General features: G+C 63.5%; 1 protein-coding gene across 18 annotated transcripts; it reads right to left on the bottom strand.

The window, feature by feature from the left end:
• Positions 1-808: 808 nt before the first annotated feature.
• On the bottom strand, positions 809-55,036 carry BRSK2 (BR serine/threonine kinase 2). 18 transcript variants are annotated; one of them, XR_004424424.1, is made up of 22 exons: positions 54,545-54,733; positions 22,261-22,355; positions 21,004-21,089; positions 18,849-18,989; positions 18,349-18,465; positions 17,644-17,677; positions 17,448-17,516; positions 17,143-17,289; positions 15,663-15,694; positions 15,201-15,365; positions 15,016-15,113; positions 14,789-14,939; positions 13,232-13,297; positions 11,341-11,401; positions 10,427-10,634; positions 10,103-10,151; positions 6,819-6,942; positions 5,367-5,547; positions 5,208-5,297; positions 4,918-5,012; positions 2,730-2,777; positions 1,309-1,402 (listed from the first exon to the last, which is right to left on the bottom strand). XR_004424424.1 is itself a non-coding variant. In XM_033120769.1 (21 exons), the coding sequence occupies exons 1-21, from the start codon at positions 54,636-54,638 to the stop codon at positions 953-955; spliced, it is 2,076 nt and encodes a 691-aa protein (XP_032976660.1). In that variant the 5' UTR covers positions 54,639-54,733; the 3' UTR covers positions 838-952. The 18 variants fall into 18 exon arrangements, 15 of the variants coding, with proteins under 15 accessions (XP_032976653.1, XP_032976660.1, XP_032976663.1 ...); XR_004424423.1 differs by having other exon boundaries at positions 1,358-1,450; XM_033120769.1 differs by lacking the exons at positions 1,309-1,402; positions 4,918-5,012 and adding an exon at positions 838-972.
• Between the last annotated feature and the right edge of the window lie 4,763 nt (positions 55,037-59,799).

Below are 59,799 nucleotides of genomic sequence, written 5' to 3'. Positions count from 1 at the left end.
AGCGGCCACCCGGGCGCCCCACAGGCCTGGAGTCGCTTCTCCACGGTGACCGGGCAGAACCCGGGATAGAGCGGACCGCGCCTTTCTTTAAATATATATATGTGTGTGTAGAAAGACCCAAAGCAAGAGCCCAACACAAACCTACCCTGCCCCAGCGGCTCCCCCCACCCCCACACCCTTTTCCAAAAACAACTGAGAAAAAAAAGTTTATAAAAATATCTTGCAGGAATTCTTTAAAGTTTACAGTAGCTTGCCAGCGCTGCACCCACCGGCCTGCCCCCCGCCGCCCCTGGCGCTCCCACGGGCCCACCCTGCCCAAGACACACAGACAGACGGCAGGAGGGCGCTGCTGCCGCCGCCCCTTCCCTGAACAGAGAAGTAAAGAAACTCAATAAGTTAAAACAGCAAATAAATAATACTGATCTCCTAGGCCAGCCCGGGGCGGGTGGCTGCCTCCGGGTCCAGGTCCGCCTGGGCCAGGGCGGATGCCAGGCCCGGGGCGCACTGCGCCGCCCGAGCTGCGGAGCCGGGTGCGGACAAGCAGCGGACCGGGCCACGCCCACGCTTGGGACGAGGAGGGGCTGCGGGGAGGACACGGCCGAGGAGAAGCTGCTTCGCCCACCACGGGCCCGCCCTGGAGGCCGGCCTGGGCGGGCTGCACCAGCCGAGGGCTCTGGTCACTGCGAGTCCGGTCGGCGGGGCCGGAGGCGGCTTCCCCTCGAAGCCAGGTCCTCCTCCGGGTGGCCATGCGGAGCGGAGACCCGGCAGCGCCGTCTCACGGGCGGGCGGAGCCAGCGGGCGCGGGCGGGCGGAGCCTGCGGGCGGGTGGGCGGAGCCAGCGGGCGGGTGGGCGGGCCGCAGCAGGAGGGCAGAGGGCAGGTCCACAGCAGCTGCCTTCAGTCGGCCGGTGTCCGGCGCGGAGCCCAGAGGATGGCCTCGTGGAGGTGACATGTTAACTTTTCGGGATAATTCCTGGTATCAGAGTGGAAACAGTGACGTTGTCAGACACAGGCAGAGAGAGAGACAGCGAGAGAAAGAGAGAGCGGGCACGGGCAGGTCCAGCCGCAGGCAGTGGCCCTAGTGCCCCCTTTCCTTTCCTCCCCGGCTTCGCAACAGTCTAGATGGACAGATGAGCGTGGCCCTGGGTCCACACAGGGCGGGAGGCGGGCGGGTGGCGAGGTGGCCTTGGTGGCCACTGTCAGGGCCGTGCTGGGGGAGGGGCTATGTGTCTAAGGCTGCTCGCGCTGTGCGGCCGGTGGCCCCGTCTTGGCCACGTCCTTGCCCGTTGGGTACTCGGCATCCCCTCCAGGGCCAGGGCCAGCGGCCGAGTCACCGAGTGGGCTGTGGGCACTCCGCTTGGCGGGCGTGCTGGGGGCCTGGGCCGCCTGCCCGTTCTTCTCGTCTGAAAAAAGTTGTTTAATTACGTCAAAGAAGTTACTCAATGGGCTGCCTGGGTACACAGAACAGAAGACAAAAGAAAAAAAGAAAGAAAAGAAAAAAAAAAGGGAGAGAAAGAGGAAGGGAGGGAAGGAGAGAGAAAGAGAACAAACAAACAAATGAACCAAAGGGCCTCGACTAGAGAAAGAAAAACCCAAGGAGGTGAGGTCTGAGATGGGCGTGGGGGGGCGGGGACAGGCGACAGCAAGCAGGGTGGGCAGGCGGCCGGCAGGGAGTCCCTGTGTGCCAGGGGCTGGTGCTGTGGGGACCAGAAGCTGGGACCTCTAGGCCTCTGAGCTGTGGGGTGGGAACCCAGGGCAGGAGGGAGACCCCTCCCCCTCGGCAGGCCTGGCCCTGCAGGCCCAGCCCTCCCCTCCACCTCAGCCACGCACTGCGCTCAGACACCAGTGACGGCTTCCCCTCTGGCCTCGCTGGCTGGCCTGCCCAACAGTGACCACAGAGGCATAGACGGCTGCCACGAGCCCCGAGGCTGAGCAGGACCCTGGGACTGGTGGCTGATTGCACAAGGCCACGGGGCCTGCTCTGACCTGGGAGGCTGGAGCCAGCGTGCCTGCCACACTCCTCCCCTGGCTAGCCCAGAGTGTGGACACAGCGGTCAGCAGCAGACAGACAGACAGATGGATGGATGGGTGGACAGGCATGGAAAGCTTGGATGTGGAAGGGCTGGGGGTAGGCAGCCAGAGTGGGGAATGTCCTGAGGTCAGGAGGAAGGGGGCAGGGATGGTTTGACCACCCCCTCCCGGGGGGGCCCAGTGCTCACTGTCCAGATGCATTGCTAGGGGTCAGCTCAACTGTTCCTAAACCTGACCCCCACCTGAGCTCAGAGCATGTGGGGCCCTTCCTCTCCCTGCCAGGTACAGGGGGGAGGGAGTGCCTGTGTGGTCTCCGCAGGAGCGCCACCCCCCACCCGGACCCCTCCAGTGGACAGAGGGCCTGGTGCTGGCTTCCTGCTAACCCCAGGCCAGAGCCCACACAGGTGACCCTTCCTGGCCGCAGGGCACGAGGACCTTTTCCTGCTCTGAGCACTGAGATCACGCCCGCCAGGCCTGTGCCGGCCCTGGTAGGTGAGTGACAGAGGCTGCTCCTGGCAGAGGCGTGGCTGGACTTGTGGGGAGCCTATGCTGGGTCCCCTGTGTGTGTGTGTGTGGGCCCCAAGCTACACAGGGACCCCAGGACAGCCCCAGGGGCAGCGAGGGCAGCACCCAGCTGGGAGCAAGTCGCAGGTGGGGGTGATAGGCTGGGGGGCCCAGGTGATCTTGAGGGGTTCTTACCACATTTGGAAAGCCTCCCCGTCATCATTTCCATACAGTTAGTGGTGTCTGGAGCACAGAACGGAGAGAGGGAGGGAGACGTGTGAAAAAGGCTTCCCGCTAGGACCTCTAGGACCTCAGCTGGCACTGCCACATGGCCAGACCCTCAGGGAAGGGGCGGAGCCCAGAGAGGGGTGGGGCTCGGGAGGGCGGAGCCTGGAGCAGGCACTCAGGGCAGGGACTGGAGCCTGGAGTGCAGTGGGGTTTAGAAGGGCAAAGCCTGGAGTGGGGCAGAGCTCAGTAGAAGGTGGAGCCTGGAGTGGATTGGGGCTCAGAGCAGAAGGCGGAGCCAAGAGTGGGGCGGGGGCTCAACAGAGGGTGGAGCCTGGAGTGGGCAGGGCTCAATGCAGGCATCAAGTGGGGGCCACCTCCTGGGCAGTAGACCAGAGCCTGAGGACAGGACATGGCCTTGCCCCCTGGGCCACCTAGGCCTGCCTGGCCCTCCCTCCACTGTGTCCTGGCCTGGGCTCTGGACACATGCTCTGGAGCTGAGAAGCCCAGGGCTCTGGCCATGGTCTGTGCTGGCCACCTCCGTGTCCTCACCGTGCCCCTCTGCCACACCCCCTCTGTGACCCTCTCACACCGGTGGCTGGGCCTGGGACTGTTGTTACTGGCGGAGGGCTGGGCTGGGGGAGGCAACAGGGCCGTGGGGTGGGGGCTGCTGCCCCAAAGCTCTCACTAAGGCCCGGGTAAGGGAGGATGTGTCCTCTCCGCATCGCCTCCCTGGGCTGGGGGCCCTACTGGGATCTTGGCCTGGTGCCTGAGGGCTCCTGCTTCCACCCACCTCCTGTGGTGGCGCTGGCCCTGCGCTTGCTGGACAAGAGCACCCAGTACTCGGGAGGAAGGGTGCTGGGAAACGCTGGCGCACAGGAGACCCATGGGGGAGGCCTGGCGATGGGGCCTCCCAGGTTGCACTCCCCAGGTACAGGGCACCCTGGAGGAGGGCAGGGGAGATGGCTTTGGGGCCCGCAGTGGGCCCCCCAGAGTCTCCAGAGACCTGGATTGGGGTGCAGGGCTAAACAAGTCAGGGCCAACAAGGGCCCCTGCTTTGGGGGGCTGCAGGCACAGGTACCCTCTGAGCAGCACGCCAGGCCCTGGGCTTTGCTGGCCTTCCTGGACAAGCTCTGTCCTTCCCCGGCCTGGTTCCCTGTCACACTGCCCTGCTCTGAGATGGAGACCTTAGGCTGCAGAGCCAGAGGCACCCGACTCCCTGGCAGCCTGGCTTCTAGGGCCAGGAGAATGGGCCCGCTCCTTGGGAGGTGCTGCAGCCCCGACCCACCAGTGGGGCGATGAGGCACACGGTGGGGGAGAAAAGGAGGGTGGTGACACACAGATGATGGAATGAGGATGGCAGGGGCAGGGTGGACGGGTGGACCAGTCTGGCCATTAGGACCCCACACAGAAGCACAGAAGGTGACCCAACAGGCTTGGAAAAGGCCCACCGAGGCCGCAGACAGCGCAGGGTGCTCAGAGAGGCAGGACTTGAGCTGGACGCTGTGCTCCGGGAGCCCAAGCCCCACAACCGGCCTCACGGCAACCCTGTCCCTCACCGCTGTCCAGACATGCACCGCACACCCTCACTAACAGACGGTGACTTGCAGGTGCCCGTGCCCGCCGTGGGCTTGCCCACACCCACCCCGCTGCAGCCCGCTCCCCACCAGACACCGAGCAGTGTGACCCTCTGATTCCCGGGCCCCCAGCGCCTCCAGGCCTGGGCAGCTCCTTTTCCTGTGTGGCTTCTCTAGGCCCAACTGGGGTGCCCCTGCTTTGACTGGGGCCTCAGGCCCCCTCTGTCCTGCTCAGGGCCAGATCATCATAGGCCCGTCTTGGGGAAGGCAGGCGGCAGGCAGCCCTGCCACATGTCAGCTGGACTGGGCACCAGGGCCACAGCCTTTGCAGGGTGCTATGGGGGAACCCCACGGGGGCAGGGCTCCAGGCGGGACTTGGGTCACTGCTCTCCCAGAGCCTGCTTTCTCTGCCCCAGGGCCTCAGCCTGGGTTCTGGTCCTGCGTGGCCTGTCCAGGGCCGGGAGCTGGCCACTGGCCATGGGAGTGGGCACATGGTGCCCTTCTCAGGGCCAGCCTGGCCCTTGGCAGAGGACCTGACCGCAGCCCCCTCCCTGCCCCAGCGGCGGGGCCGGACACCTTACCTGCCAGCGTCAGAGGCTACTCTCGTAGCTGGTGGCCACCTTCTGGCCCTTAAGCCCAGCACCCCAGCTTAGTCCTGGCGCTGGCGGGGAGGGTTCTACAGTGGACAAGAGGCGCCTTTTCAGTGTGGTGTGCTGGGCCCTACCTCCCTGGGTGTGCAGAGACGGCCGGCGCGCCACGCTGGGGAGGCCCTGCTCCCTGGGGGCGCGGCGCAGCTGGGGGGAGGGGGCAGTGGGAGGGGCCACGCCCTGCGTGCCAGCCCCGGGGCTGCCCGAGCTGAGCCCCGCCTCACCTGATAAGTGCTGGGCCGATGGCTGGTCGTGTGTGCTCAGCAGCTGGGTCTGAATGGTCTCCACGACCCTCTTGAAGCGGCGGCTCGGGCCTGGGGGAGACGGGGGGTTATGCCCGGGCAGGGGGGCCCAGAGCCCGTGCCCTCGGCTTGGCGGCTCACCTGACAGAAGCGTGAATGTGACGGAGTAGACGCCGTTCTCCTTCTGTGCCGCCCCGCCCTCGGTGTACGTGATGTCCACTTGGAACTTGACCGGCTTCTGGAACACTGCTGGGCCGCCCGTGGCCTTGTACTCAGCCCGGAAGCTGGTCTGGGAGATGACGCTGTGACTGAGGCTGGGGATCTGCAGGGTGGCAGGGGGGCGTGAGCACGGACCTGCCCCCCCAGCACAGGCCGCGCACCAGCCTGGGAAACTGGCCCCGCGAGCCACCCGTCTGGGCTTCTTCTGTGACATGGATGTGGCCAGAAGGAACCCTCCAGCTAGGGAGCTGGCCTCCACCTAGCAGGGCCAGCCAGCAGGGGCGCTGAGAGCAGGACAGACAGAGGTCCTGAGGGCAGTGCTTCCTATGGTGGGAGAGGAGCACGGAGGACAGTGAGGGCGGGGCCGCCCCACAGAGCAGCTGCAAGGACCAAGGGTGGAGGGGCGAAGCCTTGGCTGCCTCCTGAGGGCAAGGCCATGTGACCATTGCTGGGGACAGTGCCCCACTGCCCTGCTGGTTCTGGGAGCCTGCAGCGCTCAGCGTATTTGGGTTACGCAGCAGCATGTGAAATGCTATTCACAGCAAACCCGGCGGCGGTCTTGCCTCAGAGGGTCACCCCAGGACAGAGCTCTGCCTCTCAAGAGCACATAGTAGGGGCCTCAAGGTTAGAAGGGCCAGCCTGCATCGGGCAGCTGAAGAGCGCAGTGGCTGAGGCCATGTCACTGGGAGTTCTTGGCGTCCTGGGGGCTTCGGAGGGCAGCGGAGAGGAGCAGGGTGCCTGCGTCCAGCTCGAGGCCGACCCCCTGCCTGGTGTTGGGCTCTCCTGGCCCCTGGAAACATCTGGTGAGAACACTGAGCAGTCCTCACAGCCCTCAGGGAGCCGTGGCTGAAGCCGGGGTGGTGGGGGTGCCCTGAGTTGGAGATACCACCAGGCAGGTCCTGCCCACCCCGATGGTGAGCGCAGCACAGGCAGGCCCCACACAGGCGAGGCGCGGCCCCTGGCGGGCTTTCTGCCCCTCACACGTGATAGCCTCGCAAGGACAAGTGGAAGCCACGGGAGGCCTGAGTGCAGCCACCCTCAGAAAGCCACTAGGCCGCAGGAGGAGGTGAGGTGAGGGGCCGCAGGAGGCCAGCAGCATGTGGGGGTGGGCAGAGGCCCAGCTGGTCCCCAGTGCCCTTGGTCGCCACAGCCCAGCCCCCGTTGGGGCCTGTACACAGTGGGACTTGTTTGGTCAAGGCCCGTCTTCCGCCCTAACCCGCCAGCTCCCTGTGCCCCTGCCCGGCCCACACCTAGGGCTGCTCAGAATGACAGCCTGCTCTTCCCCAGGCCAGGGGCCCCTGCCAGCGTAGGTGGGAGACATGTCTGTCTGCCGAGGGAGTGAAGGGCGCTCTGTGTGGGGCGTCTGAGGCTCACCGACAGGAAGGCGTGAACGATATCGGCTTTGATGGAGCTCAGAGGCTTGTCCTTGAGGACCACGAAGATCTGCTCCTCCTTCTCCAGGCTGATGAAGTTCCCGAACCAGGACTTCTTGGCCAGCCTGCGGGGGGGTGTGGGGTGCCGGAGGCTGATTATGTCCGATGCTGAGCCTCTGAGGACAGACCTGCCCTCCCCTCCCCTCTGGCAGAGAACCAGCTCACTGCCCTGACCCTGACTCCACTCTCCTGACCCTGACCCCCTCATCCTGACCCTGAGTCCATCATTCTGACCCTGACCCTGAGCCCACCATCCTGACCCTGATCCTGCTCTCCTGACCCTGACCCCATCATTCTTACCCTGACCCTGACTTCGTTCTCCTGACCCTGCTCTCCTGACGCTGACCCCATTATCCTGACCCTGACCCCCACCTGCCTCATCCCTGACAGCCCCCCTGGACCTAACCCCTCCACCTGGCCCTGACCCGACTACTTATCCCACAGCCCTGGGCCTGACACCCCACCTTCCCCCACTGCTTGGACCCAGACAGCACCCACTGGAATCCCACCAGAAAGGAAAGGAGAGCCCACCCTGACCCCCAGCTTTGCTCTTCTCTGTTAAGGCACGTCTCTGGAAAGTGCCCCCCGCCCTGGGACTGCAAGGGGAGCAGGGGGAGTGCTGGAGGTAGGGGTGGTGGTTGGGGCAGGCCAGGGACCTGCATGGGTATGGTGGGGGAGACCAGGGACCCCAGGCCACCCTCCATACCTTCCATCCCAGGGGCTGGTGGCAGCCCTGCTGCCCACCTCCCTGTTGAACCAGCCCAGGTCACTCTGTGGGTCACAGAGGTGGCTTCAAACCCCAGGGACCCAGCTGCTGTGCCAGGCAGGGCAGAGGCTGCACCTGCAGAGACCCGGGCTGGCAACACCCCCCTGCCTGGCCCCTCACCTCACCCGCGCCCAGGGCTTCCCTTAATCTGTTTGGTTGGTCACCACGCTGGTCTTGTCACTGTCCTGTGTCTGGGGCCACCATTCTGAGGTGGAACCTCCTCCCCCGCCCCCCGTGACAGCGCACACCAGTGTGGGATGGACCCTTCAGCCACCCCAAGCGTCCTGCCTCCTGGATTCACATCCGTGCAGACCTCTCCCTTGGGCATGGGCAAGGCCTGTGACTTGCTTCTGACCAAGAAAACCAGAAAAGTGGATGTCACCTCCGAGATCAGTTTCCATAAGGCTGTGACTCCCATTTTGCTAGCAGGTCTCCCCTGCTTTTGGTGAACCACTGACCAGTGGACTGGCCCACACAGACCCGAGTCCTGCCAACACCCTGAGCTCAGCTGCAGGTCCTGCTCCCGTCCAGCTTTGCGATGAGCACAGCCCGGTCGGCGCCCTAAAGCCGAGGGCTTGTTGGGCGCGCCAGGTCCTGACCACAGACTGAGACGATCAGGACACTGTTTACGCTGCTGAGTGTTGGGAGCCGTCTGTCATGCAGTCTTCACTAGAGAACACCCAGGCTGCCTTCTTGCCGCCTCCCTTGCAGCCACAATGTGGACACGTGACCAGGGCTCCACCCATCAAATGCGCCCCCTCAAACTGGGGGTCAGTGATGCAGAAGCAGGGACCCGGGAGGAGGTGGTCACCCCAGCATGTTCAGCGCCGAGCCCGGCCTGGTCCGCCGTGCAGCGTCTTGCTCCGTGTTGGCAGGTCGTTCCCCAGCGCTCTCTGCTGTTCCAACACACTGCCAGTGGCTTTCATGGCCGTGGGACTTCTTCCCTTGCTCATTTCCAGAGCTGCTCTTCAGCCACCTTGAGAATTCCGGAGACCAACCCGCCTGCCAACACAGCCCTTTCCACCCTCGTCCATTGGAGCCGCCTGTGCCTGGCCTGGGGAGCTCAGCAGCAGGACGCCGAGGTGACGAACTGGAGACACATGTGCTTTCACACCGCGCAGCCTCACTCGGCTTCCCTCCCCGGACATGTGCTGCATTGCCAAGTGCGGGCTCCTGCCCTGACGGCTTGCCGTGGTCCCCACACCACCCTGGGGCCTGGAGCCCAGGAAACGCTTGAGGGGGGCAGCTTGGGAACCCACCAGTGGGGGCTCTGCTGTCTCTCCCTTGATGAAGATGGAAGAGTCACAATGCAAACCTGGCTTCTTGTCTGGCTGAGCCAGAAAGGCCAGTGGACGGCATGTGGGGACGGGCCTGTGACAGTTACTTTAGGTGTCAACGTGCCAGTGTGGTCCAACATAGGGCATTGTTTCTTCAGAGGTAGTTTGTAGACGTGGGAGGTAGCCAGCAACGCCCCCAGCGCGTGGGTGGGCCCCGTCCAGTCAGTCGACAGCCTTAACGGCAAAGGCTGGGGTTTCCCAGCAAAGAGGACGTTCTCCTCCATGGCCACAGACGCCCTGCCCGTGGCCTGCAGCAGGGCCCCAACCTCAGTTTCCAGCCTGCCAGACGTCGTCTCCAACCTGCCCACCCACACATCCTCCTGGCTGTTTCTTGAGGACCCTGACTGATGCGGGACTCTGGCAGCTGAGGGACAGACGTCTCGGGGCCAGGAGCATGTCCTCTGTGGGGTTGGCTGCACCAAGCCTCCCAGGGCCACCAGGGCCACCGCGTCTGCTCGTTCCCATTGGCCCCTCCGGTGGAGGAACAAGCCCTCCACAGGGACTCACTGAGGAGAGGCTGCAGGCCCCCTGACAACGTCAGGCTACAGTGGTGGCTTTTCAACCTTTCTGAAGAACGTAACAATTCCGTTAAGAGTATGTTTGGGAAAGCTTTCGACAACAGCAGAAAATGGCCAGTGAAGGGACACACCCCTGGGATGACCGAGTCCCTAACCCAGCACCTTGGGGCCTGGGTGCCAGCGGGAGGCGCCCGCTGTGGGGCGGTGTCCCCAGCCTCACCCAGAGCACGCAACACAGTGACAACCACTTCCCTTCCTTCAGACACTGGCCGCCTGCCTGTGTGAAGTCACAGCAGCCTCCCGCCAGCCGGCCGCCCACCCCAGCACGTGCAGGGCAGTGTGAGCGAGCTGGGGCTCAGCAGGCGTGGCGTGGACACTCACTGGGAGTCATGGCCATGTCCCTCGCCTCCAGCCAGCCCAGGTTCGTCACCCCAGGCTGTGGCTTCTGAGCAGAGCTGGATTTCCCCAGCGGCCCCCACCCTGCTGCTGGCCTGGCGCCCACAGTGCGGAGACTGGAGGGAGGGGCCAGTGGCAGCCCGGGCCCAGGGAGGAGGTGCGAGACGGGAGCGCCCAGTGGGTGAAGCGCATGGCAGGGACCACTTACTCTGGGGAGGACTCCGGTGTCAGGTTGGACATCTCCTCTGGCGTCGGGACTGCAAACAGGGACAGGGAGAGCAGGTGTGACCACTCCGCCCTTTCCCCTGCACGTGGGGCGTCCTGTGGAGCCCGCTCTCCCCCGTCCTTGCACCTGCGGGCACAGGCCAGCCCTGACCACAACCTCCGGGCCTTGGGACATGGGGAGCTGTCCTGACCTCTGGTGCTGAAATCAGGCCGTGACTTGTCTGGCCTTTAGCCAGCCCTACTGTCCCCCAACGGATGGTACTGCCCCCCACAGGCCGCCTGTCCCTTGCCTTGTCACTGCACTCACCTTGCAGTTTCCGGCGGTGGAAGCGGGGCGACCCCAGGAAGCTGTTCTTGATGGAGTTGAGCCGTGTCCTCCAGGGCACCCCTCCGACGCTGGGGCTGGACGGCGGTGTGGGGTTGGGCGTGCCCGCTGGGCTCTCCTTGGGCGTGTGCACGGGCGTCCCCTTGGGGGTGGGGAGGGGACTGCCCCTTGGAGAGGGGTGAGGGGTCACCTGTATTGTGGGGACAGATTTGGTGTTTGGTTCAGTTCCAGTGGGTGGGAGCCGGGTGGAGGCCGGCAGGGTGGCCGGCCCGGGGGGCAGGGCCAGCTGGGGGCCGAGGCTGCCGGACACAGGGGGCCGGGCCTGGGCGCCGGCCGGGAGCGGGTTCGACTTGGTGCCCTGTAGAGGCTTGTCAGTCAGCTTGGCCTTGCTTGGCAAGGTCTGGGTCTTGGGGTTGGGCCGAGGGGCGGCCTGTGGAGGGTGGACGTGTCCGGGCCGAGAGGCGCTGCGACAAGCTGCGGGCTCCACAGAGGTGGCCGGGGTGCAGGCCACGAAGGGGAGCCCGGGGGGTGGGGGAGGCAGGACGAACTTCCTAACAGGCTGCAGGGCAGGAGGGGAGCGTGGGGGTCGGCCATGCACGCGCCCACCCCACCCCCCGCATGCACACAGCACCAGGAGGACCAAAAAGAAGCCAGGGCCGCAAGGCAGGACCAGCGGGCACAGGCAGGTGTGGGGTGGGAGCGTTTGCCACAAAAGAAAACAAATGACACACGAGAAAACAAACAAAACAGAACAAAAAAACGTGCAGTTAGCGAGAGCAGCAGCAACGTGGTGGCCCCAGCAGCAGGCGGGGACCAGGCGGGGGCCTCTTCCCAGGGCCGCTGAGCCTCCCCTCCTTAGTGTGGGGGCCCAGGCGGGCGGAGGGCAGGTCACTCACCCGGGGGCTGCTGAGAGGGCTGGTGGACAGGCCTGAGGACGCGCCACTGATGGATCTCGACCTGGGGACACAGGCGTGGGGCGGGCTCAGCCTGCGAAGGGGCCACAGGCTCACGGCTCCTCTCCCCCCAGGTGACCATCCAAGAGGCCCAGAGACCAGGCCATGCTGTCCCCACTCGCTTCCCACCAGGCCCAGGAGCCCCACAGCCCCTTTGGGCCCCGCCCCCCCCAGTCAGAGCCCTAGGGGTGCGGCCTCGGGGCTGCTCCCCACCACGCAGGAGCTGTCAGGCCTGAGGCCTGGGAGAGCAGAGGAGGCCTCCACAGGGTCTGTGGGGGGCGTGGGCGGATGGAGGGACGAGGGCAGACTGGGGCTTTCCGGGAACAGAGTCCGGCCCCCGTGCCAGATCCATGCCACACTCCAGCTGCCCTGAGCTGGGCCTGATCCCCAAGGCTGAGCTGTCACTCAGCCCAGAGCTTCACATCGCAGCGTGTAGGCCACCAGCGGGGCACTAGCCAGCCCTCCATGCCCACGGCCCGCCCACCCAGCCCACAGCAGGCCAGCCCACGGCCCTCCTCGCAGCAGGAGGGCCTGGACAAGTCGATGCTGGGTGGGCACTGGCACGGACTGTGGCTTTGGCCCCCACTGGGCTTAGGCCGGAGGGAGACCACTGGCCCAGTGTGCCAGGCTGGGAGGCATGTGGCCACCGCCCCCTTGGGGCAGGAACTGGTTCCCCCGGAGACAGGGGCAGGCCTGCTGGGCCTCGCACCACCACACCACGTGGCCTTCAGGGGACGCTGCCCTTAGAGGAAGGAAATGGGAATGGGGGCTGTCCACCCAGCCAGCCCAGCCTCGACCTGGCCCTTGGGCCTGGGGGCGGAGCGCAGCCTGCACTGGCCAGACCCTGGCTCTCGGCTGCTCCACGACACCCGTGGGCTGGAGTCTCACGGCCATGGCCCTCCACCTCCCGCACCTGACAGCCACAGAGCCGGGGGGCATTGCCCCGACCCAGCCCCGACCGCAGGCCGCACAGTCAGGCTGGGAGCGAAAACCTTCAGATGCTGAGAGGGGAGCTGTGAGGGCTGGTCGGCCCCAGCTGGGGCCCCCACAGCAGCCACAAATGAGTCCCAGTGCCCGGGGCCTCCTACCGGGCCAGCGTGAGCTTGTGCCTGGCACAAGGAAGCAAAAAGCAGCCAGAGTAAGAAGGGGTTGGAAGCCATCTCCACACCCTCCTGTCTAACCAGGGGCCCCTGGAGACTACGCTGCAGGTGCCGAGACAGAAGAGCAGGTGGGGGCAGGTGCCGGGAGACCACAGGCCAATGGGAAGGCCTCACCTCTGTGGCCCTCAGACAGCAGACCCTGCAGGTGCAGGGCGGGGGGGGGGGGGGGGGGGGGGGGGATCGGGAAGGTGGGGCCATGCAGAGACACCTGGGGCCGGCACACTTCCTGCCACCAACTTGGGAGCCTGCAGGTGGACTTGGGCGGGCCGAGCCACCTGGGGCTGCCACTTCCATGCGGGCCCTAGAGGGCAGCAGGGCGGATGGAGGGGCCAGGGGCCAGCGCTGGACAGGGGAGAGGTGAAACCAGGCCATGAGGCCCACCGGCTGCAGGGCAAGGGCGGGCCGGAAGGGGCCTCACACCGGCAGCCACTTCGGCCCAGCAGGGAGAGCACAGTGGGCCTCCCAGCCTGTTTCCTGCTGGCCATTGGCCTCGCTCAACAGCCCCACTCCTCCTGGGCCTCAGCCTGGCCTGACCCAGCCCTGCCCCCGGCTTGCTGGAAGGTTCCCTTGCTAAAGGGGAGAGGGCTGGGTGCAGCTGCTGGATGCCCAACCCTGCCAGCAGGCCCGCGTGGCCTGTGGAGCTGGGGGGCGGGGTAGGTGGGCAAGGTGTATACCTGTCTTCTTTGCTGAATTGGGGGTGGGCTTCAGCGATATCCAGGCTTTTACTGAACACTGCTTTACTATAGCAGGAACAAAGCGAGAAAACAGAGTTACTCCCACAGCCCCAGCGGGCGCCCGGGAGCCAGATCTCCACGCGCCTGAACTGGGCGCAGTTCACCTGGCCCCAGGCCAGGGCACACAGATGCCAGGGGACATTGGGCAGGACAGCGCAGGGCCGTAGCATACCCCCTAGTGACCTGCTGGGCAGGGTGGCCTGGCCAGGCCTTGGAGGATGCCCAGCCCCCACCACCAGCCCCAGCAGGCGGCCCATTGTCACTCAGTGCCAAGAGTTAGAAGCAGAGTTCTGAGGAGCAGCAGGCCAGAAGGTGCAAGGAGGAAGGGCACCCTGGGGACCATCGGGCCGGTTCACACCGACCCCATCCCAGCACCTGCCCCTGCAGCAGCCGGGTCTGGAAAGCACAGCAGAAGCCACAGCACGATGGGCTCCATGCCCAGCTCCTGCCCTGAGGGCCAGGCCAGTGGGGTGGGAGGGGTGCGGGTGCCGGTACAGACAGGAGGCCGGGGGCCAGGCTGGGAGAGGTGCGCCCACAGCAAGCAGGACCCAGGCCAGCTCCTCCCCTCACCCGACCCCAGTGCCAGAGCCCGTGAGCGGGGAGCCATGGTTGTCTGGAGGCCTGGAAGGAGGCTCCGGAGGGCCAGGACCCCAGACCAGAGGCTGAGCCAGCCTGGTTCCCTAGGGACGGTCCAGGGCCACTGGGTGACTGTGGACCAGCAGCTCAGTTCAATCCTTATGATGACCCAAGTGCCCTGTGGTTCCTGTTTGCTGGCAGATCCCTCAGGCCTGGCCAGCGCAAACATCCAGCCCCCAGTTGAGCAGAGGCAGCCAGGGCTCCCCAAGTCCCCCGCCTTCTAAAGCCCCTGCCTGGGCAAAAACACTGGACCCCAGCCCTGAGTCGGCTGTGCTCTGTGGGGCCAGGATGCCTCGCCTTCCTCTAGGGGGGTCTGTGGGGACAGCCCCCCAGAATTCCATGTCCCTGCCCCCTGCACAGCCATAGGTACCCAAACAAGGAGCAGCAATAAATGGGAGCAGGCTTGCTGGGCTGTCAGCTCTGAGCACCGCTTGACCACCGTCCAGCCACCCCACCTCAGCCCAGCCTACTGCAGTCCAGTCCACTCCACGCCATTCCAGCCCAGCCTAGCTTGGCCCAGGCCAACAAAGCAAAGCCAAATTCAGACCAGTCCAGCTTAGCCCAGCCCAGTCCACTCCAGTCCAGCCCAGCTCAGTCCAGTCTAATCTACTCCAGCCCAGCTGGGCTCAGTTAACTCCAGTTCTGCCCAGCCCAGCCCAGCCTAGCCCAGCTCAGTCCAGTCCAGGATGGCCTAACCCAGCCCAGGCCAACAAAGCCAAGCCCCGCCCAGCTCAGCCGGGCCGCAGGGCCGAGAGGCAGAGATAAGCTAGGCCAGGCCCAGCACAGCCCGTGAGGGGCACCCACACTGAGCAGGCAGGACACCAGGAGCTAGGGCACTAGGTCCTCCCAGGAGGCACGTACCTCTGGCCGTGCTGGGCCATCTCGATGGCCCGCCGAGCGGGCACTGGCGAGCCACCGTCCGTCACGCTCAGCACCTCCATGGACTTGCGTTCAGGCCGCCGCTTGCCGTGCCGGTTCAGCATCGGGGAGTCGACACGCTTCCGGGGAGGGTCTGCGTGCAGACAGGGGTCAGGACCAGGCAGTCCAGAGGCCAGGCGGGTGGCGCGGGCATCCCCGGGGCCCTGTACCTATTTCGTTCCTGGGGGGCAGATCCTCGTCCTCATGGCTCGGGTACCTTTCTTTCCGGTCCAGGAGGAGGAAATAGATCATCTTCTCCTGGTTCTCCCTGCAGGGTGGGAGGGCCCAAGAGGTTGGCACCCCCCGATGGCAGCCCTGGGGGCCACCGTGTCCCCACACCCCCACGTGCACGTACTCCTCGGACAGCAGGTCCTGCAGCAGCTTGTTGCGGTCCCGGAAGCAGCCCAGGGAGTGCATGCTGTCCAGCACATCGGGATCAATGTCGTCCAGGCTGGGCAGCGAGCGGATCTGCACCTTGCGGGGCACGGGCTGCTCGGGTTCAGGCTCATTCTTGCCCCCTCTGTGGACGACAAGGGCCACCAGCGGCCGCTCACCTCGGGCTGGCCTGAGGCCCTCCGGCCCCACCAGCCCTTCCTGGGGACCTTGAGTCCTACTCTCCCTGCACCCAGCCCCTGTACACCTGCATCCTGCCTGTGCCCAGTGCAGGCTAACCCCTGACGAGGTCCCCGAAAGCTGGGCCCAGGCTGGGGGCAGGCCTGCACTGGGCGGGGTCCGCCCCCCCCCACCTTCCCTAGCAGGCCCTCTGGGCCACAGCGACAGGCAAAGCAGGCGATGAGTGGGAGGAAAAGCTACTTACATATACCATATGTGTTTCTGAATGTGCTCTAGCTACAAGAAAGAGAAACAGGAAGTTAGTACGGAGGAAGGAGGACAGAGCCCACGTTAGGAGGCCAGAGGGAGCAGGAGCTGGGAGCACGGGGAGGGAAGGATGACCCTGGAGGAAGACAGGAGTGCAGATAGCAGGAGGGTGGGGAGGGGAGGGGAGGGAGAGAAAAAGGGGGAGGGGTGATAGGGAAGGGGTGGGGGAGGGGGAGGATGGAGATGAAGGAAAATGGGGAGGGACTGTGTACCCAGAGGCTCCAGGCTAGCCTCCTGACCCTGCCTACCCCAAGTGGAAGAGCTAATGCTGCTACAAAGAAAAGGATGTTGGGGTGCTGGGGGCTGCAGGCAGGGAGCAGGAGACCCCTCCCCCACTGCCTGTGCTGGGGGTCCCTTGGTGGCTCAGGGAAGAAGGCCTGAGGAGCACAGCAGAGAGCAACCTGGGGCTCAGCCCACCTGTGGGGAGAGGCTGGGGTGCAGGTGTGAGCAGGAGGCTCAGAGGCCCCCATCCACCAGACTCTGGACAGCTGGGTTGGGGAGGGTGGGAGAGGGTAGCCTCTGGTCACTGGGCCACCCCCTTCCTGGACAGGCCAGCCCAGAGGAGTCCTGCTGCCCTTGCTCTGGGGACCTGCCATCCTGGTACCAGCTAACCCCTGACGAGGCTGGCTGGGGGCTTCTTCAGAAGTGGGGTTTCCCTCAGACCCCCCCCGCAATGCCCCAGTAGTCAGTGGGTCATGAGGAACTAGTCCCACTGACAGAGCTGGCCTGGAGGTGGGGGGAGCAGAAGGCAAGGGGGGCTAGAGTCTCCCAGGCACACCCAGACTTCTGGAACTACACCTGCAGGCACAGGCCAGCAGGAGGCCCCTGTGCCCACACACACACACGTATATCTGCACACACTCACACCTGTGTGCATGCACACACACGTGCACACACCTGCACACATGTTCGCACATGTGCAGACACCTGTGCACACATGTACACATGTGCAGAGCTGTGCACACACATGCACGTGCACACACACCTGTGCACATGCACACACCTCTGCACCTGTTTACACAGCTGTGTACTCACCTGGACACACACACCTGTGCATACAATGTGCATACACTCATGCACTCACACTGTGCACATGTGCACACTTACCCACATTCCGTTCACAGTTATGTATGTACTCACACGTACTCAGACCTGTGCACGTGTGTACAAACCTATGTATGCACCATGCACACGCACACACACCCGTGTACCTGTTCACACACAGCTGTGCATGCACTCATTCATGCCCACACACCCGTGCAGGGCTTTCTGTACCACACTTGCAGGCACAGGTGAAGTCTCCCTCTCCACGCCAGTCCTTCCCTGGGAAGCATGGAGATGGACCTTGTGCCCCTGGGGACCCTGGAAGGGGTGCAGTGTGAGCCCCGTGCCCTCTGACCCTCGTCTGCCAGACGCACCGTCAGGCGCCGCGCCGCGTCCACCTCGATCATGCCGCGTAGCAGGCTCTGGCAGTCCGGCGGGATGAAGTGCGGCATGTGGAACACGCCCCGCTTCACCTTCTCCAGCAGCTGCCGCAGGTTGTCGTCGTCGAAGGGCAGCGCCCCCTGCCGGCCGGAGACGGGGTCACCGCAGGGCGGAGGGGCTGGGTGGGGGAGGGGCGGGGCGAGAGGCAGGTGGCAGAAATGGAGGGGTGAGGGGCGGGGAGAGGAGCAGAGGGGGTAGAGCGTGGTGCCGAGGACAGGCGCGGGGGCGGGGGTCTCACCACCAGCAGGGCGAACAGGATCACACCGCAGCTCCACACGTCCGCCTTGCGGCCGTCATACTTCTCCCCCTGCGAAGGGCACTGCGGTTGGCGGACGCAGGGCCCGGGGTCTTTGCAAACGCAGGGTCTGCGAGGGAGTCGGCCCCTCGGACAGGCAGGGACTGGGGGAGGGGCTGTGGGCGCGAAGGCTACTTACCCGGATCACCTCGGGGCAGGCATAGTGGGGGGACCTGAAGGCAAAAGCAGCAGTCAAGACAGGCTTGGTATGGCCGTCGCCCAGCCTGACCTCTGGGCTGCCCCCAGGACCACAACGAGCGGAGACTGAAAGAGGTGCCTCCGGGTCCCCCAGCACACTCCGCCTGGGAAGGATGCCACACTGCGGGACCCTCGGGCCCACCAGGAGCCTAAAGGGTCTCTGGTGTCACAGCCCTCCCGCTGCCCCGCCCCATGCTCAGGGACCTGGGGGCTCCGCCATACTCAAGGCTGCCCAGCCGTCCGGGGCCAAGGAGACAGACAGACATCAGAGGAAGGTCCACGCCGATGGACTGGAGTCCCAACCCAGCACCACCCTGAGCGTGCACAGCACAGGAAACTGGCACACCAGCCCACTAGGGCAGGTCAGGCAGCCACCAGCGCTGGACCCGCCTTCCAGGGCCTGGCAGAACAGCCCAGGGGGGACCTGCCACCCCACCCCCCACTGGACGACACAAGGGAGTCACCGCCAGGAACAGAATCAGGGGGCTGCGGGGTGCTGGAGGGAGCCTGGGGGCTGCAGGGCCACCTGCCTGGGCGGCCACAGAGACCACTCATGGCCTCTGTAGGGCGGGACTAGGGCCGCAGCACTGAGCCACCTCCGGGCCTGTGCAGAACCGGCCGCGGCCGGGAGGGGGCGCCCACTCACCCGCAGCTGGTCTCCAGCAGGCTGTCCCCCACTTGCAAGGATGCCATGCCGAAGTCCGCGATGCGGATGTTGTTCTTCTCATCCAGCAAAAGGTTTTCTGGTTTCAGATCCCTGTGGCTGGAAGGGATGCGGCGGAGGCTGACCTGGGTCCCGCCCCCCAGCCCCACCCACACAGCACTGATCCAATGGCAGCCTAGCACAGTGATGTCACAGACAGCCAATCGGAAGTTGCCTGCCCGGAGGTTGGCTGCGTGGTCTGCAGGACCAAGGGGCAAGGACTCTCGGGTCACACCGCGTGCTCCCGCGGGCCCCTTGGAGGGCTCTGCTTTGCTCCCTGGGGTTCCATCCCCCCTCGCTGCTTTCCCCACACCTATTTTGGGGCTCCCAGACGGAGGGCGCCCTGTTCCCCAGAACCCCTGGCAGGAAGCTTCCTGCTGCCCCCGGGGTCAGCTGGGGGAGGGGCACGTGGGGTGGGGTCACGTGGTGGGGCCAGCACACACCATATAGAGTGGCTGTGGCAGAAGTCCAGCGCTGAGATGATCTGCCTGAAGAACTTCCGGGCCTCTTTGGGGGTGAGCCGCCCCTTCTTGACCAGGTAGTCAAACAGCTCCCCACCAGACACGTGTTCTAGCACCAGGTATCTGCCAGACGGGCAGGCGTCGGGTGGGTGCCCTCGGCGTGCCAGCCCACCTCGGGGCCACACAGCCAGGGCAGCGCTGGCCAGAGGCGTGAGGGCCCCAACCGCCCACCTCCTGGTCGTGGGGCCTCCAGGGCAGCTAAGGCTTAGGAGCCCTGTGGGAGCAGGGCCACACGTGGCCCCCTTCTGACTGAGGGACCCCTGAGCCCCAAGGAAAGGGGCTCAGTGGCTGCTGTTGGGCTCCTCATGGAGCAGGGGACGAATCAGACACTCGGACCCTCAGCGAGCCCAGGACAGCAGGGCGGTCCTCAAAACTGGAGTAGGACACAGCCGGAGCCCCAGGGGATGGCCCTCAAATGGGGTCTCAGAAGCCGGGGGTGGGCACGTGTACCGGGGTGGCGGAGTGTCCTCCCGGGTGCCTTTGTACCCTCCCCTGTGCTGAATCATGTCACCAAGCAGGGGTCCAGGGACCAGGACCCTCTGGGCAGCTGTGCAGGGCCATGCGGTGAGGGCAGTGGGGGCAGGGAGGTGTCGGGGTGCTGGGGTGAGTGAGGAACCGGCTGTGTCTGAGCTGAGCCCCATTGGAGCCTGAGGGGGCTGGTTTTGGGGCTACAGGGTGGTCCCATCCACGAGTGTACACTGATGCCCAGGGTCCTGGGGGAGCCTGGGCAGCACACGGAGCATGCTCCCCTAGGAGGACAGTGGTCCTGAGGGGGCTACAGTGGCTGGGGGAGGGGGATGGGGACGTGAGGAGAGGCTGGTGCAAGGGGAGAAGCACAGGACAAGGGCTGGAGGGGACATGGCTGGGGACTCGGGGACAGAAGGAGGGGAGCAGCGGCCTTCAGAGCTGGTCTTGGAGGACTCGAGGGGGCAGAGGGAGGAGGTGGCTCCTGGGGCGTAGGGAGCCTGTCTGCAGAGAAGAGGGCGGGGCACTGGGTGGCTTCCAGGTAGGAAGGGCGGGTCCTGGGGGGCCGGCCCTGCTCCTGAGCAGGAGGGCCCATGTACAGCACAGGCCAGAGGCTGGGTGCCCTGCTGGTGCCCCGACCTGAGGTCCCTGTTGGCTCCTCCGTGTCCAGGCTTCCTGAGATGCCTTGACACCCCAGGAAGACACTGGGCCCAGCAGGACCTGAACTGGCCGCCCTTGCAGCCTCACCTGGGCGTCCCTGTCACCAGGTCTCTGCCCAGGCTGTACCCCCGCCAGGCTGACTCCTAGGCCCTCCCCCCTTCCTGTCCCCCTCCAAGGTGGCCCCCTCACAGCCAAGCACTCTGCCTGTCACCCCTAAGTCTGTCCCTGACAGAAGCAAGGAGGTGACTGGCGTCCTGCATGTTGTACCATGTTTCCCTGAAAATAGACCTCGATGGGCAATCAACTCTAATGCGTCTTTTGGAGCAAAAATTAATATAAGAATCAGTCATTTTACTATAAGACTAGGTCTTTAATATAACATAACAATATAATACAATAATAAAATATAATGTAATACCAGGTCTTATATTAATTTTTGCTCCAAAAGACGCATTAGAGCTGATAGTCTGGCTAGGTCTTATTTTCGGGGAAACACGGTATGTGGAGGTGGACCACGCCTGCTCTAGCACCTGCCCTCTCCCCAAACTCATGGGACGTCACCAAGACACTGCAGGGTGAGCTGCTGTCAGGCAGTGGGTGTGTGTCCCCTTGTCACGGTTCTGATGGGTTCACCAATGTCCGGGGCCCCAGCACCACCATCCGCCTCCCGGCCCTTCAGGCCTGTGGTGACCAGTCCCTGCTACTCAGGGCTCCCCAACGCGGGACAGCTCCTGTCACCCCATCCTCAGCTGAACACTGGAACTGGTCCATCTGTGCAGCGCTGGGGCCCTTGAGCCCACTCTTCCAGGCAGCCTGACCCCCCCACCATGGTGGCTCTGTGAGTCTCCACGAGTCTCATCAAGGATCAGTGCTGCCACAGCCTGGGGCCCGTCCTGGGACGGCCCCTGCCTCCCTCTGGCCACCCCGACTCTCCGGCCCCAGCAATACCTACAAATATTTTTTGTTTTCATAAACATCGTGCAGCTTGAGGACGTGTGGGTGTTCGATGAGCTTCAGGATGGCGATCTCCCGCTCCACCTGGGGGGACGCAGGTCAGGCGTGTCACAGGGGGGCGCAGCCCCTCGCGCCCCTGCATCCACCCACCACCAGCTCACGCCTGATGCTACATGTGGGGCTGCACGTTAGGGGTACAGACTCCACCCTCACCCTCACCCTGCCTGCCAGGCGCCCCTGGCTGCTGGGGATGCAAGGGTCTCGTGGGCCCAGCCTGAGTGGGCTCGTGGGGACAACACGGGCTTTGGAGGAGGGCCAGTCTAGCCACAGGATCTCCCCCTGGGGGCCGACCTGTCCCATGCAGCACCGCGCACAGGTGCCAGAGCCACCTCCAGGCCACTCCCCTGCCAGCCCTTCAGGGTGTTGGGACCATTCCACCCCCGCTCCCGTCCCCTGAGCTATCTCTCCACTCAGACATCTCAAGGATCTCGATCTCAGTGTCGCTGCCCGAGCCTAGGCCCCCGCTGGGCAGCCACAGGGGTCCTCTGATGTCACTGGCCCTCACCCACCTAAGCAGAGTGCCCGTCACTACGCTCTCTGGTTTTGTGACCCATCTGCCCAGCAGGGCAGGCCTGCCCCCGCACTCCCGCACCCCCAGAGGACAAGGGAAGGATGAGTGAATTCACCGGGGAGAATATCAGAGGAAGCTCCCGGGGGGGGGCTCAGGGGCACAGCTGCTGGGGTGGGAGAACCCCCACTTTTCTGCTCCACACCCACATGTGAGCAGGCAGACGCGGAACCCGAGACTAGTGTCCCTTCCGTACTGAGCTTCACCCATGTGGCTCTGCTCGAGTCCCACAGGGGCGGGGAGGGACGGGGGCTCCCAGGATTGGGAAGGAGGGGTGTGGGAAGGAGGAGGGGCTGGGTGGCCTCTGGGGGCATGTCACTCCCATTCTCTCCTCAGAGGCAGAGGTCTTGTTCTGATTCTAATCAGGGACACTGAGGGCCAGCCAACTCTCCCAGCAGCACATGGACGACACCGGGCTGCAGGCTGTGCCCCAGGCCTCGGGCTGAGGCAGGAAGAGAGAAGGGGCATGGCCAGCAGGGACCAGCTCCGGGGCGTGGCGACCACACTAGGGCAGGGAGCCATCTCTGCTCAGCCGCAAGGAGGGCCCACCTGGCTGGTCTCAGAGCCGCCCCACCCTCCCTCCGCCCGCCTGCCCCGCCTGCACCACCAGGCCCTGCTCCAGCTCACCTTCATCAACACAGACTCGCTGAGCTTCTCCCGGTTGACGATTTTGATGGCCACCTTCTGGCAGGTGACACAGTGAATCCCTAGCTTCACAAGGCCTGTGGGGGAGAGAAGCCCATCAGACTCCATCCAGGGCCTCGAGGACTGGCAGCTGTGGGCCCTGACCAGCAAGGACCCCCCCAGCTCCTGTCCAGGCCCCTCACTCAGGGTCTGGATCCTGCCCCTGCTCCTCCCTCCCCGTGTGCCTTGAGCCAGACTCTCGTGGTCACTGTCTACGCTCCCTGGTCACTGTGCAGAACAGCTCCGTGTCAGAGTGTCGCTCTGCCCCCTGCCATATCCCTCCCACGCACAGGCCCTCTGGCTTCCTGGAGCCCAGGGTCTCATGCAGGCACATGATACTCCGATTCCCTCCTTCATGCCTTCAGCTGTCCAGCTGCCCCACGCAGCTGGAAAGCCAGGTGCCCGTGGGTCCAGGAGGGCCACTGCCTGTCCGGCTGCACGAGGCCCTACCCCCAGCACGCCCAGCTTCTGCCACCCTGTGACCCCCACCCATCACCCTCCTTTCAGCCTGCAGACCCCTGGCATATATGTGCAGCTCACCGCTCTCCCCAGGTCATTCCTGGGCAGCACCCTCACCCAGCCTGCCCTGCACCATCTGCCCCTGTCCCCCCAGCTGAGGGAATGCCCTGCTAACGCACCTCTGCTCTTACAGCCACACTTCCAGGGCCCACAGTCCTGGTCACGGCCCCTTGTCACAACTGGGCGCCTGTCTCCCCTCCCGCCCCTGGCTGGGATGTGCCACCACCAGTCCGTCCCCCACTACAGCCCAGCCCGCTGCCAGCTGCCTTCTGGCTGGACCGCTTTGAACCTCCAGCCAGGGACACCCTGTGCTCTCCCCGAGCCTGAACCCCGACCCCAGCGTTCCCCAAGGTGGCTGCGGATGGGCACGTGCAGGTGACACAGTGGTGGGGGGCCTGGCCGCTGCCACGTGAGGGGCGATCTGTTCACCACGGCACCGCAGCCTCGAGGTGATGTCTGCTGTTTTAAGGGACACAGACCACATCAGGGACACCCCGCCGTTTCATTCTCAGCGAGTCATTTCCAATTTCAGGTCGCCCAGACAGCGCCCCCTGCTTGCTCCTTGTCATCGTGACCTTAACGCCTCCTGCTTCCCAACGGCTTGGGCTAGTCTCAGCCCTGTGTGGCCCTGGCCAGCGGGGTTTCTTACCACTTTGCCCTTGTCATATGCACCGAAAATATGTACCCCTAGTCAGTCCTGCATCTCACACCACCTTATCTCGCCTCCTGCAGGATTTACCGGGTGTGCCCACGTCTCCTTCCGGGCCCACCTCAGGGAGGGCCTCCCAGCTGCCGCACCTCTGCCACGTCGCAGCCAAGAGATGAGGCCGTGTGGCTTCAGAGTCACAGCAGCCGCAGGGGCATGGAGGGCGGGTGGGGACCATGCCTGGAGCCATGCCGGGGAGGCTGCAGGCTCCTGGGGCCTCCCACTGGCTGCCTTTGATCCACTCAGGAGCCCTGTGTTTCCAGGCAGGTGGAAGAGCAGAGGCGTGGGGGTGTGGGGACAGCAGCACCGGTATCCGTACAGCAGAGCCAGGCTGGGGACTCCACCCCCAGGACCGACCAGCCCCGCCTTGGCCGAGATGGGGAACCGGGTGGGAGCCAGTCCGACGCAGAGCTGTCCAACGGCAAGTCCCCCAACAAGGCAGACAGGCTGAGAGGAAGCAGGGGACAGTGGGGACAGGCAGCAAAGGCTGCTAATCTGAGAGGAACACGCCTCCTCCAAGTCCCCGAGCCCGGGACAGAAGCCAGATGAGGCGGGTTCAGGAAGGACACGCCAGAAAATCTCCGGAAGTGAGCCTGGCAGACCCCACAGGGCCCAGGATGCAATGAGGCAGGAGGGCCAAGTTCTGCACGGCTGTTCATTTAGTGAAAAATGGGGAATGAGGTAACGTCCCCCAACAGTGCAGTTACTGAGCTGGTGTGAAAACGGTGACACAACTGAAATGCACAGACCAGGGACGTCGCTCGAGGCTGACTGCAGTGGGGACATGCTAGTGGCAGAGCGGCCCGGCCCGTGCAAGGGCAGACTCAGCACACACCTCTGCACGCACAGCGGGGGGTCCGGTCCTGCTTCCAGCAAAGGAGGAGCCGGGCCTTCCACCGGCAGATCAACGGCACTGCCGGCTGACCCTCCGGAACCGGAGAGTTGGGAGCATGCGGTCACCACCGATGATGACGGCAGTGGCCTGCTGAGCGCCTACCCTGTGCCTGGCGCTGTGTGAACGGGGGACCATCCCCACCCCATTTTACAGACCGGGACACGTGGCCTCTACGTCACAGTGCGTAGCACTCAGAAAGGCCGCAGGACCAAGGCCCCAGCGGACAAGGTGCTCTGGACAAGCCCCACGCCATCAGCACACATGGAGTCGCTCTCTGGCCTGCGGGACACGTGGCCAGCTGCACCCTGGAACTCTGGTGGCCCCTTCACATTTCTCCACTGGCTGCCTCCCTGCCCAAAAAGTCCTCTTCTCTGCAGACCCCTCACACTCCTCAAAGCCCCATGTGCACGGGTCCCTCTTCGGTGGAGCTCTCCTGCCCCATGTGTGTTTGGCCCCTGCAGCCCCAGGACCCCCAGCGGGCAGCAGGGACCTGCGGGTGGCGGATGCAGCCTTGCTGGCAAGCCTGCAGCCTCCCTCTCACCCGCCCCACTGCTCACGCTCATTATCCAATTGTGCTTTTGTCTCTAATTACTGTCTTCACAGCAAACACAGGCACACATGCAGAGAGGGAAAGTATACCGTGTCACACTGTGGGAGGCCGTTGTCCACCCGCAGAGGGGCTGCCGGCCTGCCCCACCCCCACTGCAGGAAGGAGCCCCAGGGCCACTGGGAAAGGAGCTCGAGAGGCCGAGAGGGTCCTGGGCTGGAAGCCTCCTCCAGGAGTGTCGGGGTGCGGGCCCGCACTCATGGCCCTAAAGGATGCTCACAGTTCTCCCTGCCGACTGCCCTGCCTCGCCCATGGCCCAGCAGTCCCCTCCCCCAGGGCCCTCCCAGCACATCCCAGGCGCCGTTGAAGAGCTTGGCAAGGAGTTCACGAGGCCTGGAGGTCCAGCTCAGCAGGCCATGTGCCGGGAGAGGGCTGCATCCCTCCGTGGGGCCAGCCTGGTCCCGTCCACCCGGGCCCTCTCCACTCAGGCAGTTAGCCTCTCCGTCTCCTCAGGAATGGCTGACCTGTGTCCCATCTACTGCAGAAGAGCCTGAAGGAATAAGGTGACAACACAGCAGAGTGATCTGGAACCACCTGTCTGTCTAGGCCTGGAAGGCCCTCCACAGATGGGGACTGGCAGTAGAGGGGCACAGGCTGCCCACACCCACCTCACTGCCAGCTGGCCCTGCCCCCACGCAGGGCATGCGCACAAAGCAAAGGGCGGAATGAGTCTGTTTGCCATTTCTTGTTCAAATGACCGAATCTTGGGGCCGGCCCTGCGGCTCAGGTGGTTGGAGCGCCGAGGTCCCGGTTCGAGTCCCACATGGGCCAGTGAGCTGCGCCCTCTACAGCTAAGATTGTGAACAACAGCTCCCAGGAGCTGGGCTGCTGTGAGCAGCCGGAGGTCACGTGAGCTGCCAGGGGTCAGCGTGCGCTGCCAAGGGTCGGTGTGAGCTGCAGTGGGCTGACGCCGGCTGCTGTGTGCTACCGTGGGCGACCATGTGCTGCCAGGAGCAGCTGGTGGCCAGCATGAGAGGCCGGAGTGAGCAGCCGGCAGCCAGTGTGAGTGGCCGGCAGCCAGCGAGAGCTGCCGTGAGCTGCTGTGAGCAGCCGACCGATGACCAGTGACCAAATGCCTCAGCCGGGGGAGCTAATACCACCAGCGTGGGCCAGGGAGCTGTGTCCTACACAACTAGGCTGAGAAACAACAGCTTGAACTGGAGTGGAGGGGAGGCAGAAGAAGGAGGAAAAATATGACCGGCTCTCCAGACCATGCTGTCGTCATGAGCGCCCAGCCCTGGGGTGTGAAGCCACCCGAAGAAAAAGAGCCCCTGAGGGTCTGGGGCTTCCAGGGAGGCGGGGATACCTGAGGCCTCCCCATTTCTGACTCAGTTACCCCAAGGCTCGCCACCCCTCCTGCCCCTTGTCTCCGGGCCTGGCCTTCCTGCACAGGTCCCCACGACAACTCAGACAGACGTCCCATCACCTACTGATAGACCCTGCCACAGCCCTCCCCCACCACTCCCTCCCCCACCACAGCCCTGCCCTCCCCACACACTGTGGGGTCAGCTCTGCAAGCCCTGGAGTTTCTGCCCCCAAAACCCTTCTGGCTGGTGGGTGCTCCATCCTTCCCTCAATTCTCCTCCTGCCATGAACGAACCCTGTCCCTCTGTCCCATGGGAGGGGTCCCCACCTCAGGAGTCACTGGCTGCCTGCTATCTGGGCAAACTGGGGACCTGAGCTGCATGTCAGTTGGCCCTTGGCTGCAGGTGACTGGACAGCAGCACCCAAGGCAGCTAAGAGGGAGAAATGGGGGGACAATACCCCAGAGCTCCAGCTCTGGGTCCACTGCCGGCCCTGCTCCCACCCCTCGGGCTCCTGCTGAGCCAGGAGGACAAGCAGGGCTGTGCTGCCTGGACCTCTAGGAGCCCCCCAGTCTTTGGGGAGACCAGGTCTGGCCACTGACTCCTAGGACGGCAGACTGACCGTCCGCCCCCACTGCTGACCACTGCACCTCTGGGAGCACATGGCCAGTGACCCAGGGCCGTGAGCACAGCTAACAGTGACCCAATTTCTACCACGTCACTGTGGGGCTGTGGGGAGCAGTTTCTGTGACCCCCGCACAGACTGCACGGAGTGCTCCTCCTGCCTGGGCTGTCCTTGGAGGAGCGGGGCGGCACCATGCTGGTTCCCTCAAAATGAATCAGCAAAGCTGGCCGCCCTGAGCCAGCACCACCCCCTCCTGCTGGCTGGCAGCCCCAGCGGGCACTGGGAGAAGGCTCAGAGGGCGGCTGTGACAGAGGCCACAGGACGAGGGACAGGGCCCTGTCCCTACGCCCAGCACGGAACACATTTGAGGCATCAGCGCATGATGGCTTCCTGCTGAGCGGCCTGGATCCAGCTCACAGCCTGCAGGTTGCCCTTAACTATCCTGGGAACTGACCTTCCCAGGGGCAGCTGCCGAGGACACTGTCCCCACACGTTCCACAACCCTCCATGCCCAGGCCAGGACCCATGTGTCATCCCGGGAACCCCCAGCCGTGCCCTCATGAAGGGCAAGAGAGGATGGGTGGTTCTGGAGGCAGAACTAAGGGGGGGGCCCGGCGTTCCCCACAGGCCACAGCCCTGACAGGAGTTCCATGCAGCAGACAGGCCAGGGACCAGCCGGCCAGTGGGCTTCTGAGAAGCTGACACAGGCTCCAGCCTGGGCAGGAGGGGAGGTAGGAGACAGGCCCTGCTCGCTGCAGGACGGCTGTTTGCAGTGTCCCCATCGCACCTGGCCCTTCGGCCTCGGCCCTCCCCGTCCTGGCTCTTCCTGCCACATCGTCACTCAGGGCAGCAGCCTCCAGGAGGCCCCTGTGAGCCCACCTCCTAGAAGCCAGCTCCTGGTAGTGAGGTCCCCTCCCACGCCGCACCTCAGCTGGCCTATGTGGCCAAGGCGTCGAGGCAGACGGACTTGTCCTCCCACGGCCAGCCAATGACAGCAGCACAGCCTCCTTTCAGGGTCCGGCCCTGGACCTCTGCTCTGAGGAGGCCGCTGCCTGCGCTGAGGCCAGGCTCTGTGGAGACGCCCACATGGCTGGAGCTGGGACCTCACAGCAACAGCCGTGGGACCCCTGAGCACAGCCACCCAGCTCGGCTGTCCCGGGACCCCTGACCCTCAGGAGCTGCGACAGTGTTTGCCATCTCAACCCACGAGTTTGAGGTAACATGTCACACAGCAACAGACCGGGAATCGGCTTCATTCTCTGACTGCCAGGCTGCAGAGGGACACCCAGGCCTGGCATCAGGTATGAGCTGAGCACTCGTGGGGGACAGCCTCACGGGGTGGGACATGTGGCTCAGCAGCAGACTGGCCCCGGAGGGTCTCACACAAGGCTCCCTGCCCCACTGCCCCCACCCAGCCCCATTCAGACAACATATTGCTTCTGCGAAACTCTGGGACCAGAGAGTAGGTCTGCCCTGCCCCTCTCTACATTCCAGTTAGTGGCCCGAGGCCCCAGCAGCCTACCTGGCAGGAGTGGCAGGGCCACAGCCTCTCCCTTAGTCTGTGTCACCCCCCCAACTTGCCAGCCAGCTCCCCGAAGGTGAGAGTAGTGAGTGAGTCAGCTGCTGGTGGAAAGCAAGGGACTCCTGGCTCCCAGGACTAGCTCCTCCCGGGCTCAGATGAGCGGGGGCGCTGGCAGGCACTGCCAGTCACTGGATCGTGAGCTGGTCCTGCAAGGAGCTCCAGGTGACCGCCGAGAGCCCCTGGGGACACGATGTGATCCAGCTGGGGCCCCCAACGACAGATGGAGTGTGTATGGTTGAGTGGTGGCCCCCTGAAAGATGTGTCCACGCCCTAAAACCTGGGACCATGAAGGTACCTCATTTGGAAAGCGCCTTGCAAGTTAACTGACTTACAGCGTCTCCACATGAGATCAGTTTGCATTTAGGCCGGACCCTCACGTCAGTGACAAGTGTTCTTATAAGACAAGGGCAGAGGGAGAACCCCCAGAAGCTGGGGGTGCGGCGTGGACCGAGGAGCCAGCCCTCAGACTCCAGCTTCTAGAATTGATGGAATAAGGTTCTGTTGCTTTAGCGAGCGGGGGGTGGCAGTTTATTTTGGAGCCCAGCGAACCAGTGCTAGTGTCTTCAGCTCACACGAGTATTTACCTTACGTTTCCTTTCATCGCAAACCTCCTAATCCGTTGTGTCCATTGCACGAGGACTTTATCTAAGCACTCGTCTTCAGGTGGCTCGCCACAACACGACCCCCACAGCAGGCGTGTCTGCAGCCCCTCCGAGCTTGTTAGCACCCTCAGGGCTCTCGGCCCAGCGTCAGCCTGTACACATGAAGGCGGGTTCCGCCACCTCCATAAGACCCACAGCATGGGCCCAGCAGGCTCTCACTGGTGCCCTGCCTGCACCAGGCATGGCTCTGGGTGGAGGGGAACCTGTGTGCTGCAGACCACGCAGCCGGGAGCCATGGCTGACCCTGGGACACGGGGGGCTCCAGCAGTGCTCAGGCCTGGATGTGGCCACCTGTCCCAGAAATGCCACTCTTTGGTCAGAACTAAGGCTCCCAAATATCTTCCATTTGAACGGTGATACTCACAACAACCCTGCTCTCTTTCTCAGAAAGGAAGCCAGGCTGGGCGATGCCTGCGTGAGCCTAACGCCCATTCTGCCACTGCTCGGGGTCAGGGTGAAACCTGCCCAAACCGGGGCCCTGGAGCTTCCCTAGCAGGTGCAGGCACGAACTCTGCCCCATCACCCTCTCTATACAGGCTTAGGGAGTCGATGGCGCGACGCGCAAAGAGGTGGGGAGAAAGCGCACATTGATGCTAGACGGAACGTGTTCAGTTTCCCCGGGCCAACGAGGCTCAGGCGAATCTGCGACAGCAGGCCACCAGAGCTCCTTTCAGCACCATGGACAGGACCTGCAGCGCGCGCCTGAGCACCGGGTGGTCCCGCCAGGGACAGCAGGTGACTTGCTCCCGGCCAACAGCGGGTGGGACACCAGAGCCAGGGTGCTCTTGGGAAGCCGGTTGTCAGCGCTCCTGAGGCTCCTCCTCCGGCCACACCCAGGGCCTGGCTCCTAGACGTGCTAGTCCTGGAGGTCATGGCAGAGCGGCCACCTGTAAACCCAGGACGCCGATGGCACGCACACCCCGCCGCACGGCCCCTCGCCAATCAGCAGCGACCTCCGGAGGCGCCGCCTGGAAGCTCAGCGCACGCAGAGCGGTCCGTGCACACCACAGGGTCTCGCACGCCCTGGCTGCGAGTCGCCTCGGGCCCACAAGCACGGCTCTCGGAGGCCGGTCGGGAGAATACCTCCCTCCAACCGTCGGGTGGGGAGGCGCTGCAGGAGCCCCCAGGCCTCCCGGGCGGGAGGGTCCCGGGGCAGGAGAGTCCGAGGGAGGGCAGAACCCGCCCGGGGCTCACTGCGCAAGCGCGGGCTCAAAAAAAAAAAAAACCCAGGGCGGGGCCCTGGTAGAGCAGGGCGGGATCTCAGGCCGCTCAGCCGGACGGGAATGACCATCGCCACCCGCCAGGAACGCCACCGGGAGTCCATTGGGCCGGTGGTGTCCGAGGTGGCGCCTCTGCCCTTTCGCCCCTCCGCGGCAGGGGTTGTGAGATGGAGGGATTTCCGGGTCTTGGCCCAGCGCCGCCTCCAAGGCCAGCACAGGGTGACCGTGCAGGGAGAGCGTCCACGTTGCTGTGGTGGGCGCGGTGGGAGGTGGGGGTTGTGAGATGTGGGCCTCGCTGAGGCCAACGCCCCACATTCACAGACGCCTGCCCCCCCCCCACACACACACACGACAGCGGCCCAGGTACCTGGCTGTCAGCACACTGTCTTGTGTCTCGCCTGACTGCTTACCACCCGACCGTGCGGCGTGCGTTCTATGGGGGAGAGGGTCCCCAGGTTTTGGGCTGGGGGAGTTCGGGGGCTGTAGGCCTAACCTTCGTGGGACCTGGCGCGTAGTGGGCATCGCCCCTGACAAATAAATGGCTGTCCGCAGGCCCCGCCCTCGGCCCGCAGCTGGCAGCGGGACAGGCTCTACCCGCGCACCCCCACCGCGGGCCGGCCCCAGGAAGCCCCTCCGACTGGAGGAGAGCTGGCCGGGCACCTAGACGGGGAGACGGGCGCAGGCGCTGGAAGACGGTTTGGGGGCCGCCATCACCCAGCCCAAGCCTCAGCCATCACCACTGGCCTCTCCTCTCCTTTGCCAGGTCCACGCCCCGCACTCACCTGTGGCCTCAAAGTCCTCTCCCGCCTGGGGAGCGAGGAGCGCAGGGCCAGCGGTTGGGTTTCCGGGCTTAGAGAGCATCCAACCGCCCCACCTACCCCGGGCTCCCCGGGTCCCAGCACAGGGGGCGTCCAGGCCCAGCAGGCCCACCGCAAGTACTCCGCGCCTCGGGGCTCCGCACACAAACGCGCTGCGAGGCCGCCTCCCCAGCTCCGCGACGCCGCAGGGGCCTCCGCGTACTCAGACTGCCTGGCCCACCGAGGGGTTGCCGCAGAGATCAAAGCGCCTCTCCTTCGCCTCGCTAGCCTGCCCCGCTGCATTCTCCCCGCGCCCCTGCCCAACCGACCTCCTTTCCCCACCGCGCGCACCCTGCCCCAGCTCTTAGTGTGCTGAGCAGGCGCCCCACTTCTCCAGCCTCTCCTGGGGCTCTGAGCTCCCCAAACACCTCCTCCTCCTCCGTTGGGGGATGCCGGATCCCGCGCCCCGCCCAGCTCTGCATGGCAGCCCCCTCCACTGCACCCTTGCTGGGTGCCCCCACGTTTCCTGTGAGGGCCCTGCTGCCGCAGCTCCCAGTGACACCCCCACACTCCATCACGCTCAGGGCTCCTGGTTCACACCCACGCAAGTTCCTCCAGCGGTCAGGAAGGGGACCCCGATGGGGGGGGGAGGGGCTCCGGAGCAAGGGGAGGGAGGGAGGGAGGGAGGCTGGGCAACCCCAGGACGCTCCCTCTTACAGATTCCGCTGTTTGCTTTGCCCACCAGCGCCAGGCGGGCGGGAGGGGCAGGCAGCGCGTGTCTCTTGGGAGACAACTGTTCACGCTCTGAAAAGGAACCTCTCAAATTAAATTAATTAAGCCCTGAAATATTTCACAGTGCCAGGGCCGCTAGGCCGCCTCTGCCCAGCTCCTCCCCTCCCCACCTGCAGTCCCCGAAATGACCTGACCTCTCGGCAGGACTGACTGGAACCCCCTGGGCAGCCCTTGATCCAAGCAAGGAAGGGACATGGGATGGGGGCGGGGGAAGAGGCATTCTGGTTCTGGTTCCTTACATAAGCAGGGCTGTTCCGGTCGGTCCCCAAGGCCCTCCCCAAGTACAGCCAGCCATCTCTGCAGCTCAGGACTGAGTGGACGGCTGCAGTCAGGGCCCAGGCTGTGAAGCCTGGCTCCCCCACTCCTCCTAGGGTGGGGGCTCCGGTGGCCCCTCCAGCCTCAGGGGTGTCCTAACACTGCCTCCTGCCTGTGGTACAGGTTAGCTGAGAACCCCCATCACACCTGTGCAGTCCTGAGCATCCCACTGTGCTTCCCCCACCCCCCACAGGCAGCCTGGGATTACACCCACCAAGAGGCCCAGCTGGGGGCCCTAAGGCAGCAGCAGGGACTTGGAACGAGAGTCCCTGAAAAATCAGAGGATGAGCACGCAGGCCCCTCCCCAAAAGCTCCCTCTCAGTTCTACACTGATTAGGAGGTGCTTACAGAAACCACCAATTGGAGTCCGGGATTAAGAACTCATTCCAGGATCCCGTGGGAGGGTTGGGGGGCTGTGGCCCTCCTCCCCCATCTGACACTCAGGCCAGGCTCCCAAGGTCAAAGCTGCGAAGGGGCAAGATGCTGGGCACCTGCTGGGCTCCAAGGGCTGCCGAGCACCAGGCCTCTGGGTTCAGGGGCAGGGGGCAGACCCTACCCCACCCAGAGTCTGCCACGGGCCCTGAAACAGCTAGTGAGGTGCCCGGGGGCGTTTCCCAAGCAGGCCGCCAGGAGACAGGGGTCCAGAGAGGGAAGCTGGGAGGACTGGTCCCCAGAGGACCTGCTGCCCAGGTGATCCAGGAGGAAGCAGAGCTGCGTGGAGTTCTGGGGAAGGAGGGGCCAGAAGATGCTTGGTGGGGGGGACCCTGGGAGGAGTCGGGCTGGGGCCAGTGCCTGCCCCCCACAGACCCAGGTCCTTTGTGTCTGCCTCCTATTGACTCCACCCTCTGGATTAAAAAAGAGGGAGACTGGCAGTGGAAAGGAGACATCTCAAAACATTCTGGAAACCTCTGGAAGGAGGAAAGCAGGGGGCAGGTGACAGGGAACAGGACAACAGTCAGGACTGCCGGTCTCCAGGGGACCCTAGAGAGGCTCAGTTGTCACTGTCAGGTGTGCGGGTGGGGCTGCAAACAGAGGGGGGACAGCGTGGGTTGGCGTCCCTCTCTCCATGCCAAGACAGAAGCAGCCAGGGGCATCGTCCAGTGCCACGGCAGCCAGGAAGCCGCTCTGAGCCAATCTTCCTCGTTCTGAGGGATCGAAATGCCCCCTCTCTGCCCAGCAGCACGCTCCCACAAGACACACCATACTCTAAGCTCTGGGCAGGGCTCTCCCCTGGAGAGACCCAGCCAAGAAAACATTCCTGTCTCACACAGAAGGTGCCACGCCACCCATCCAGCCTCCTCGTTTAGGTAGAGAGCCAACCACAGGCTCCTAGAGCAAGTCGAGAAAGAAACAGAACTGAACCTGTACAAACAGATATCTAAAAACTCTTTTAGTGTTTATTGCATTGACTTACCAAAATTTAGTAAGTTGCTACATCTATAAAACAAGAAGTCTACAAAAAGGATGGGAAAACCAGAAAAAGGCCAAAGGTCTTAAAGACAATAAATAGTAACTGGCAGGAAAAAACTGCTGACATAAGGACTAGACACATGGGGAAATGCCCCAAGAGGTAAGAAGACAGAGAGCACAGAACAATTGAGATGAGCAACCCAGAAAGCCCAATATTTGACCACAGGGAGTAGCTGAGAGTGGACAGGGGACATTATGCAAGAAATGATGTCCCAAGCAGAGCCAAAGAGCCCGTGGACTGCCCATCCCACAATGTGATGGTCTCTAGAAAGTGAGATCCCAGCAGCTTACTTCATCCGCCCCCCACCCAGCCCTCCTTCCACCCACCCACTCAGCAAGTGTTCACTGGGTCCCCACTAGTGCCAGGCATGTGGAACTTCGTAAGCTAAGTGGAGGGAGGAAAACAAGGCAAGACTCAGCTCTGTTAAACGCTGCCGACCGACGGGGTAAGGACGGTGACGTGATCATGGATTTGGACGTGGCATGGATTAGCGTGGCAGGGTCAAGAGATGCAGGGAAAACATGTCAGCTCAATAAGAAAAACACTTCGGAGCAGCTCTGCTGTAACTGGGGGCAAGGAAAAGGGCAGGTCAGTCGGACTGTCTTCCCTCCCATCAGCCCCAGGGAAGGTCAGAGCTATGGAGCAAAGTCTCCAAAGCGCTGGGGGCAGAGGGCTCCCGTGAGGCACCTTGAGCGCAGACATTCAGACTCAGTGCACGTCCTCCCATCTGACTCCCTGTAGGAAGTCAGCTGGCAAAATGAGGAGGTTGACCAGAAGGAAGCAGTGGGCCCTGGGAAAGCTTGGTGGGCGTCTGGGGAGCGCACCATGAAAAAAGGCACTTGAGAGAGTGATGGCCTCTTTACATATGTATATTTAAGTGAACTGATAGTGAATAGCGCAATGAGAAAAGAAAGGCAGCTGGGAACTCCAGGAAATCCAAAGGGCTCTTGGAGACAGTCGTGGTGATGCAAACGGATTGGCACGCATGTAAACATTTGTGGGATGTCAGAAAAGAGAATCCACTCAACGGACTTTGAAACCCCTGATTTTCCCAAATGCATAGAAACCAGGTCTCAGAGCAGGACGCCGAGGCACGAGGGCCCATCGTCCTTCTAGGTGGTCACATGACCCCGTCGCGCAATCCTGCACACTCCCAGCCCAGCACGGAACGACACTCCCACACGGACACTTACGCAAACCCGCTTCATGGCGCCTTACTTTTGAGAGTCAACCAATAGGCACACCTCAGAGGCCCTGGGAACAGTTCCAGGAACAGGCCCCTGGGTGTGGCTGCAGACCAGGACCCGCCCCTGTCACCGCTCATGATAAGATGGGTACGGCAGTGGAGAACAAGGCTGGACACCCCAACAGGAGTTTGGCGGAGTGATCTCTCTGGTGAAGGTGGAAGGCGGAGCATGTGCACTGCGTGCAGCTATTTCCTCACCTCATGTACTGCGCCAACTTTTACTGTATTTTACTGAAGAACCAGGTCGGGAATCACAAAAGCTCGTCCCTCACCAAGGTGAGGTGCCATTTCAGCCCACGTGCGTGTTGCTAAAATAAGTGCCCACCTTGATAAAAGTCAACGGAGCCACGGAGACCACCACCACCCCTGAGGGTGCGGGCTCGCCTCCCCGGACGGGACGTGGGCCAGAGAGCCTCTCGCCCCCTCCCACCTCGCGAGGGTGGCCCCAGCCACTTGGGCGCCACAGAGCCCCTCCCAAGGGGAGGAACGCTGTGTGCCAGGGTTGCCATGAAGTCAGTAAGGACCTCTGCCCATCTTATTCTGGGTCCCAGCTGGCCTCGGACTTGAAACTCTTGTTGCCCAAATGGGTAAAAACTAAGTACAGAACTACCTTGAGCAGCGGCTGCACACAGATGGAGAGAAAAACTCGTTCTCATTGCCTGTCACATGACTATTACAGAACACGGTTTTGTTGTATTAAAAAGGGCTGTTCAGAAATGGCAGCTCTAGTGTCCAGGATGTGAGGGCACCCAGCCCTCAGGGAAGGGCCGTCCAGTGGGGGTGGCCAGACACAGCTGTCAGGACAGCCCCACTCACACCCCACACCCCAACGATGAGTCTCTGGCTACCAAGGGTGGCCCCAGTCCTCTGCCCTGCAGCACTGGTCACTGGCCGGGGCTGCCCTTGGCCTTGGTGTCCATGGCTCAGCCCAGCCAGGTGGCCATATCCTCTCTGCCTGCAGCCACAGCTGGGACCAGCAGCCAGCGTACTGCACAGGACGTCCCTGCGCCTTCCCCGAGGGCCACAGCCACTGCCGAGCTCTCCCGCTCCTCAGCCACAGGGCCCCCAAAGGTGGTATGAGGGCTGGTGGAGTGTTGGGGGGGCAGGTCCCGCGGACCCCGCACTCAGGTCAGGAACCCTCCTCCTGCTCCCCCCAGCTCTGCCTGGGAAGGCACCCACTTGGACTCCATGGGATCAGGAGACAGCAGGTGGTGGGACACAGAGCCCAAGACAGGGCTGAGCCCATAAGCCCCGGATGCCCCAGGCCCAGTCCCCTCCTGACCTGGAGGGTGTCTATCAAGGAGCTGGGACCCACACATTGGGTTGGGGGGCAGACATCAGCATGCCTGGGATGGGCGACCCTGAGGGGGGACCAGCTGGCGGAGGAGCACGGGCCCTGTCACCAGGCCCCTGGTTTCCCCAGGAAGGTCAGTCTCCCCTCTATCCCCCAAGCCAACCCAAGGCCCTTGATGGGGAAACCCTGTCCTGGGACAGTCCCCCCTGGGGGGCTCCCCAAGGGGCTGTAGGGGGCAGAGCAAGGGGGGCTCCCCAACCTGAGGCAGGGGACAGAGCAAGGTTCCCTGGGTTGAGAAGAGTGGGTGGGGGTCAGGGCTTATACTCAGAGGAACAAGGCTGCCCTTGGGGGTCCCAAGGAAACCTCTGGGAGGCATCGGGCTACAGGCTGTGGGGCGAGGGGGCACTGCCAGTGTGTCGTGATGGTTGGGGCCCCAGGGGAGCTTACAGGCACTGGGGCCAGCACAGAGACTCTGGGGCAGGACCTGCTGCACCCACCTGCTCCAGCCAGAGCCCTAGAGGCCGTGGGATGCCAGAGAAACCAGCCCCAGAGCCACCCATCCTTCCCAGGAGGCCAGGGTGGCAGGCTCCACCTGGGCACAGGGCTTCCCAAACCAGCGGCACCTCGTGGGCCAGGGCAGGAGGCAGCGCCTGCCCTGGCCCCCCACCAGCCCCGGGCGGAGCTCTGAGTGCAACTACAGGGTCTCGATGTCAGACTGGCTGGTCAGCCTGTCCCCTCAGTGGACAGGCCGGTGGCCAGCAGTCTCCTGGCCCATGGGGTGGGCAGGGCTAGGCCCAAGGACTCCGCTCAGGAGCTAGCACTCAGCAGGGAACCGCGCAGCTGGGCCTCACCTGGTACAGGTGAGTGTGCACGGGCCCCGGGAAGGGGGCCGTCTCATACACTCACGCTCAGCCTCGTGCACGTGCAGGGACTCATGCTCACATACAGGGAACTAAAGCAGAGCCTGGGTGGAGCTTGCAGAGGGGAAGTTACTCGTGCAGGAAGAGCCAGCCTGGCCTGGAGCAGGATGAGGTCGGTGCCACAGGAGCCAGGGGTGCAGGGGTGCGGGGGGTAGGTTCGGGCTCCGTGAGACCAGGTGATTCCCCTCCATACACAAAGCCTGGCCCCTCTCCTGCCCCCTCCTGGGCCAAGCCTGGGCCCTCCCAGGTGCAGAGGGAGGAGGATGTATGGCCCCAGGGCTGGCTGGGACACGGTCATGGGGCAGTGCCTAGGGGCGGGCCCTCATCCCTGGGGTGGGCACCCCTGCAGCCAGTGGCCCAACAGGGGTGGGGCTGCTGTGCCCTAGCCAGGCCTTCTCCACAACTCCAGGCCAGGGAGCCGGCCAGGGCACAGCCACACCCAGTGCCCAGCTGCAGCCTCTATGTGGTGCCAACCCAGGTGCACGGGCTGTCCAGATGGGGGCACTGGCCTCTTTCCAACTGGCCCTCTGGCCCAGGGGTGAGGAGACAGGGAGGGGTGGGTGAGAGTGGGCCAGCTGGCCACTGTGAGCAGGGGTGAGGCCCCAGAGAAAGGAAGCTCAGATGGGTGTGTGTCTAAACCCACCCTGAAGCGCAATGGGAGCTGCTCTGGGGGATGGAGGGGTGAAGCCTGCTCAGCCTGGTGGCCAGACCCCGACCCCCCACCCTGAAGGCTCCCCAGCTGGTCTGAGCCGCCTTGTACAAAGCCCTCCCCCTCCTCTCCCCTGCCAAACTGCCATCTGTTGCCATGGCGACAGGAGCAGAAAAGGCAGGCGGCATTCAGTACCCCCCCTTCTTTTTGGCTCCTTCTGCTGGGCGGTGGGCTCAGAGCAGTCCACTGGCTGCAGCCCCCAGCAAGGGGGCCTCCCACACAAAAGGCCAGGCGAAGCCCCCTGACTCCAGTCTCCAGAGTCCCCTTCTCTGGACCCTGCCCAGGCCCAGTACCCGTCTGCACTGGGGGGTGGCTGGTGGCCGGTGCTGTCCCTCATTCACCTCCCCGGCTGAGCCCCCACCAGGGAGGGCCCAACCCCAGAGGCCAGCCGCCTGCCCTGCCATCCCGAGGCAGGCTGGGGGACTCCCGGGCAGAGGGTCAGTCCTGGCCACTGAATGGGCCCCACCTGCACCTGCTGCCCCAGATAAAGTCCCGATGGGCTGAGGAGGCGGCGCGTTCTGCAGTGGGGGACTGGCCACCGAAGCCCAGAGGTCCTGGGGCAGTCGAGGTGACAAAAACACAGAGCAGCCCCACCACCAGTGCTCTGTCTAAGCACGTCACCACGGTCACGTCACTGTCCCGGGGCACTGCTCACACCTCCGCGAGGCTCACACCCCCATGAGTGTCCCTTGGCAGGAAGTTCCTGGGCTCAGAGGTGCAGCAACTTGCCTGAGGCGGCCAGTGCGAGCAGCAGACCCCGGTGACCGCAGGTCAGGGCCCGAGCTCATGGGATCTTTTTCCTTTTGTGTTTTGAGCCCAGGTTTGCTCCCTAAAACCTGCTTCTCCAGCAGCCCCCTCGCAGCCATTCTTCTCCCCATGGAGGTGTCACCGACACACGATGTCTAAGTGCAGTTGTCAGTTTCTACCTGGACGCACACCCGTGAAACCAGTACCACCCTCAGGACAGTGATGGCCGCCTCCTCATGTGTCCTCGTGCCGCTTTGTCAACCTCGCATTGTCAGGTCACTGCCAGTATCCACAGTCTGCCTTCTCTGGAATGTCACATGAACGCATCACCCCCAGCACGCAGGCAGCCACAGAAGTAACTGAGTGCCCTGGTTCCCCCAGAGAGTGACAGGCGGGTAGACAGGACATGACCCTTTGTGTGGAAGGGGCTCTGACCAGCTCCCTAGAAAGCCACCAACGCCCGCCTGTTCTCCCGGGAACCAAGGAGGAGCTACCTCCTCAAAGAAACACTAATGCCCGACACACCAGCCAGGACCTGGTCACCTGAGAGGGACGCGAGGACCGGGCGGCCGGCCGTGAATGGTCCCCAGCCCGGCCACAGCCCTCCAGGTCAGGTGCACGGCCCGGGAGTGGGGGGACAGGTGGTGCTCAAGGCAGAGTTGTGGGGGCTGCAGGAGCAGGAGGGTGCCAGCCTGTCCTGTCTTCCTGCCTAGGGACCCCACGTCTAAGGGCCACCACTCCTGGGGGTCCCGGAGGCAGGGTCAGGAGCCTGGGGCTGTGGCACGAAGCCCCCACAAAATTGCATCCACCCAGTTCTTCTAATCGCTGCCCTGGGCCGGCTCACTGGGTTGTGTGGACACTGGACTGCGTCCCACAAGGTGGGACTCAGGGCTGCAAAAGCTCCAGGCAGTGGGATACCCCTCCTCCCCGGCTGCACCACCCCCAGGCTGGCGGGGGAGGCCACCAACGGAGGGGGAGGGGATTCCCTCTCAGCAGACAGAGTAGGGGCGCCCAGCCTCAGCAGCACCAGGTTGCCATAGCGACCGCGCAGGCAGCAGGAGCCCTGTGTGATGCAACTGGGCCCCCCTCCCCCTCCCTCCCTAGCCCCAGTGCCAAAGCTCCCAGTACCAGGAGCCCCCAAAGGGGCCCACCCACCCTGGAGCCAGGCCGGAGGGTGGACGCTCTTCCCTCAGCTGCAGTCCTCTGGCTGAAGTCCAGAGCTTGGACACTTGTCCCTACCTCCAGGCCGGGGCTCCCTCAGACCCTGCAGTGCCCACCCGGGCCTCCCTCAGCCATGGGAAGCCCACCCACCCCGCCAGCATTCTGGAGGGGGTGCTCGCCTACTGTGCGCTCAGCATGGCATCCTGAGGGCACAACCCCAGGTACTGGACACCCAACCTGAGGCCATGGGTGGGAGGGAGGTGGGAGGAGAGAGCCAGCACCTGAGGCACCCACCTTCGCCAGCCTGGCCGGACCCCACAACCCTGCCAGTCACACGCGGGCATGGGCGGGTGTCCATGGGGACTCAGTGTGTGGCACAAGTGCTGTGAAACTGTTCGTTCTGGGGGTGCACTGGGTAGAGCAACCCTTTGGCCCACCCCGCCCAGAACCTCCCCTCCCCCTGGGCGGGGAGACCCCTCCTGAGCCTCGAGAGTCACGGTGGCCTGGTCGCCAGTCCCACGGTGGCAGATGAGCACATTAGATTTTTATGAACTGGTTTTTCAATTCAATACTGTAAAATTAGACCAATGAAACATTTTGATTGAATCCAGTTCTATCCAGTAATTCAATCTGGTAAATTGTTTTTTTTAAGCTGGTGCCCTAGTTTCAGAAGCCTCAGGACTGGGGGCTGAGGCTGGGTTGCAGGCCAAGCCCCACAGGCTGGGGACAGAAAGGGGGGGCAGGCCTGAAGGACCCCAGGAAGACGTGGGGTTGGAGGCTTGTGGGGAGCAGGCAGCAGAGGGTGTCGTGAAGGGAGGGTCCAGCAAGCGAGAGGCCCCGAGTGCCAGGAGGCTGGACTCAGGGAGGGTGCCATCAGGGTCAACGCTGCAGTGGGAACGCCACCGTGTGACGTGTGATGTGTGACCGGGAGGCACCGCTAGCGGCAGTGCCCTGGCCAGCCCCAGGGACACGTGTGGACGTGGGGTGGGACAGGCAATGGAGGGACAGAGCAGTGGTGGACAGCAGGAGCGACTGAGCGTCAGCGACCCAGTGCCTGGCTGGCAGGGTCGCCAGGAGAGGTGGACAGCCTGCAGTCCAGGCCCCGCCGCCCGGCCCAGCAGAGCACTGAGGCCTTCCCACCCGCCAGGCAGGCCCTGTGCTCCAGCTGGCGCAGGATGGAGGCGTGGTGATGGCGTTACCATGGTGATGAGGTCAGAAGCCCACCCTGGGAAGCCCAAGGGAGTCATCACACACACACCATCACGGATGACCGACAGCCATCTCTGGGGCAGGTGCAACCTCATCCAACTTCACACACCTGCTGGGCATGGGGGACCCTCAGGCACAGAGCCAGGCTGAGCGGCTCAGGACCTAAGGCAGGTGTGGAAATACTTCCCAGAAGCCTCCAGGCCTCCCACGGCCCCCAAGCTGTGGAGCAGGACCTGGGGGCACCACATCCCAGAGGCCCAACACCCCTGTGTCCTGGCCTGCCTCCAGCTCCCTCCCTCACACTGTCTGGGTCCCCAGCCCGACACAGGACACAGGTTCCCACGTCGGCCCGTGGCCTGTCGTCAAGCAGAGGAAGGCACAGGCCACCCACCCCCCTTCGGCCCAGGGACCCCAGCACCCAGCAGCCCTTTCACTGGCACCGGGGGGAGGGGGGCTGCCAGGTGGGCCTTGGAAGCCACACAGGCTCCGGAGGCCCAGCAGGCAGGCGGGGAAAGAAGGAACCAACAATGACGGCACGGCAGGCAAGCGTCTCTGGTCTGTGCCAGCACCTCCTGTCCCCCACGGGGGTTTCCATGAGGACATCACAAAAAACTGAGCACCTCACAGGGGAGCAGGCCACTCTGCCCTCTGTCAAATTTGGACTTAGTTTAGAAAAACACCCATCCACGTTTTAAACACTCTCCCTGACTTAGTCTCCCCAATCACTCGGATGACTGCGTGTCCCATCCTCCCGGCCCTCTCGTGGGGGGAGCTGGGGGCACGTGAGCCGGGGCCCTCCGGTGCCTCCCCAGGACACCAGTCCCCCAGGGCCCCTGGGCAGCTCTCCCAGAGGAACGGCCGTGGGTGACGGCTGCAGGCAGGCCAGGGCCTGGTTTCCTCCTCCTGTCCCACGGCCCAGACACCCCGACTGTGGAGCTTCCACAGCTGCACGTGGGGAGCCCCTGACCCGGGCAGCAGGCTTGAGGTAGGTGCCAGGCTCAGGGAGCCCAGCCGGTGCCACATGAGACGGACGCCAAGGCGTGGGGGCCGGACTGGCAGCGTGCCGGCCGTCCCCGCCTGGCCCTCAGCAGGACCGGCTCCCCAGACAGTCAGCCAGACCTAGGCCCTACCTGCACGCCGGAGGGAAGCGGGAACCCCGCGGCCTAGCCCCCCAGCCAGCTGGGGTCAGGAGCCAGCATGGCCTGCCCATCCCCAGAAGGGCCATGCGGATGTCATCTTCAGCGTGGGGTAATAATAGAATCTGCTTAGCGGGCAGCGGGCAGCTTGCTCGGAAGGACAGTGACAGAGGAGAGAGGCAGCGAGCCGTCTGCCCACATCAGGCATTCCACGTCCTGCCAAATCCGTGTCAGGCCCGGGCGCCACAGACCACCTCCAGGAGGCCCTCTTGCCTGGGGCTCTAGGGACGCAGCCAGATGGGAAGTCACCTCAGCCAGTCTTTTCCTCGAGGGGCTGCGAGGTGGACCCTGCTGTCGAGATGGTGCGAGTGGGTGTGAGTGTCCAGAATGAGCTCAGCCCCAACAGGATGAGGAGTGACCCCTCCCCCGCTGTGTGCCTGTGGCCAAAGCAGGACCTCAGGCTGCTGCTCCCGCCCCGTGGGTCCCTGCTCGTGTCCCCCCGGGGACCACTGCCCTGACCTCCTGACCTCCTGACCTCAGCCCCGAGCCCCAAGCCAGGCTGTGGAGCTTGTCCCACATCCCTCCTCCCCACCCCCAGGACCACTGCCACCCACTGACCAACTGGAACAGGCAGGGCACTCAACACATACACGTGCCTCCTTTGCACTTGCACACCCGCTGGGCACACGCCTGCTTTACAAAGTCCCGTATGCGAATGCCACCGGAGGCTAGCTGTCCTGAGCCCACACATGCCAGAGAACCTGACCTCATCCTGCCAGCACAGCACAGGTCCCCGGCTCTGGCTCCGTGGGCCCACTGACAGGACTGGCCGCCCCCTGCCCTGGGCTCCTGAGCAGGGAGTGGCACAGGCACAGGGCGCCTCGCTCCCCAAACACCAAACACGCAGTCAACACCTGCTTTGTACCTGCCCGGAGCTGACGGCACCACCTTGCACACCTGACCTGTTTCTGGGGGCTGCTGGCCCCTCCAGGGTAAGACCACTTGGCATCCAAGAGAAGAGGTGCTCCCACAGGGGTGGCACAGGACTGCAGCCCCCCAGGTATGACAGGACTCGCCCCAGTGAACCCCTAAGGCCCAGCAAGGAACCAGAGGCCCCGTGAGACAGTGCCTGGGGAGAGTGCCCACGGCCAGCAGCCCCTTCGCAGGGGCCTGGCTGCCCACTGGACTCCTACAGAGCTCGCCAAAGGGCCGCCACAGTCGCTGAGGACGGCCGTCAGCAGTCCTGCTGCAGGACAGATGGACTCCCATGGGGCCTCTTTCTTTCCCAAGCCTCAGTGACAGGGTTCCTGCAGAGGGCATGGGACAGCAGCGGAGCCCCACACCCAGCCTGGACTGGCATGGACAGGCCTGGGGCCCAGCCTCTCCCAGGCCAGGCTGCCCCTTGGTCTCTGCCCAGATAAGGACGGTCCCCAGCCAGCTTCCCAGAGGTGCCCTGAGTGTCCACCTCCCTGAGCAGCAATGACAAAGGGCTGCTGACGAGGTCCGAGTCAGCACAGAACCCTGCGCGAGCCACCTGGGCACAGCGGGACTGTCACAGAGACCACATGACTGGGGTCATTGGGACGCTGCAGCCCCTGGATGGAGGGCCAGAGAGTGAGACTCTGAGCCAGGGGCCCAGGCCCCGGAGCCCCTGCCAGGCCCAGAGCACTGACCGGCTCCGAGGTTCTGACGTGGCCTCAGCCCAATTCCCCTGAGGTCATCTGCCCCCAGCCCGGCTCCCAGTGGGGACATCACCAGCATTGCCCTGATGGAAGTTTGGTCCCCACAGTGACCTGTGAACCAGGGATGGCATGGGCTGGGTTGGGAGTGGCCACCTCTCTGGTCTCTGGGTGTGGGGACAACCACTACTGACCCTCAAGTGACCCAACTGGAGTTTACGTCCCCCTCCCGCAGTCACCGAGGCAGGGCACAGATGCCATGAGGAGGGTGTGCGCTGCAGAGAGGGTGGCACGACATGGGGCCCTGAGGTCAGAGGTCCCAAAGGGGAACATGGGTATGAGCACCCCACCGGTAGAGGGACCGGGAGGGGGCCTGTCCCCGTGTCTGGCGGGTGGCTCCAGGGCAGCAGCAAAGCCAGATGGACCTGCCCTGCAGCCCCCGCCAAAATTCTGACGGCCCCCCTGCACCCAGGCCATCCACCCATGTCCGCATGCGGATGCCCTCCCTCACCCCTGGCATCTGCTGGAGGATGGCCCATCTGTGCCACTTTATGATTAGTTATAAATCCTTTGGGATTTAGGGTTTAGTCAGCAAGCCTCCAGTCTGAGGAGCCCTCTGCCTCTGAGATAAGCCAGCACCAACCCTCGCTGTCGGCCAGCCTCCCTCCCGCCAGCAGGAAACACCCCGCCCCCGCCCCCACAGCCTCGAGCTTCCCAACAGAGAGGCCCACCCCAGAACTAACCCAGGGTGGAGGTCTGGGCTGGGACGGTTGGGCAGAGATGAGGGCCAGGGGCCTGGCAATTCCCTGCAATGCCCCAGGTCCAGGGAGGGGCTGCAGGCACAGACCCCCAGGCCTCAGAGGCCCTCCCTGTGTGGGCAGGAAGCTTCCTGGGAGCTCGAGGTGGGGCCAGCAGGAGGGTACCAGCCAGCGCCTTCAGGCCCACCACGTCTGTCCACACTCAGGCAGGCAGGCCTGTGACCCAGAGCTGGGCCCCAGCTGGGGTCCCCCTCGCCACCCCAAGGCCGGCCACCGACATCGGAGCACTCTGCAGAAAGGCCAGTATTACATCCAAACAACGAGACCCCGGTGTGAACCAGGGGACCCGACCCCACAGTGTGCCTGCCTCTCCTTGGGTAGCCCAGGAGCCCCCACGGTGCAGAGTATGGGCTGGTGGTCAAGGCCTCCGGGTTGCTCTGTGCCACACGGCACCCACACTCAGTGACACTCGGTGACAGTCGCTGTCAGCTCTGCAGGGTCCTGACCTTCCCCTGCCCACAAGCAAGTCAGCAGCAGACCAGGAGAACTGGCCACCAGCTGCTTCTGCCTGAAACAGGTACGAGGGGCCGGGGTCTCCCCTGGGAGCACACTGGCCGGGCTGGGGGACTTGGGCCGCCCCTGAGCAATCAGGTAGCTTCTGCCTCCTGCCCTCGTGGGCACAGGACCAAACCCCACAGCGGGAGATGGGCGTGGGACTTGCCAAGACCCCAGCCCTTCCCACAGGCCTGCACAGCTGCTCTGGGGTTCCAGAACACCGGGGAGCTGGAGCTGCAGACTTCAGCACAGCCGCGCTGGACAGCTCCCCACCCACAGGCAGCCCCGGCCCAGGGCGGTTCTCCCCGCCCCTCCTTCCTGAAGGTCTCAGGTCCTGCTGCCCTGGCCTCATCCCACATGCCCCCAGGAGAAGGGGGCACCGCCTGAGGGCCTGCCACAGCTCTCCCTGGAGTCTAGGGAGGGAGGGCAGGAGGCTCAAGGCTGCCAGAGTGGACCCGCGAGGGGACGACGGTGCAGAGAGCAGGGGTCCCAGGCTGCTGGGCCCCCATTCCTGCTCCTGACAGCCCCCCAGGTGTCAGCCATGCTCCAGGGTCAGTGCTCCAGATAGCTGGCCCCTGGACCAGGGACTCCTAGCAGCTCCCACATGCACGGAGGTGGTTGGCACAGTCCTGGTGTGGGCATAGCTGGGGCGGCATCTGCAAACCTAGCCTGAGCCCCACCTGGAGGAAAGGGGGGTGTGCCGCTGCCTCCAGCAGCCCCAGCACCAGGCAGGAAACCCTAAAACAGACACAGCAGGGGTGGCCAAGCGTTCACTGCTCCCACGGAGGTCATGTGTTGAAGCCACAGGCCGGGTGTGGGGACAGAGGGGCTCCATCCGTGAGGAGAGAGCTGGAGGCGGTGCTGGGGGAGCGAGGGCCGCGGCCACCCCCTGAGCTCTGACCACCTCACACGCTGTCTGTCCCTCTGCCCTTCGGCAGGCCCCAGGCCCACAGCAAGCACGCAAACTGGCATTTGGTGAAAGGGCCAATGCGCCCCAGAGGGTGAAGACCAGCGTGATGGAAGGGAGAGCAGGCGTCGGGCGTCGCCTGTCCAAGCGCCCCAGGGGTCAGAGGTCAGGAACGAGGAGTGGACGGGTCACAACCACACCTGGTTTTCTCCAAGTGATGTCCCGCCAGCATCAGTGTCACCCAGGACTCAGAATGTAGACCCTCAGGCCCACCTGACCTGCGGGGACACCCAGCCCTCGGGTGATGCCAGATCAGGACCTGGGAGCCGCCCAGCCCGGCAGGCCCAGGCCCCAGGCCCCACCGGCCTCTGGGTGCTGCAGGCAGACGGGCTGGCCACCTGGGACTCAGGCTCCGGGAAATGGCCAGTTAAAGTCGATCCACCATCTGGGTTTCTGTGAGTTTTGGAAATTGTGTTAACTTCTCAGGGTGATGATGGTAATATGCTTTTAAAAAGAGTCTCTATCTTTAGACACATACCCCAAAATATTTATAGCTAAACATGCCTGGGATTTGCCTCCAAATAATTGGGTGTGGGGGGGAGTGCCTTTGGCTGCATGTCCCTGGGGCTGGGTGGGCTCACAGGATCCTGGGCACCCCTCTCTGTGTCTGCAAATGCCTGTGTGCAAAGGAAAACGAAACTGTACCTCGGACAGACGCCACTGCTGTCCCAGAAACCAACTCCAGACCCCCACCCTGGGTGGCCCCCAGGACAAAGGAAGCTGTGCCCAGATGGCAGCAGGCTGGGCAGGAGACGTCAGCCCAGGAGGAACTCAGGCAGAGCAGGTTACACCCCAGGGCACTGTGGCATTGTGTGGCAGAAGGGACAGACAGGACGAGCCCCTCACTTGCCCAGCGCCTGCAGGGTGGGGCAAGGGCCAGTCTGAGGCATGGGGACCGTGCGCCCCCCACCCCTTGGCCAGGTGCTGGCGTGGCCCGGCTTTGCCCCAACCCCCACCTGCCCTCCCTGCTCACCACCCTGCAAACAAGAGCTCCAGGAAAATCCCACCGCAGAGGGGTGAGAGTACACCCACACTCCACACTTGTCTGTCCTGGTTTGTTCCCTTGGCACCCGGCCCAGATGGGGGCCACTGCAGGCACCTTGCCCAGCACGAGGCCCAAGGGTGACGCTGACTGCAGCAGCTGTGCCAAGCAAGCACGTCCCTTCGTGGAACCACCACCCACCATCACGCCTGAGCTGGAATAGGGAAACTGAGGCATGGAGACACGTGACTATCTGACAGCAGTCTGGGTAGTTCGCCAAACTCCAGTGGGCCTGCCTCAACTCTGCACACAGGCTGACCCAGAGACCCTGGCGGTCACAGTGCTCTGTACCGTCGGGCTGACTCCTGGGTGTGTCAGGGGATCTGGATGGGACACCCACCAGCTCACTCCTGACTCCGTGGGGCTGGCCGAGGGGCTGCACACGGCTGGGTCCCACGCACTCTGAGCTCCTCACATATCCTAAAGAGGAGAGTGGGCTGGAAAGCTCCTGCCATGGCCCTCACCGCAGGCCTTAGGGCCACACTCGCTCCCTTAGGGCTCCCCAAACCGCCATGGGCACCTGTCAAGTGCCAGCCCCCTACCCTTCAGGGAGGCAACTTACCCAACGAGGCTGCCCAGGCCTTTGGCCACACACGGGGTGTCTGGTGGGGGGGCAGCAGAGCCTGCTGCTCCTAAACCGGAGAGGGGCTTCGAGCGGCCTCTCACAGACCTGGGCTCCAGTTTGGGGCAGTGTCACCACCCACGGAAGCTGGACACATGAGCCCGACCTGGTGCCGGACCCCATGTCTCAGAGAGAATGAGCTCCCCAGCCTCGGGCTGCCTCTCCGCCCTGCCCCACCCAGCGGCCACCTCTGGCCAGCACCTTTCTCGTCTCAGCCCAGCCCGTGGGAGAGGCCCCTGCCCAGGGAAACGGTCAGGGTGCAGGTGAGCCCTGAACCAGGCCAGCCAGGCCAGCATCCCCAGCGCCACTCACTCTGCCTGCGGTCCAAGCCGAAGCTGGCGGGGAGAGGGACGCGACAGGCTCCCAGCAGCCACCCCTCAGCAGGCAGGGCCCCCCAGGCACTGCCTCCCCAGCCCCTCCCATCCGGGCCCTCGGCCCAAGCCAGCGGCTGCCCAGCAGCTCTGGAGTTAGCCCGGGATGCCAGCCAAACCACCCTCACAGATGCCACATTCCTGGCCGGGCAGCCTATGCTGCCCCCACAAACCGCCCACAGCACTGGGCCACAGCGGCAGCCTGACGTGTCCTCAGGCCCTGGCTGCGCCATTCAGGCCTCGCGGGCAGGCAGCTATTTGGGCTTCCCGCCCCCGCCCTGGACCCCAGGAGGGCCAGCCTTGCCCTCCAGGACTCTGGGCGTCAGTAGTGCAGGTGCTCTGGGTACCTTGGTCAGCACGCAGGCCCCAGGCCCCTATACAGATGAGGACGTGGCAGCCGCCATCTGTCCTCACAGGTCGGCACCCCCAGCCAGGGGGAGTATCCCCAGAACATGCACCACTGCTCTATACACATCAACCTGTGAAACCCTCGAAATTCCCCCAAAGACGCTGTCACCCCAGCACACAGGGAGGAAACCGAGGCCCAGCCTCCAAGGGCCGAACGAACAAGCAGGAAGAAAACCAGCCGGAGGAACAAGGGCCTTTCTCTGGAGCGGCTCTGCGGGGGGGCTCCCAGCTGCTGGCTGGGGACACTGGCCCCTCAGAGGCTGCAGAACAAGGCCTGGGCAGGCTCTCAGGGCCCAGCCCACACAATCCCGCTTTGTCCCTGCGGCCTCTGCCCAGCCCAGCCTCCATCTTGTCCAGAGTCCGAGGCAGCCGGCCCAGGGCAGCCCCGCTCGGCCAGCCGGCACCCCTGGAGGAAGGGCTCCGGCAGCTCAGCTTTCACTAGCCAGGACCCTGGGCTTTGGGCCAGGCTCATGAAGGCCCACCCTGGACACACGAGCCAGCATGCAGGTGACACAGTGGCCAACCAGGCCTGGCACCAGGAAAGGCCCATCGTAGCTGCCCTCAGGAGACACCAATTCTCCCCACATGCAAAGGCCTTCCTGCAAAGCCAGGCAGCATGGGACCACCCACCCGGAGGTGCCAGGGGTCCCTCCCCTCCCCCGAGACCCTAGGTGGGCCCAACACTGTCCCCAGCCACCAGAGCCTTGCAGAAGCTGCAGGACACCCTGCTCTATAGAAGGGGGACCTGAGGCGTAAAGCCACTGGGCTACAGAGCACCAGAGCCCCTGTGGGCCGTCCTGGACCGCCTCCAGGACCAGTGGTACAGAAACGCCCCGTGGGTCCCAAGGTGGCCACCAGGACCCTGGGCTCTGGCCGAGTGGCTGGACAGGCAAACCCACATGGGCAGCACACGGGACCACGGGAGGGCAGCAGGGGCCTCTCCCGCCACAGTACCCCACTAAACACACTCACTGTGTGGCAACAGGCCCCGGAGAGTGCAGCGTCCCCCCTCCAGGGAGCTCCAGACTGCGGGGACACTGTCCACGTCCTGGGCCGGGCAGCGCCAGGCACAGCCATACAGGGGCCACCATGGTCGTTGTCTCCTCTCTCTGGGCTGCCACCCAGCTGAGGTGCCGACTTAGAGCAGCCTGACCCTCCCAGGTCCCCAAAGAAGCCGGTTCTGTGTCCGGCGGCCTCAAAGGCACAGGTGCTCTGCAAACCGGAGCCCCAGGTACTGCAGGGGTGTCCTACCTTCTCCTGGGGAGCGCCAGCCCCGGACCCTCCGACGCTCCAACACGGGGCAGCAGGGCGCAGGGAGGCCCGTCTGTCTGCTCCAGGCACAGCAGGCGCCACGCGCAGACAGGGAGGAAAGGACGGTGTGGCACCCACCCCACACCCCCAGCTCCCCCTCCTCCTACGATTTCATGCCCAGAGGTCACCCCACAGCTAAACACTGAGAGTGAAAAACAGAAGAAATCGCCAGAGAAAGGCAAGCACAGAGGGGAGAGCGCTCGGGGTGGCCAGTGCTGGCCCAATGCTGCTGTGGGTGGTGGGAGACTGCGTCCTGCGTGGGGCCCAGCCCGCAAACACTCCGTGGTTCTTGAGGTGGGGGGGGCGGGGTACAGGGAGCCAGCCCTGAGGCCCCGGTCCACACACGCCACCATCAGCCACCAGCGAGGATGGGGTACCCCTGCCACACCACCCCTGGTAGCCCGGGGATGGGGCGGGACCTGGAGCCCCTCAGGGCCTGGGGCCGTGGCCAGTGCTGGCCAAGCTTCATCTGGAAAAGTGACAGCCAGTCTGGCCCCGCCTCTGCACACACAGCCAGGAGCACCGGCTCCTGTGTGGTTCCAGAGACAACTCTGCACCCTGGGCGCAGGGCAGGGCAGAGGCCGAGCCAGACACTGGCAAAGGCCCTACAGGCACAGCCCTCATGTCCCCTGCATCAAGCTGGGAGCCCTGGGGGTGGGGGCTGCCAGGCCTCCATGCTTCCTGCGGAAACCCACATCGCAGGCAGATGAACTCCCAGTCCGAGCCACGAGCGGGCACACTGGGTCCTGCAAAGAGCATTTCCGGCTGCTGCACCTGTGCTGTGCCATGCCCTCAGTGTGACAGGCCCTTCCTGCTATAAACAGCCCCTGCAGAGCCTGTCACCACTGCCACTGGTGAGGCAGGTGGGACCCTGAAAATTCAGAGGTGCTCAGAGTCGCAGCAGCCACAGTGGGACCCCCAGGACCTTCCCATCCCTACCTGCAGGGAAACTGCCCCTCCTTCAAGGCGTGAGTCCCACCACCCAGGGAGTGGGCAGGGGACTTCCCTGGGGGAGGGTCTGTGCTGCCAGAGGAGGGCTGTCTGTCTGCTTGGTCACTGGTGGGTGCTCGGTGGCCCTGCACGGGCCTGTCCCAGCACTGCACAGGTTTGGGGAGACAGTGGCGGTCCCCACGAGCCCCTGCCCTCGAGCCCTGCCTAAACCATCTGTTTGTTGGCACGTCTGCATCAGCCTATGCACTGCGCACACCGCGTTCCTGCCGCCCTTGACCACAGGGCTGCGTCGGAGCCCGTGTCCTCGTTGGGAAGCAGGTTGTACTTTACACTGAGGCAGGCCTGTCACACACAGGGCAGGCTCTGCCCTCACGGCAAGGCTGCCGGGGTGGCCTGCCCGTGGCAGTGAGCACCAGACGCCATAGGCAGTCCACACGGGGCCGGTGTTCGCTGACCACCCACGCTGCTCTGGCCACCTTTGCCCACACAGAGAGGCTGGCTCCTTCTCCCGGCCTCAGCCCCTCCTGGTACCCCGGGCCAGCTCCTCAGCCAGCACTCCCAGCCCCAGATCCCTCCCCTCCCACTGCTGCCTATGGCTCTGCCTCCACATCCAACTCCAGGCCTTGGTCACCCCAGGGTCTGCCAGACTCCCCCCCACCCCCGCGCCGGCTCACCTGTCCCTCCCTCACCTGTCCCATCGTCACAGGCTCCTCCCACCCCAGCTGAAGAAGGCTTTCCCAGATGAAAAGGCCTTGGCAGTGGATCCCTCCCCACGCAGTGACACCTGCCCCCCAGCCCTGAAGCCCCATCTCTCGGCCAGAAATCATGATGTGGTGGAGGAGTTCTCCAGGGGCTGCATGCAGAGGCCACACCAGGCTGCCCAGGACAGCGTGCAGGGGAGACGCAAGAGAAGGGAGACGGCCCAGCCCCACGAGTGACAGCACCCATTCGCTGAGCTGGCCCTGCACACCACCCGCCACTGAAAAGATGGAACAGGAAGTGTAGCCTGGGCCCTGCAGGCCACTGGCCACCAGAGGGGCGTCCAGCGGACGGAGGTGGCAGCCTTCCCCACACCTGCAGCGTCTCCCCCCTTCATCTGAAACCCCAAAGGCAGTCTTTTGGGGCCCAGCAGTTGGCCTACCTTCCAACAGGCCCTGTCTTGCGACAGACGGGCTGAGCGGCCGGCTGGCTCTCCCACACGGCTCAGCGCCACCCGAACGGCTCCCTCACGGTCACAGCTTCTGCTTTGCAGACCAGGGAGGACCGAGGTGACTCGCCCGTGAGACAGGGGAGCCGGCTGGACCGAAGGGGCCGACACGCAGCCCCCACCCTGGCCCTCACTGCTGCAGGATGGGCCTCGGGGGCACACAGCATCCCGAAGTGGGCGCTTCAGCTGCACTCAGGTGTTGTGGCAGACAGCCCGGCCCCCAGCTAAGGTCAGACGTTTATCTCTGGAGGAAAAAGTCAGGCCTGGGGAATCACAACCCTCTTGGCATTTTGTGCTGAAGACCAGCCAGTAAGCCAAGTGGCCTCGCCAGGCACTTGCACACGTTCAGGACCCACGTCCACCCAACTCCCAATGACCCTTCAGCAGAAGGCACGAGGAGATGGGCTCCAACAGGACAGCCAGCTCCCCAGCCGTCCTGGGAAGCAGGTGCCCCAACCACCAAGGGGCCACAGGGGACACAGAACTAACAGACCCCCCACCCCCGGGGCTGGCCCGCCAACGGGACCAGTACGGCCCCACACAAGGGGAGAGGCCCAAGACAGGCTGCTGGCTTCGTGAACCACTGGGCTGTTTTCTAAGCAGCACATGGCAGCGCGCTGTTGACACACATACACACAGCACACCCTTTTGTATTCACTACTGTTAATTACAGGGGAACCTCCTGTAATTAACTGTACGACAGTGTAACTCAATGAAGAGTACGGAGACCAGGCCTACCCACGGAGGCCGGCGCACGCGCTGCATAAATTCATTCCTGTCATCACTTACACCCGATGTTTCCTTATAATAACATTTTATTGGTACAATAATTAGATTATTTCACTGCCTCCCACATTCTGCTGCCCCAGGCACCTCCCCCACTGAGGATTTCACCAACTGCACTCGGTCCTCCCAGGAAACATGCCTACTTTGAACTCAGTGGAGCCCCGACTCTGCCACCTCCTCCTGCGTGAACCCAGGCCATGCCACCTCCACTCCCAGGGGTGCTGCCCAACCTCCAGGGGCCCCTTGGTGCTTCAGCAGTTGACACAGGGGGCTGTGTACCCAGGGTGGGCAGAGGGGGCCCACCCCCAGCCCAGGCACCTTCATGCTCTCTGCTTAGTTACATCACAGCCACAGCCACTGCCCTCCCCGGAGACCCAGGGGCTGGCCCACTTTCCTCCCAAACACCACCTTCCTGCTCTGCCTCCGTGCCACCCTGGCAGCACCCTGCTAGGGCAGCTGCCTCCTAGGCCCCCACCCTGCACCGGCAGGGTGGGCCCGGCCTGCTGCACCCTCCTCTCTTTCCTCTGTTCCCCTGCCTGTCTTAGGTCTAAGGGACCTCCCAGAGAGGCTGGCAGATCAGTGCCAATCGGACCTCTGGGCGCCAGGAGAGGCTCATCCTGGGAGAAGAAAGAAAATGGCTGAGCCCAGCTTCCCACAAAGCAACTCTGAACACCAGCCGGGTGAGGAGATGGGCTGCCTGGCTGGGACCTAACCTGACCACTGGAAGAGCCAGGAAGCCCCCTCCTCCCTCTCGGAGCTGGAGGGTCTGCTCCACCGCCGTCTGGAAGGATCCATGGCCCATATCCGAGCTCCAGCCCAGCACCAGCCTCCCTCTCCTTCCCTGGGGAAGTGCAGTGTCGCAGACATTCCCAGCAGAGGCTGGGAGGAGAGAAAGGCGCTGTCCAGCCCTCCGAGTGGCCTGGGCACTCTCCCTCACCCACCGTGGAGAGAGGTCCTGGCCTGGCCTAGGTGGCCCAGTTGGCCCGCAGACATCACCTAGCGGCCTCCCTGCCCCGCCGGCCGCCCGGAGTTGGGGGTCGCGGCCGGGGGCGCGCGGCCCCGGGGGCGCAGCTGCTCGGGCGGCACGCCTATTAGCGCGGCCTCGGCAGACGGCAGATGGGCGCCCGCTCGGCCCCCTCCTCCCGCGGCACAATGGGCCCGGTCGCTCCGGCGCACAATGAGGCCGGGGCCGCGCACCTGCAGCCAGAGCCGAGGGGCGCTGGCCGGGCCCGTGCGCCCCCGTCCGCGCCGCGTGTCCTTGGGACGCGCCCGGCCGACCGCAGACGCGCGGCCTGCGGGGCTCCGCCGCGGGACCCGGCGCCCGGCCGCCCATTGTTCGCGGCCGCCGGCCGGAGCCGGGCTGGGCCTGCAGCACCGCGCGCGGAGCGGCCTCCTTCCGGGGCCCCCGCTCGGAGCGCCGTCAGCAGGGCCTCCCCGGCTGCTGCGGGCCTGTGCGCCCCTGCGCCCTGGTCCTCCCCAGCGCCCCCAGTTCTTCCCGGTCCCCCGGCGCCCCTGTACTCCCGGGCGACCGGGTCCTCCCCGGTCCTCCAGTGCCGCCGGTCCCCCTCGGTGCCCCCGGACCGCCTAAGCTGGCCCCCTCAACCCCTCACCCAAACGCCCTGTCCGCCGGTCCCCGGCCCGGCCCGCACGCACCTGTCTGCCCCTTGCCCAGCGTCTTCTCCAGCCGGTAGGGCCCCACATACTGCGCGTGCTGCGCTCCGCCGCCGTCCTTCCCCGTCGATGTCATCGCTCCCGGGCCCGGCGCCGGCGAGGTGGGCGCCCCGGGCGGGCGGGCGGCGGCGGCAGGGAGGGGCCGCGTCGGTCCGCGTCCGTCAGTCCGTCGGTCAGTCCGCTGGGCCGGGTCGGCGGCGCCCGGCGGGCCGCGCTCGTTCCGCGCCCCCGCGCCTCCCTGCGCCGCCGCCCCCCGCGCCCCGCTCCGCTGCGGCCCGCGGCGCTGCCTCCGCCTCTGCGAGAGGACAGGGCGGGCGGGGGCACTAGGCTTCCTCCGCCGCCGCCGCCGCCGCCGCCGCCGCCGCCGAGGCCCGCGCCCCGCGTCCCGCGCTCCCAGCGCACGCCCGTCAGTCGGTCCGCGGCCGCGGAGCCGAGCCGAGCCGAGCACTCGAGCCGCCGAGCCGAGCAGAACCGAGCCGAGCCGAGCCCTAACGAGAGTAGCCCGCGTCAGAGGCGGCGGCTGCGAGTGGCTCCCGCACCTGCCAATCAGAAGATTTATCCAATCATCGGCGCCCGCTCCCGCCGTCCCGCCCCGCCGCCAGCCCGACCGCCGCGAGCGCTCGGCGGAGCTGGACTCTAGGAGTCGAATCCCTGGCGAGGTCCGGGCGGCATCCGAGCGGGTCCGGGGCGAGGCTGGGGCGGGGCAGGGCCTGGGCATCTCCAGCCCGCCGCCCTGCTCTCAAAGCGTCCCCGGGACGGTGCAGGCAGTGGGGCAGTGGAGAGGGCGCGGAGGTGGAGCGCGAGGGTTCTGCCTGGACCCGATAGGGGTGGACAGTCTGCGGCCCCCGGCTCTCCGCGCCGTGCCTGCTGGCCGCGATCACCGGAGTCGGAAGGACTTTCTCACCCTCCCCTCGCTTGGGGCGGCGGCGCTGCAGGAGCGCGTGGCTCAACCACGACCTTGCGCCTCCCGAGGCCGTGCCAGGATGTTGCCCTCCTCCGCTCGGTTTTCCCGGGTATACAACGTGACCAGCACAGCGAGGTCAAGGAACTCACCTGAGGTCACCCAGCAGCGGCCTTCGTGGGGAGGCGGCTCCCGGGCCTTGGTGCGGACCCTTCCTCCGTCGGATTGGGCGGTTGGGCCTGGGGGTGCACGGACATCGACAGATCCGTAGAGGCGGCCGCAGAGCCAGCCATACGTGTTTCTTGCAGAAAAACACTTGTGCTTCCTTAAGCTAGTGCTGCAGAGGATGGTGGGAGATGAGAAGTGAGGGCTGGGCTCAGGCACCCTAGAACCCTGCAGATGTGAGGGGTCGCACAGAGTTTGAGTCTCTGGGTTCCTGGACATAGTGTGGAATCTGTGGCCAAGTCCTGGATGGCAAACCTCACCTGCACGTTTTCTGCTGCCTGATCCTGCTCTTCATGGCTCTTCACGGCCAGCAGCCCTCACTCCCTTCAGGATAAACCCCTGCCCCAGACTGCCCTGGGGGGAGGGCTGTGTGAACTCAAGAAACTCCCAAATCTTTCCAGCACCTGACCTGGGAGGACCTGTTTGTATCTTTCTCCCCTGTCTTAGCTCAGGAAGGGGAGACAGCCCTCAAAGTACCAGTCTGCTCCACTGGGCTGTGCTAAGTGCTGGGACCTCAAAAGTTGTGCAAACGCCAGTCAGGGCCCTGCCCATGGGGACCTCACAGCGTTAAACAGACCACCGCAGACAGACATTCAGCTCCAGGCTACGGGGTGGGGTGTGGCCGGATTTAAGGAGCAATTGAGACCTGGGGCTACAGAAATTATCTACCTGTGAGATCTGGCTGGAGGCAGACATGGAATCTTCTGGTCAAGGGTGCCCAAGACATGGGGGAGGGCCATCCCCAGGCAGGGAATGGGTGCTGGGCCCAGGTGCCTGCAGGAGAGGCACCTGCCAGGGACACGCCTCGTGGCCTCCATGTCTCCCTCTACTGGACCGGTGCCCACTTCGGTCACCTGGACCTCCCCAGCCTACAGGACTTGTCATCTCTCATGCCCTCAGCAGCATTTGGCCTCGTTGACCATTCTCATCTGGACACCCCTGAGCTAAACTTTTTGGCTTTCAAGACTCCTACTTCCCCGCTCCCACCCAGCCTTGGGCTCCTGACGTCTTTTCTTCCCTCTCCAGCCACTTCTCAGTCTTCTCTGTGTCCCTGCAACCTGTACCCATTGACCTTTTCAGGGCTCCGGGGGACCCCTCAACTTGCCTCTCCACCATCCTCCAGGCAACTGTGTCCACTGTCAGCCAGTTCCTGCATCCCTATTGCCAGCCTGCCCTCGCACCAGGGCCGGGGAGCCACCTGCCTCCTGCAGCTTTCCTTGTGTCTGTTGCACAAATTCTCAAACTCAATGAGTTCACAGCAGAAAGTTTCATCTCCCTATCTTTGTGGGGGTCAAGAGCATGACCCCTCATGGCCCGGCTTCCATCAGCCTGTCCAGTGCTGGCCTTGGCGCAGAGAAAGTCCAGGTAGGAGGCCTGTCTGGAGGATGACACCAAACACTTACAGAAGTAACAGCAGCACTACACAGGTATTTCAGAACACACAGGAGGAGGGAACACTTCCTGACTCTACATGAGACCATTGTAACCCTGGCGCCAAATATAGATAAGGACACGACAAGAAAAGAAAAGTCCAATATACTTCACGAGCCCAGACACAAAAGTCCTCAGCAGAATATTAGCAATTCGATTCCAGCAATATATAAAGAGAACAATACATATGGCCAAACAGGGCTTATTCCAGGGATGTGAAGTTAAACATTTCAGAATCGGTCAACGTAATTCACCACGTTAGCAATCTAAAACAGAAAAATTGCATGATCATTTCAATAGATACACAAAGAAAAAGCATTTGACAAAATTCAACACCCATTCATGAATTAAAAGAAAACAAAACCTCAGGAAAACTAGGACTAGAAAGGAGCTCCTTCAACCTGATAAAAGGGATTTACAAAAACCCACAGCGACATCATACTTGGTGGTGAAAGACTGACAGGAATGGGGCAAAAACGGCCACAATCAGCACTTTATTTCAACATTGTCCTTGAGGACCTAGCAAGGTGATAAGGCCAGGAAACAAAAGTTATACTTTATACTCTTATGTGATTGGAAAGATTCAACAATCTTGATTTGCAGATGACGTAACTGTAGAAAATCCTAAGTCTTAAAATGCTACTAGAACTAATTAGTGAGCTTAGCAAAGTCACAGGATGCAAAGCTAAAATACATAAATCCTATTTCTGTGTCCTAACAATGGACGATTAGAAATTGAAATTATAATTTTTTATATAATTTTTTTAAAGATTTTATTGGGGAAGGGAAACAGGACTTTATTGGGGGAACAGTGTGTACTTCTAGGACTTTCTTCCAAGTCAACTTGTTGTCCTTTCAATCCTAGTTGTGGAGGGTGCAGCTCAGCTCCAGGTCCAGTTGCCATTGCTAGTTGCAGGGGGTGCAACCCACCATCCCTTGCAGGAGTCGAACCGGCAACCTTGTGGTTAAGAGGACACGCTCTAACCCACTATCCTTTGTGGGACTTGAGGAGTTGAACCGGCAACCTTGTGGTTGAGAGCCCACTGGCCCATGTGGGAATTGAAACGGCAGCCTTCGGAGTTAGAAGCACGGAGCTCCAACTGCCTGAGCCACTGGGCCAGCCCCTAGAAATTGAAATTATAAAAACAAATGTGCCATTCAAAAATAAGATTCAAAAACTGTGAAATACCTAGAGGTAAATTGAACAAAGTACAGGTGAAACCTGCACACAGAAAGCTATAAAATACCACTGGAGACTTAAAAGGACCTACAGGAGTGGAGGGTCATACCTTGTTCGTGGATTCCAAGCCTCAATATTATTGAGGATACCGATTCGTCCCAAATCGATCTATAGACTCAATGCGATTTCAAGCAAAACCACAACCAGAGATTGACAAGCTTACTCTAAAATTTAAAAAGAAATGCAAGGACCAAGGAAATCTCAAACAACGATAAAGAAGAACAAAGTTGGGACACTCACATGACCTGATTCCATCTCATGAAGTCAAGACAGAAAGCTGTTGGCTTGAAGAGAATATACGAAACAGAGAGTGACACCAGCGTCTAGAAATCCACGATGACATTTATGGTCATGGGCTTTCAACAGAGACACAAAGGTGCAAAGGTCATCTATGGGGAAGGATGGTCATTTCAACAGAAGGTTCTAGAATTAGACATGTCAGCAAAGAACCCCAGACCTTACCTCACACTATTTACAAATCCAATGAGAATGAACTAGGTAACATTCACAAAGATGAAGTAGAAATGGTTTGTAGAACTAAATGGAAGAGCTGCAAGTATAAAACTTCTAGAAGAAAACCTTTGTGTCCACAAAGATTTTTAGATACGCAAAAAAGCACAAACCATAAAATTAAAAAAAAAAATAAAGTGGATCTCTTCAGAATGAAAACCTTTTGTGCTTCAAAAGACAGTGTAAAGAAAATGAAAAACCACAGACTGGGGGAAAGTATTTGCAAAATGTATCTCTGATAGAAGATTTGTATTTAGAATATATAAAGAACCCCTAACAACTCAAGAAGAAGAAACGTTGATTTACACATCATGTTGAGTTGGTTTGGGTAGTTTGTATCTTTCTAGCAATTTGCCCGACTCCCTGAGTCATCTCACTTCCTGGTGTACACGTGTACTCATGCTGACTTCTCCTTTGGTCTCTTCCCGGCTCCGTGCAGCAGGCAAGGGACCTGTCAATCAGGCCCCGCCCCTCCTCTGCCCACCCCCTTCCGTGAGTCCCATCTTACTCAGGGTATGAGCCAAGGTGGGCACCCCTCCCCCGCATCTCTCTGACCTCATCGCCCACCAGCTGGCCACCTAGGCTCCTGCCGGAGGCTGGTGAGTATCAGGCACATCCCCACCTCAGGCCGTTACACCGCTGTTGCCTCGGCCCAGAGGGTCTTCCCTTACACATACACTGGGCTCGCTCCCTTGGGGCCGGCAAGCTTTCCATTAAGAGTCAGGGTACCCGTTTGCAGGGTGGCCATAATAAAGTCCCACAGGCGGGGGCTTAAACAACAGACATTCTGGAGGCTGGACGTCCGAGAGCCAGGCGTGGACAGGCCTGGTTCCTCCCGAGGCCTCTCTCCTGGGCATGTAGACAGCTGTCTTCATGGTGACATGGCACTCTCCCTCAGTGAATGTCTGTGTCCTTACCTTCTAAGGACCC

The sequence above is a fragment of the Rhinolophus ferrumequinum genome, chromosome 11 (assembly GCF_004115265.2).
Source record: "Rhinolophus ferrumequinum isolate MPI-CBG mRhiFer1 chromosome 11, mRhiFer1_v1.p, whole genome shotgun sequence".
NCBI classification, from domain to species: domain Eukaryota; kingdom Metazoa; phylum Chordata; class Mammalia; order Chiroptera; family Rhinolophidae; genus Rhinolophus; species Rhinolophus ferrumequinum.
Note: the sequence above shows the minus strand (reverse complement) of the source record. Positions and strands in the feature narration are given on the sequence as shown.

What these genes read in the sequence shown, in the direction of transcription:
- BRSK2 (XM_033120760.1), bottom strand. Translation starts at nt 54,638, where the DNA reads ATGACATCGACGGGGAAGGACGGCGGCGGAGCGCAGCACGCGCAGTAT. An exon ending in GCTGGGCAAGGGGCAGACAG is followed by an intron (nt 22,356 to 54,544) that starts GTGCGTGCGGGC and finishes TCTCCCCCACAG; the next exon opens with GCCTTGTGAAGCTAGGGATT. An exon ending in ATGGCCCAGCACGGCCAGAG is followed by an intron (nt 13,298 to 14,788) that starts GTACGTGCCTCC and finishes TTCCTGCTATAG; the next exon opens with TAAAGCAGTGTTCAGTAAAA.